At 42.2% G+C, this 72089-nt stretch overlaps 1 protein-coding gene across 1 annotated transcript; it reads right to left on the bottom strand.

Moving 5' to 3' along the window:
• Positions 1 to 25368: 25368 nt before the first annotated feature.
• On the bottom strand, positions 25369 to 66380 carry LOC143412157 (E-selectin-like). The gene is made up of 17 exons (XM_077105070.1): positions 66344 to 66380; positions 65293 to 65682; positions 64682 to 64789; positions 64315 to 64500; positions 63817 to 64005; positions 63439 to 63615; positions 62807 to 62917; positions 62021 to 62042; positions 61865 to 61919; positions 42311 to 42389; positions 40052 to 40438; positions 39034 to 39141; positions 36536 to 36721; positions 35283 to 35468; positions 33766 to 33894; positions 30150 to 30168; positions 25369 to 26413 (listed from the first exon to the last, which is right to left on the bottom strand). The coding sequence occupies exons 1-17, from the start codon at positions 66378 to 66380 to the stop codon at positions 26395 to 26397; spliced, it is 2388 nt and encodes a 795-aa protein (XP_076961185.1). The 3' UTR covers positions 25369 to 26394.
• Positions 66381 to 72089: the final 5709 nt, after the last annotated feature.

The raw sequence follows: 72089 nt of genomic DNA, 5'->3' as shown, positions 1-72089 counted from the left end.
ATACCATGGGTAGGCTGTTTAAAAGCCACCAAAGCAGTGATACCATTATATTTATGAACTACAATTACTGAGTTCTTCTTATTGGGTGCAACCCTGTGCTAAGCAATTTAAAAGCTATATCCCATTGAGTATCCACAGCAATTTCATCAGATAGGTCCTATGAACATAACTGGTCCATCTATTCAGAGATTTTTATGATGTGCATTTTATTAAGAAGGAATTGAGGATTGGAAAGTTCCTAGTTTTGCTCAAGATAACACAGCTAATTACTGAAGAAGATGGGATTCAAATTTACTTTCATCTGCAATGATACTGCAATATACTAAATCAGATTCATTAAAAACTGCTTTCTGGAAGAGAATTCTTCTGACCCCCTTCTCTTGATTTCCTAGATGATATTCTATGCTAGAAATCTTTGGCAACTAAAGACAAATTAAGAGTGAAACTAAATTAAGCTACTTCTTATATCAATGTCAGTACACATGAATGACATCCTGGCATGATCTTCTGTTACTAAGACTGGGTTAAAAGCACTTTCAAAACAAAGGAAAGTTTGTGTGAATTTTCTGGGTATTTTTTTAACATGGAAATGTGAAGCAAACATGAAAAATACCCTTATTCAGAAGAAAAAAGGCAAGGTGGAGGGGAAAGAGAACCAACTCATTTTAAGTCCTTATCCAATCATCAAATTTAATGTTATTTGGTTCAGTTTCCTACAATCTTTCTAATTAACTGCCCTGCCATTTCCCATGATAAAATATAAGAAAAGATTAAAGAGCTAACAATATTTGGTAAACAACATTTTTTTCTTTTGGTGTATGCAGGGAAATCTTGCCTCTAATGGTGACTATACCAGCTCTCTCCAGTCATTCATTTTTCCTCATTTTTAGCATTTTTTGATGTAATAATTTTTTATTGCTTTATATTTTAGGGGTTGGGGTTCTGGGTTTGTTTGTTTTTGTTTTGTCCTGTTTGTTTCTCTTTCCTTACTTCTGCTAACAGTCTATGTCGCTCTCATCCCACCCCACCCCCACCACCTTTACTTTGTTTTTCTTATTTTTTCCTCTTTACAATCATCACTTGCTACATCTCTTCTTCATTCTCTTTATTCACATATTGAAAATATTCTGAACTCTTTTCTACCTTTCTATCACATTTTCTTTTCTCTTAGTGAACTGTACTTTAATTTTTAGAATATTTTAGAATTAATTCTTAAAATTATTAATTTAGAATTATTAATTAAATTAGAATTATTAATTTAGAATTAATTTTCAATTAATTCTTATAATTATTTTGTTTATATAACTCCTTTACCCACCATTCATATTGTTGCAATTATTATTGGCATAGATGACATAGGTGACATTTACTATTTAATGCCATATCTAATGCACTGTTATTTATTGGTCTTGCTGTTAACAATTGCTAATACCACATGTTTTAGTCAACTTTTTGATCACTCTTACCAAAAGGTTTAACAAGAACAATTATAGAAGGAAAAGTTTATTTGGCTCATGGTTCCAGTGGTCTCAGTCCATAGACAGCGGACTCCATACCTCTTGACCTAAGGTGAACCAGAACTAATGTCAGAAGAATATTACAGAGGAAAGCAGCTCAGGGCATGGCCATCAGGAAACACCAGAGCTCTACTTACCAGTGACAAAATATGTACTCCAAAGGCAGGCACCCAGGGACACACCTCTTCTACCATATCCTACCTGCGTACAGTTACCACTCAGTTAATCCTTTCAAGTGGATTAATTGACTGATTTGATTAAAGCTTTTATAACCCAATCACTTAAGCTATAAACTTTTTTTCCATTATCTCATACATGAAATTTTTGGGGACACTTTGTATCTAAACAATAATACTACCATTCCTCTCTTTGTGGTAATTACAGTGGTAGATATCATATTAGGCAACAGATATTTATTTTGATGCTGTATATTGTTTGTATTTGTTATTGCTATTGTTTGTTTCCACATTAAAAAAGTACTGGGAATCCTCAGGGACACTACAAGTTCACAGGATAGAGACCCTGCTACTGAACTAAACTGAGCCAAACATGAGCATATCTTGCTCAACACACATATTAACAACACTCATCTTCTGTTGTCCTTTAATAGAAGTAGCAAGACAAAAAAAACACATAAATCTAATAATTAGGACCCAAGTAGGATTGCTTAGGGGTGAACCCTCAGGTCCCACTCACAGACATCCATTCCTACAGTAAAACAGAGAATTAGCACAAAGACTGTGGGTACCACACCTGTGAGGGAATCTCAAACTAGATCACTGTAGGACATATCATTGATAAGAGACAATCATGCCCTAAAAAGGTCCACATAAGAGTGGAAAAGAAACTAATCTCAATGGATGCATAAAATCCAACATAGGAATGTAAGAAATATGAAAAAGTTTATAATTCATCAGCAACTGACTCCAATGACATTGAAGTGGGTGAAATCTCAGACAAAGAATTCAAAATAATGATTATTAAAGTGATTAGTGAATTCTAAGAAAATAGAGAAATATAAATGGAAGGATTAAGAAAGAGCAGAGAAGGAGTTTAGAATGTACATAGTTAAACTGATTTATGAAGTAAAGGATGATATAAGAGAGCAAGTACAGGTAGCAAAAGATCACTTCAATAAAGAGTTAGAGATTCTGAAAAAAACAAACAGAAATCCTTGAAATGAAGGAAACAATAAACCAAATTAAAAATTCAATAGAAAGCATCACCAATAGACTAGACCTCTTGCAAGATAGAATCTCAGGCATGAAGACAAAATGTGTAATCTTGAAAATAATGTGGACAATGGAGAGAAGATGTTAAAAAACCATGAACAAAATTTCCAGGAATTATGGGATAACATTCAAAGACCAAATTTAAGATTTATCAGGATAGATGAAGGTGTGGAGATACAACCCAAAGGAATGCATAATCTTTTCAATTAAATAATATCATAAAATTTTCCAAACCTAAAGAATGAAATGGAAAATCAAGTACAAGAGGCTTACAGGATCCCCCAAAATGCAAAATTACAACAAACCCACATTGAGGCACATAATGAAAATGCCTAGCATACAGAATAATGATAGAATTTTAAAGGCTATGAGAGAAAAATATCATATTACGTACAGGTGGAAACCAATTTGGATCTCAGCTGATTTCTCAACCCAGACCCTTGAAGATAGGAAGTCCTGGAATAACATATACCAAGCTCTGAAAGAAAATGGATGCCAACCAAGAATCCTATATCCAGCAAAATTAGATTTGAAGATGAAATAAAAACCTTCCACGATAAACAAATTTTAAAGAATCTGCAACTAGAAAGGCTGCACTTCAGAATATTCTCAACAAAATATTCCATGAAGATGAAATGAAAAAAAAGTGAAAACTAGTGAAGAGAGGAGGCAAAGACACGCACAGACTGAAGGTGAAAGTGGATTGCCTAAACAAGCAGGGGTTTCTATGCTCATATCAGATAAAGTGGACTTCAAGCCAAAGTTAATCAGAAGGGACAAAAAAGAAAATTTCATACTGCTTAAGGGAAGTATACATCAACAAAACCGTGGAGCATCTACACACTTCAAACAAACTCTTCTCAATGTCAAGAATCAAATAGACCACAATACAATATACCAGGTGACTTTATCACTCTTCTCTCACTACTGGATAGATCTTCCAGACAAATACTAAACAAAGATACTATATAACTAAATAATGCAATCAATAATTTAGATTTTTCAGACATAGATATCAATGACTAACTAAACTGTCTTCTCAGCAGCACATGAATCCTTCTGTAATATAGACCATGTTGTATAAGCTATCACATATGTTGGCGTATAATTATAATATTATCTTAATATATTTTAGAATCTGTAGGGTTATTTTGATAGCTCATTTTCCATTGACATTAATTTTTATATTCTTGCTTTTTTATTAGACTTGTTTGATTTTTATCAAATTTTAGCACTGTATTATTTCTTCTGTATTTCATATATTTTTTCTCCTACTCTTATTTTTTAATTTGAAAATAATTTGATTGTTATTCTAGATTCTTTATGATGCAAGTACTTTAAGTTATATGTGTTCATTTGAGAATTGTTTAATCCCAGAGATCATGATATTTTAAGTTTTTATTAACACTTAGTTCAAAGCACTTTTTATTTACTTTTCTTGTGCTTTCTTCCTTGACCTCAGAAATATTTATAAGTGCACTGTGTAATTTTGAATTAGTTGATGTGGGAGTGGGGTTCTACAAATCTTAAAATAATTGATTTCTGATGTAATAAATCATGCAGGAAACACAGTTTTCATAATTTAAAATTTAAAAAAGTACTAGAAATGCTATTTATATTGATTGTTTTGATTACATACATGTCAAAACTGATCAAATTGCATTCTTCAAATATGTGCATATTATCGTACTTCACTTTTATCTCAATAAAACTATGGGGCAAAAAAAGACATAACCTGGCACACAGATTAAAAAACAAGATCCAGCTATATGTCATTTGGAAGAGACACACCTTACAGTGAAAGAGTGAAAATTGATATACCATGTGAATAGAGCCAGAAAAAACAAGCAGGAGTAGCTACTCTCATATCTGACAAAACAGAATCAAGCCAAAATTAATTAGAGGTAACAGAAAAGGTCATAAAGAGGATAATCCAATAATTAGACACAATGATAATAAATATTTATGCCCCAAATTGATGATATACCTAATTACATGAAAGAGACACTACTCAAAACCTCAGACAGACCCCAGTACAATAACAAAGGGTGAAACAGACCTCTCTCACCAATAGATAGTTTGTCTAGACATGGACTCAGTAAAGACTCTTTGGATCTGAAAAATATTATAAATCAAATGAATCTAACAGACATCTATGGACTATTTTATCCAACAACAGGTCAATACTCTGTCTTTTTCATTGCTCATGGAACATACACTAAAATAGACCATATTTTAGGCCCCAAACTCTTAGCAAATTAAAAAAAAATTGATACAGTTCTTTGCATCTTATCAAACCATAATGGAATGACATTGGAAATCAACACCAAAAAAACCCTACATAAACTATATAAACTCATGATGATTTTATGATATACTTTTGAATGATGAAGGGGTGATATAAGAAATCAAGGGAGACATTTAAAAATTCTTAGACTCAAATAAGTCTAGCAATATAATATACCAGAATCTGTGGGATACTATGAAGGCACCTCTAAGAGGAAAGTCATAGCTTAAAGTCTCTACTTTAGAAAATCAGAAAGATCCCAAATAAAATGACAAGGCATCACAAGATCTAAAAAAAAAAGAAAGAAAGAAAGAAAAAGAAAAAAGAAAAAAATAATAAAACCAGTAAAAGGAAGGAAATACTTAAGATGAGAGCCAAAAATCAATAAAATATAGAATAAAATACAATACAAAGTTTCAATGAAATGAATAGTTTGGTTTTGAAAAAGATAAGATTGATGAGCTCTTAGCCAAACTAACCAAAAGCAAAATAGAAAAGACCCAAGTTAATAAAATTAGAGATGAAAAAAGAGAAATCATCACAGACATCATAGAAATCTAGAGGATCATTGGGGATGTTTTGAAAGCATTCATACCAGTAAATTGAAAAACCTAGAAGAAATTGATACATTTCTAGACACATAATCTACCAAAATTGATTTAAAATAATATAAAAAATGTAAATATACCAATAACTAAAAATGATATAAAAGAAGTAAGGGGAAAAAATAAAATGTCCTAAAAAGAAAACCCAGGACCAGGTGGATTCTCAGCTGAATTCTGTCAGATCCTTAAAGAGCTAAAGCCAATGCTTCTCAAATGATTTCAAGAAATATAAAAGGATGGAACACTTCAGAATTCATTCTATGAAATCAGTATCTGTTTTAGTCAGCTTTTTTGCTCTGTGACTAAATGTCCTAACCAGCACAACTGTAGAGGGAAGAGTTTATTTGAGGGCTCACGGTTCAGAGGTCTCAATCCACAGACAGCTGGCTCCATTCCTCAGGGCTCCAGATGACACAAGAACAACAATGGGGAAGAGTGTGTCAGAGGGAAGCGACTTATATGGTGATCAGAAAGCAGACAGAGAGGCCTCTCACCCTATACAAATATATACCCAAAGCCACACCCCAATTCATGCCTCCTCTAGCCATACTCTACTATTTCAGTTACCACTCAGTTAATCCCTATCATGGGATTAAATTACTGATTGGGTTAAGATTCATATAACCCAATCATTTGCCTCTGAACCTTCTTGCACTGTCTCACATGTGAGCTTTTGGGGGACACCTCATATCCAAATCATAACAGTTATCACTCTTATACCAAAACCAGATAAGGACATATCAAGGAAAGAAAACTGCAGACCAATATCCCTGATGAAATAGGATGCAAAATTCCTTAATAAAATATATTAGTAAATCATATTTAACAATATATTAAAAGGATTGTACTTTTTGACTAAGTTAGTTTTATCCCAGGAATGCAAAAATTTTTAAACATAAGCAAACCAATAATTGTTATTCATCACATAAATAGAACTAAGGACAAACTCACTCAGTAATCTCAATAGATTCAGAGAATACCTTTGACAAAATTCAATACATATTTGTGATAAAATCACTGAAGAACCTGGGGATGGTAGGAACCTGTCTCAACATCATAAAGGAGATATATATACATCTCAAGGCCAACATCATAGTGAATGAGGAAATTTGAGAGCATTTTTTTTTTAAAATCTGGAATAAGACAAGGATGACCACTCTCATTAGTCTTATTTAATATAGTTTGGAATTTCTGCCATAGCAAAGGAAAAGAAAGATGTGGTGGTCTCACAAAAATGAAAGGGAGATTAGTAGAGTACAGGAAAGGGACAAGACAGTGGGAGAAAGGGGGAAGTGCAGAGGAGTTACATTGGCCAAATTCTATTGCTATATTATGTGCATGTATGTACAACTACAATGCACCAATAAAAATATGGGGAAAATGTATCCTGTACGTCCTCTCACCACACTCATACAAACCACACACCAGCACGTGCACTTTGTGTAATGTGTATGTACTGTTCAACTACAATGAGTTTCTTATGAATTTGGTGAATACAGAATTTTTCCCCTCATCTTTAACATTTGCACTGGTTGTAGAGTCCTAGGAACTGTGTGTTCTGAAAGACTGAAAGGGACACAGAGATGTGGGTAAAGGTGCATGCAGGCAGCTGCAAGCTCGGCTGGGACAGCTAGCATGTGCTTTCATCTAGGTGCCAAATCCCCCGTGTACCCACAACCACTGCCTCCATCACCATGCCTGACATGAGTGTCCCTCAGTGGACGCAGCTACCTTGACCTCAGGATCCAACTATTGTCCTTCTGATATTCTCTGCCCTTCCCACGCTCACTAAAGTCGATTCAAGTTTATCAGATGCACCACCCCATCTCCTCTTCCTTCCAAGGAGCCTTCTGTCCAGACAGCCACGTGTTCTCTACTGCACAGCCCCAGTGGGACTGACACCCTCTCACAAGCACTGCAGCCTACAGCTCCTGAGAGGTCCTTGTGTTCAGGGGCCATCTCCAGGTCCTGCTGTCCCCAACACACACACCTCCCCAGGGATGTTACCCATTCCACAACTTTTCAATTTGAACAAAAATATAACAAAACTAAAGGACTAAGAGATTCCATCCAAAGAGACTTGGAGAAGTGTTTTGGAAGTGGCTTCCTGAGTAGCTTTTCTGCTCTGAGGCTGAGTCACCCTGATGTAGCCCCGCAGAGCTCTTAGACAGGAACGCAGATCCCAGCACAAAGGACAGACCCCGGCACTGAGACCTCAGCACTTCTCTGCCCCAGCGCCCCTGGGTCCTGCCAGTGGCTAGGTAATCCTGAACTGCATCTAAAGCCTCACACATGGCTTAAAAGCTGTTCCTTTGTTGTAACTATCTTAGTTATCAAAAATGGGAATCTATGGAAATACATATGAAACAATAGATGATGATGAAATAAAGACATGGAAAGACAGCCACACATCAAGTCCCTTAGGTGGAAGTAATCAAATCAAGTCCAGTTTTTAAATCCTCAAATAACTTTGTGATCCTGGCTGATGATAAGATGGCATTGTGCCACCAAGAGGAATAGTAACTTCCTGGGGACGCGCTTTCCTCTGAGCCATCAAGAGGCAGGAAAAGGCACAGTGGAGACGGGCTCTGAGGGACTCGCTTGTGCTTCTCCTCTTAAGGAACATTCTCATTTTATAATTGGGGTTTGTAGTTATTTAATAACAAAGAGTACAACTCTTTGTTAATAAAATAAAAATTTCAAATTTTATAGCTCATCCTTCAATTTAACAAAACCATAGTTCCACAAGAAAACAGTCTTAATTGCTAACATGAATATATAAAAGTAATGTAGTTTTTATAGAAGATCCATGCTATATAGAAAAGTATAAAGAAGAAATAACAATCCTCTACTTTATCTCCCAAGATATGCATTATTAACATGACAGGATGGTTTCAAAATTTTAAAATTCATATATTCACAAGTAAAGTTAAAGAAAATAGGTTGTTTTATTTTTTAGTTTTTTAAGCTAAACAATATATTAAGCTCATAATTTTATGTTAATAAATATAGGTATCTATCATCCTTTGTAATGACTACATAATATTGGTATATAATAAACTATAATTTGTACAGAATATTCAGTATTGATAAAAATCTTGGTATTTGTGATTTCTTGCTGTCCTAAACAACCCTTCCAAGGGTTTCAGCATATTTATCTTTGCCTATCTGTGTCTTATAATTTACCTAGGACTTAGAGGCCTAAGCATATGTGCACTTAACATTGGTCAAAGTGGTGCAGCTACAGTAGTACCTCGGGAGACTAAGGCAAGAGGATCACAAGTTTGAGTCTAGCTTGGGTAACTGAGAAAGAACCCGTCTCAAAAATAAGCAAATAAAAAGAGCTGAGGCTGTAGCTGTGGTAGAGCACATGCCTAGCATGCGCAAGGCCCTGGGTTCAATCCTTAGCAACACAACTCCAACAAACCAACCAATGAAACAAACAAATATATGCAATTAAAATGTTGAGAGATATTATTTAATTGTCCTCTAAATAATAATATAAGTTTGAAACCCTGCCAGAAGTGAATGAGAGTGCCCATTCCTTCATTTCTACTCCCAAATCAGGCTTTGCCACTTAAAGAAATTGGCCCAGGTGAAAGACCACAAAAGTCTCATTTTTCTAGTTTCAACTACTTAGTTTCCTATGGAACTTACCCATATGTTATATTTTGAGTCATAACATATAAATTAAGACATTGCATAAAGGTGTCTTTGGATGTCACCTCCTGCCACTTCATATCTTGAAAACTTTGTGCACTTGCTAGCAGTACAGCATGGAAGGGAGAGGATCAGCAAGTGAATGGAAGACCTTGGAGGTCACCAGTGCCTGCTAACCACAAGTGAAAGCTGAACAAATTGAAGAGTGGACCTTCTCAGGACTGTGGAGAGGTGAGGCCACAGCACAAGAGCTGTCCTCACAGTTCAAGACTGACGGGAGGATGAAGAGGCACAGCTGAACATTTTTTCATATATTTGTTGATTGATTGTACATCATCTTCTGAGAAGTGTCTGTTCAGGTCCTTGGCCCATTTATTGATTGGGTTATTTTTTTTTATTGTTGCTTAGCTTTTTGAGTTCTTCATATACCCTAGGGATTAGTGCTCTATCTGATGTGTGAGGGGTAAAAGTTTGCTCCCAAGATGTAGGCTCTCTATTCATCTCAAAGATTGTTTCTTCTGCTGAGAAGAAACTTTGGATGGAGTTAGAGAAGATAATGTTAAGTGAAGTTGGACAATCCCAAAAAACCAAATGCTGAATGTTTTCTCTAGTATAAGGAGGCTGATTCATAGTGGGGTAGAGAGGAGGAACAAGGGAGGAAGAGACGAACTCTTGATAGGGCAGAAGGGTTGGAGAGGAAAGGAAGGGGCATGGGGTTAGCAATGATGGTGGAATGTGATTGGCGTCACTATCCAAAGTACATGTATGAAGACCCGAATTGGTGTGAATATACTTTGTATACACCCAGAGACATGAAAAATTGTGCTCTATATGTGTAATATGAATTGTAATGCATTCCACTGTCATATATAAATTAAAAAATTAATTAAAAAGACAGATAGCTGGGGATGTGGCTCAAGCGGTAGCGTGTTCGCCTGGCATGTGTGCGACCCGGGTTCGATCCTCAGCCCCACATACAAACAAAGATGTTGTGTCCACCGAAAACTAAAAAATAAATATTAAAAATTCTCTATCTCTCTCTCTCTCTTAAAAAAAAAAAAAGACAGATAGCTGATTGCAGCAGCAACCTCATGGGAACCAGTAGTTGCATCACACCTTGTTATCCATAAAAAATCAGAAGGCTTGCCAGAAGACAGCACAACTGGAGGGGACATAGCAAGCATCCAGACAAGACCCAGGTGAGTCAGGGCTTTTGGGACCACCAGACCAGGAACATAAGGCAACTGTGATTAATATGATAAGGGTTCAAGTAGATAAAGTCAACAGCTTCAAGAACAGAGGGCAATACAAGCCAAAAGATGGGAATTCTAAAAAGAAACAAAAAGAAATGCCAGAGATCAAAACCACTGTCATGAAACTATTAAGGCATACTGTTTTTAAAGTACAGAAAATTTTAAAAGTTCTAAAAAGCCAGAGGGTGAAAACACCTTTCCTACAAAGAAGAAATAAGAATTGCATCCAATTTCTCCTCAGAAACCATTTAATCTCCAAGGATTTCTTAAATAAAGGCACATTGCATACAAGGGGTCTGGGAAAATGGCCTCATTCATACTGACTCTGAGATGCCAACGGGGTGAGACATGACGGAGAAACACTCTCAAACCACTGAATCAAGTCACTTGTAGGTGGAATGTCCCTACTGATGTGGAAGACGGCCATCATTGCAGGCTGGGCTCTTAAGAAGCCCTAGGAGACAGACAGCAGGTGATGGAGCTAGAAAGAGAGTGGGAGGCACTAGAGACCATTTAAGCTATGCCACAGTGGGTCTGGGCCTGGCTTTGGTCTGGCCACCGAGACAGGAGCAGCCGGGCAGCAGCTCCCTTCCTGATTCAGCGCCTAGAGGACTACACGGGAAGTCAGCTGACTGACCTGGCAGACTTGGATGATGAACTGAAGAGGCCTTTCCCAGGCCTCCCATTCTGGAAAAACCTGAGCCCCAGGGCTAACGGGAACCCAGCATCTTCCTCTCTAGAGCAGAGTCCCCTTGCAGAACTTTTAGGAAACTCCATTTGGGACTGTAGGAAATTGGAAAAAGAGAGCCTTAGCCTCAGTCTGTATCTATTTTAAACCATGAGTGTTGAAAAAGAATATCTGATAAAAAAAAAAATACATATAGAGCCAGAGTTGGTGGTGCATACCTGTAATCCCAGCCACTCAGGAGGTTCAGGCAGGAGGATCACAAGTTCAAAGGCAGCCTCAGCGACTGAGCAAGGGCCTATGGGCTGGGAATGTGGCTCAGTTGTTAAGCACCCCTTGGTTCAATCCCTGGTACCAAAAACTAAAAAGGAAAAAAAATTTTTTTTAAAAAAGCACAGACTCAACAAGGTGGTTCACAGCAGTGATGTTAAATGATCTACGTACAACAAGATGGCTGAATCTCATAAATAAAATGCTGAGTGAAGGAAACCAGGCCACAGAGTGAAGACATTCTGGAAGAGTCTACCTAGGTACAATCTAGAAGCCAGCGGATCAATCAGTGTTGCTGCTGGAAATCTGGGGAGGGTTGCCCTTGGCAGGGTGGTTAATGGCAGAAGATGCAGCAGGGGAAGCCCTTGGGGTGGGTGGGATCTGTTTCTTAACCCTGGTGCTCCTTACATGATGTTTGGGTCATAAAAACTTATATAGCTATATGCTGGTGATGTGTAACTTCTCATACCACAAGGAAGACTTGCTCCATCTGCCTAAACTTTCTGGCTTGATCATGGCTTTACTTTTGTGGAAATGAAGCCATAGATCATTTTAAGAATGGGCAAAGTTGGGGGGAAGTTAGAGTGAAGAATTCAGAAAGTAGTTCTGTTGGCTAAGATTCTCCACTTATCACACCATGGATTTGTTCCTTGATTCAGCCTCTTTGGAGTCAAAGTGTCCTATTTTTTTTTGTATCTGGAAAGAAGACAGGCTATGCCTCTAACACCTGATACCCTGTTTCCCAACACTCAGAAAACAGGGGAAAGACAACTTTCTCCACAGGAGAAAGGGGGTTCCTATTTCCTACCAAATACAGAACAAAGTGTCTATAACTTTCCAGGGGAAAATAGTCTGAAAATAAGTAAAATATGCTACAGGATGGATGCTTCAGGCTTCCCTCTTTTCCCCAAGCTTTGCTCCCTGGGCCCCTGGAGACTGTTCTGTCTTCATCTCTCACCCTGAAATGAGCAGAGCTGGCCAGGAGGTCCCCAAAACCTATAAATGGAAAACCCCAGATGTTGCTTATAAGTCATTTTACTAAAAAAAAAAAAAAAAAAAAAAAAAGGAGGGGGATGTACTTGGAACAAAATTGACCAAATGATACTGTTATATTGTGTACAGGTACAAATATGTAACAGTGAATCCCAGTGTCCTATGTAGTGATAATGCACCCGTGAAAAAAGAACAGGGGGCATTGAGATGGTCTGGGATATAAACTGGAGCACTCATGTCATATAGATCTTTATAAGAGAAATTGGACTGTGGTACCTTAGAGGCATGACACAGTCTCATGATCATCTTTAACCTCCCCACAACACTGAGGTGCTGAGGTTGCCTCCATCTTATGTACTAGGTGGAGACCGAGCCTGGCAGAAGCTCCATGAGGCAGCCTAATGTAACTAGGAAGTGGAAGAGTCAGGATTTTGGTTGGCCTTACCCTCACCCATGATAGGATCTTCCTGCTATCCATCTGATTCGATTTAAGACAGTGGATATCATTTAAATATTTGCTAAATTTTCACTCAAAAATTTTGGTATAGTATGAAATCTTCTGAAGCCAAAAGCTCTTATTCAGTATTAAATTTAGAAATTTTATGGATGTGGTTCTCAATATTTATATGTGCACTGTAAAAGTAAGTATTATGGAAAGGTTTCTTGTAATTTTCCCCCTTTAGACATTAGCTTTTTTGTTTGTTTCAGCCCACTAAAAAGTTTTTTAAAAATGGAAATCTTGTTTTCATAGCACATAGTGCTTTTTTCCCCCAAATTAAAATACCTTTATCCTTTTTATGATGATAAAATTTATAATTATTTTTATTTTAATAACTTAACATTAAATATTATAAATAAAAAATTCAAAATTGCTTGAAATCCCGCCATTCAAGGCAATAGTGGTTAAATATTTGCTATGTAAATAAGTACATACAACACACATGCATACATATAAGTATGCATATATCATCATAGATTTCTTTTTATCTGTAAATGCATATGTTTTCATTTGTGTCAATAACATCTTCATAAAAACTCATGCAATGTTATGTTTCTTAATTTAGCACAGTGGTTTTGCTTTATAGCATTTATCACAGCACTCATGAAACAACAATTTATATGACCCTTGCACAAGTGCTGAAGCTAGACCTCTCTACCCCCGGATTCTAACTCCAGATCTTTGACTAGTTGTGTAATCCTGAGCAAGTAACACTTATTCCTCAGTTGTTTTTTTTTTTTTTTCATTTGTAAAATATAGACAAAAATATTTACCTCATGGGATTGGTTTGAGAAATAAATGAGTGCAAAACACTTAGGACAACGCCTGCCACACACTAAACCCAGGTGTATTATCTTCTGTGCCGAACGGTTTTCTTTCCACTAAGCTCTCTGCATGTGGGGGTGGGGAGAGAATCAGGTTGTTCTTCTTCCACATTATATCCCCAGCTTGTTACACAGTGAGTATGAGGTATTTATTGTCTGCTATTTGTGGTATTTGATAAGTACCCGTTGAATGAGTGGAGAAACACCATTTATTAGTATTTGATATAGAGAACATAGTGGGGAAAACTTAAATTCTGGAATCAGGCAAACAGGTTTCAAAACCTCATTCTCTAATCCTCAACAATTGATATTTGGGGTTGGTGGTGGAGAAGGGAAGGGCAATTTATTAGACTTTCCTGAGCCTTCAATTCCTCATCTATAAAATGGAGATAATGTTCAGTTCTTGTTTTCGGTTTGCAACATATATTTGGAGAAGCTGTAAGTTCTTATCCTGAAGGAATGGTGAATTTTATTGAAAGCCTTTTGTGCATCTACTGAGGTGTTCACATGGATTTTGTCTTTTGCTCTGGGAATGTGATGTGTCGCATTTATTGATTTGCACGTTGACTCACCTTGCATCCCTCTGATAAAACCCAGTTATCATGATGTATAATCTTCTCCGTATCTTGTTGGATTTGGCGTTGTTGAGGATTTTTGCATCTGTGTTCATCAGGGACATTGGCCTAAGGTTTTCTTTTCTTTGTTGTAGCCATGTCTGGGTTTTGTATCAGGATGTGCTGGTCTTGGATAATGACTTTCAATGAATTCTTTCCCTTTCAATTTTTTGGGGGAGTCAGTTGAGAAGAATAGGTGTTAGTTTTTCTTTAAAAGTTTGGTATAATTCTAAGCTATGCTGTCCTGGGCTTTTCTTTGTTGGTAGATTTTTATTGCTGATTCCATGTCATTGCTCATTACTGGTTTGTGAATGTTTCTATTTCTTCATGGCTCAATCATGGTGAGTTGTATGTGTTCAGGAACTTAGGCATTCCTTCAAGGTCTTCCAGTGGGCTGGCATGTACTTGTCCATAATAGACCCTGATCATCTTCGGCACTTCTCTAGTTGTATCAGTTGCGTTATCTCTGTTTTTATATTTCTTTTTATGTATTTAGGTCTTCTCTCTTTTATTCTTAGTGCAGTGCTTTGTCAATTTTGTTAATCTTTTCAAAGAAATAACTTTTTGATTCATTGATCTTTTTTTTAAGGGACACTCATTTTTTTTCTCTTTTATTGGTGCATTATATTTATACATAATAGTTGGGTTCATTTGACAAAATCATACATGATGATTCATTGATCTTTTGTGGGTTTTGCCTCAATTTTGTTTATTTCTGCTTGGATCTTAATTATTTCTGTTATTCAACTGATTTTTTGTTTGATTTATTCTGGCCTTTCCACTTCCTTGTGTTGACTTCTAGGCTATTTGAAACCTTTCTCCTTTTTGATGGAGGTGTTTATTGATTGAAATTTCCTTCTTGGGACACCTTTTGCTGTATCCTGTAGCTTTGCTATGTGACATCTCCATTTTCATTTCTTTCAATAACATGTTTAGTTTCCCTTTTAGCCTCTTCATTGGCTCATTGGTTGCTCAGGGGCATACGGCTTGTTTTTTAGGTATTTCACGTATTTCTGCAGTTTTCCCAGTTCCTCTTGTGGTCAATGTCTAATTTTATTATGTTGAAGTCAGAGAAGATACATGCTGTGTTTAGGTTTTTGACTCTGTTGAGACGGTTTTTTGTGGCCTAACATATGGGCTATCCTGGAGAATGCTTCATGGGCTGATGAGAAAAGTGTGCATTCTGCAAATAGTGGGTGAAATGTTGTGTAAATGTCTGTTAGATCTATGTTGGGTTTTTTGTCTGGATAATCTGTCCATTGATGAACGTGTGTGTTGAAATACCAAATTGTGATTGTGCTGGAATATATCTTTCCTTTTAGATAGAGTAGTAAGTGATTTATAGATGTTGGTGACCCCATTTTAGTATCTACAGATATATATTTACAGTTTCTTTCTTCTCCTGCAGAACTGATCCTTTCATCATTATATAATGACCCTCTTTATCTCTTTTTATGTTTTTTTTTAAAGATGGACACAATATCTTTTTTTTAAAAAAGAGAGAGAGAGAGAGAGAGAATTTTTTTAATATTTATTTTTTAGTTCTCGGCGGACACAACATCTTTGTTTTTTTGTATGTGGTGCTGAGGATCGAACCCGGGGCGCACGCATGTCAGGCGAGCAAGCTACCGCTCGGGCCACATCCCCAGCCCAAAGGACACAATATCTTTATTTATTTTATTTATTTTTTTATGTGGTGCTGAGGATCGAACCCAGTACCTCACAAGCACAAGGGAAGTGCTCTACGCTCTACCACTGAGCTATAACACCAGCCCCTTTATGGTTGTTCTCCTGTTGTTGTTTTCTGCTTAAAGTCTGCCTTATCTGATATGGTGTGAGCACTCCTGCCTGCTTTTGAATTCTGTTTACGTGGAATATCATTTTACATTCTTCCACTTTCCATCAATATGTGTCTACACCTGTGAGACAGTTTTCCTGTAGGCAGCATGTAGTTGAGTCCTGTTTGTTACCCATTAAGTAGTCTGTATCTCTTCATTAAGGAATTTAATCCATTTCAGTGAAGGAACTTATCCCTGTCATGTTGTTAATTGCTTTTGTCATTTTATTTATCTTTTGTTCCTTTCTTCCACTCTTGTTGTTAATCACTGTGGATTGGTGGTTTACTGCAGTGACAAGATTTGATTTCTTACTCTTTCTCAAGTGTGTATCTATGCTACTTGTGAGTTTTATATTTTTGCATATTTTCATGATGGTAATTATTGTCCCTTGCCTTCTAGATGTAAGACTTCCTGGATTTCCTGAAGCCTTTCTTATAAATTTGGTTTAGTTGTTGCCATCTGAGTATCTTTTATTTCTTCTTAAATTCTGAAGGATAGCTTTGCTGGGTATATAATTCTTGGCTATAGGTTGTTTTGTTTTTTTTTTTTTCATTCCATTCTCTCTAGGGCTGCAAGGTTTCTGCTCAGAAATCTGCTAATAAATATTCCCTTACATATGACTTAGCATCTTTCTTATGCTTCTTTTAGAATTCTCTCTTTGGCTTTTGATTCCTCCATTATAAAGTGCCTTGGAGAGGGCTCCGTTGAGTTAAGTATAATTATTATTCTTTGAGATTCATTGCTTGGATGTCCACATTTCTTCTGAGACTTAGGAAATTCTCAGATATTATTTTGCTGAAAATGCTTTCAGTGACTTTCTTCATCTCATCTCCTTTGGAAATTTCCATAATGCAAGAATTTGTTAACATAAGGATACTTTAATAGATCATGTAGACATTTTTTTTCACACTGCTTCATTTTTTTACCCCCTGATTGGATTAATTCAAAGAAATTGTCTTCAAGTTCAGAAATTCTGGCTTCTATATTATCTAGTCTATTATGGCTCTGAATTGTATATTTTCTTATTCACTGAATTCTTCAACTATGATTTCAATTTAGTTCTTTTTATGCTATATATCTCTGTTGAATTACTCATTCATGTCATGAATTTTTCCCCCTGATTTCATTGAATTGTTTTTCTGTCTTATATCTCACTGAGTTTCCTTTTTAAGATGACAATTTTGAATACTTTTTCTGAATTTCACAAATTTCCTTTTCTTTGGGGTCTGTTACTAGAGAGTTATTGAGTTCTCTAGGAAAACCTTCTTGCTTTTTCATGGTTCCAATATCCTTACGTGATATCTGAGCATCCAGCGAAACAGTGGGATTTTCCAATGTTAGGGACACTTTTTGTCTTCACAGGGAGAGGATTTTTCTTGTGGATGTGTGTGGCATGTTGACTGGTTATGACAAGTTTGCTCTGATTGTGGGTAGACTCACACTCTTGTCTGTGCAGTTTTGTCAGCTGCAGTCCTCACTGTGGTGTCTGCAGTGGTCAGCGGCTTAGGCTGTGGGTATGTGTGCTTTTGCTGGAGGCAGAACACTGCTGGCTGTTTGTCAAACTGGGCACAAGCATCTGCAGATGGGGTGGTGGGCTTTCTGGGGGTGTAATCACCATCTGGATGGCCGACGGACAGGGTATGATGTACATGGACTCTGAGGTTAGCCTGTTGTGTAGCAGGCTTACTGGGTGGAGGGACTGTTATCTGGATCCTGTTGAGATGTGCTCAGGTACATGAAGGCATTTCAAGCCAGCCAGGTGTATGGTGGGCTTTCTGGGGGGATTGGGACCTTTACTGGCTGGCTGTTGAGCCCTCACAGGCACACTAATGTGGTGGCAAGCTCCTTGGCTGGATGGCTGCCAGGTGGGATTTGGGTACATACTTTTCTGCTACTCTCTATGGGCTGGTCTGCTGTGTGGTGGATGGGCTTTCTGGGGTGGAGTTCCCTCTTGGATGGCTGTTGGTTGGTGCAGTCACACAGGGGTGTTGCAGGCTGTTTGGATGTATAGTGAGCTCAGCAGGGAATCAGGGCTGCTGCTAGATGGCTGCTGAGCTGAGTGCAGGTACATCTGAGCTTCTGGTTCTCTACTAGTTTCCCTTCAGTGCATGCCCACCTCTTTGTTGGGCAGGGGGCCCTGTGTGAACTTAGAAATGGAGGGCCTGGGCTCTGAGCAGAAAGGGACATGCCACTGCCATCACTTGTGTGAGCATGGTAGGATGGTTACTGAGTCTCAGGAATGGAGGCATGCTGTGACTACCAGCCCTAGGCAGCTATTCCACAGTCAAGACAGTGCTGAGCCTTAGCAGCTTAGGTCACAGGGACAGGGCTGAACTACGTGGTGGGCTCTTATTCTGTGCCAATACAGCCATGTGTACTCTGAGCAATACTCCAGACTATGTCTGGGGACTGTTAGGGCTGAGCAATCTCCTGTGCAGCTGACGGTAGAGGCTGTGGGCACTTCTAGGGGTCTGTAGCTACCTTTTCCCATTAGAAATACTCAGTCTTGGCTCTGAAATGACCTGGGAAAGGGAGAGGCAGGGGCTTGCTCTTCTCTCCCTGCTCCCTCTTATCTCTCGCTTCAACCTCCACTAGGGTCTCACCACTTTGCTGCTACTCTCTAGCATATTTCTTCACTCCTGTTGCAATATTGTGGTTTATTCTTTGTTGTGTTTACTTTGTGGGAGAGTGATTACAAGGAAACTCAATTCAGCTATCTTCCTGATCTCCCCATTATTCTCATTTTAAAGGCATGAAAAATGAAACATAAACTCTTGACCTGATTCTAGCTTCTTCAACTCCACATTCATTATTCTCTAAAGCCCAGTTGATACAGTGACAGCAGGGAGGAGATTATTTAAAGTAAATCTCCTGAATGAACAAGTGAGTGTTCCTTTTGTACCATCAGCCTATTCAGTGTTCACTCACTACCTAGGAGACTCAGAGCCCAGGAACTGACTTCCTCTGCCCCATCTCTGTCCCGCATCCAGGGTTGGATTGTGTCCAGCAGGTACTTTCTGAGCAGAGATAGGCACATCAGGATGCAGGCATGGAGTACAAACAGAGCCTCTTCTGGTTGATGAACAATGGGTGAATCAGTGTCTAATCAGATGAACAGGAATATTTGGTAATAACAAGTTGCTTCTAAGGAAACTGAGTTTTTTGGCGTGTTGTTTGTCAGCATTATGAGGCTGACGCTAAGCTTATCTTCCATCTATACAAGTCCACCCTGTGGCACAAGTGCCTGTCCATTCTCCTCTATGTGGCTGCTGCCTGGTTCATGAATTAGGACCCAGGTCACAGTGTCCCCAGGGTCTCTTCCCTGAGATTTACTTACGGGCAACATCTTCATGTGTTTGTGAACAGCCCTGGTTGGTACATGAGAGGGTCAACCTGGGGAATCACTGGGACTTGTGCAGGGAAGCCTTTCCTGGTCACTGCATTTCCACAGAGCAGGAAGGGGAGTGGTGGCCTGTAACCTCAGGGAAGCCTGCCAGAGGGGCCCCTCCCTTCTCTCTCTGCTCTGAGGAAGTGGTACAGCCTGGAACGGCACCACGCAGGGCAGAATACAGACCCAAACCAGCAAAGCTACTGCCCCTGTCCCAAGGGCAGTTATTCAGCAGTACCACCAGCCTCTGTTGAAATTTTGGAAAGACTGAAACATGGTCAGAAATGAATGCTAATGGGATAACAGTCGCTAGAGCATTGGCTGCCCCTCCACAACAGTCAGCCAATCTCATCAACCTGCAGCAGTTCTCCCAAAGAAGAGAACATACACGGATGCTACAGCAAGAGAAATTGAAGCTAGATATAGAACAACTTTCTGAATGCCAGGCTAATTACATGTTGAAACCATGTTGGGGGAGGCATTCTGTAGGGTCCTTCCTGAAGGAAGTAGGAAGCAAAAGTGATATTGTATTAACTGGAACTTGGAGGGGTTTGGGTCCACCTGATCCTGTGTTCTTTCTATCTTCCCTATAATGAAGGTTTCTGGGATGAGAGAAGATATTAGCAAGTTTTATTTTCAGGGCATGAAGGGTGTGTTAGGTTTTGAACTGGAGTTAATTCTAACATTCATTAAGCACATGATGTGAGCAGTTTTCAGGAGTTCATTATCTAGCTGTGACCATTCTTGAGGAATGGTACCTGGTAGTAGAATCATATAAATGAATAAGGTCTATGTGACAAGTTGTGGTCATTACTATAATCCCACAGGCTGCTGCAGAATTTTGGTAGAGGGAGTGTTGCCCCAGTTTGGATACTTAGAAGAATTTCCCGAGTACATGTAATCCTAAACTGGGTCCCACAGGATGGCCTAAACTTAGATGGAGACTGGGGAATGTGAAGGTAACAATAGCCCAAATAACGATTCAGGGGAGGGCGGATGCACCCAGTGAATTCAAGGAAAGCCAACTGTGCTGGTGCATCTAGAACTCAGGGTCGGGGATCAGAGATTGATGGGCGATGCGCTGGCAGATGTCTGGAACCTAATGCAGTGTTGGGTGGTTTGGTCCCAGGGCAATGCTGCTTAGAGTTGGGGGTTTGGGGAAATGACTGCACAGTAGGATTTCTGATTAATCTGTTGAGAGACTCATAAGATTGGATGGCAGTAGATTGATCCACTGATGAACTCATAATTGGATGGCATTTTGGGGAGGTGGTAGAAACTGTAGGAGGTGGGACTTTGTTGGCGGAAAGTGGCTTCTGGGGGATGCCATGGAAGGGTCTGCCAGGTCCCTGGCCCCTTCCTTGTGCTCACTCTCTGTCTCTCTGTCTCTGTCTCTGTCCTTCCCAGTCTCCATGAGGTGGGAGGCTTTGCTGTGCCTCATGCTCTGCCTTCTCTCAGGCCCAAGGCAATGGAACTGGATGACCTTGGGCAGCAGCCTCTGAACCATGAGCCAAAATAACTCTTCCCCCTCTAAGTAGTTTCTCAAGTATTTTGTCAGAGCTGACCAACACAGTGTGCTAGTCAGGCTCTCCAAGAAACAGAACTACGATGAGTAGGCACTCGAGAACTGTGCAGGGAGAAATGCCTGTGAAGGGCAGAAGCCATGAAGCAGGAGCCACTCTCAGAATGGCTGCCAGCATGACACCTGCCATGGGGGGAGAGGGAGGGAGGAGGGGCTTCGGAAGCCTGCAGACTGTGGTAGAGTCTGAGACAGTTTTGACCAGGCAGATGGGAAACCCTGGAGTTAAAGTTGTCCACTGGAGGAGCTCCTCACCCACAGGGAGCAGGGGCTGCACTAGTATCACAAGTGTCCCTATCACTGGCCAGGAGCAGCCTGGGGGATGTGCAGCTTCCCCTGGAAAATGGCGGTGGACCCAGAGGCCAGCTCCTGGGGCTGTGGGTCACTCTGCTCCAGTGCAGGAGATCCGACTAGTGGGTTTTCCTGGCTGCCACGGTGGGTAGCCCACCAGTCACTCCTGAGTGTAGAGATTCGAACAGACCCTGTTAAGGGTGATGTTTGCTTCAGTGTTTGGGAGGAACCCTTTCTCGGTTAAGGAAGATCCCTCTTCTGGATCGCTAAATGTTCCTTTCCTGTTTAGAAATCATGAATTCCTTTTCAGCAACATTGAGGTTATTATGCTTTTTTTCTCTTCTAATCAGTTAAGATGATTATTGTGGTCAGAGGTTTTCTAACAGTCCCACTCTTATATTCCAGAAACAAGTCTAAACTAAGCATCATGGATTACATTTTTTTATTTTCCAGTACATTTGATTTACTAGTTATTATGTTCAATATTTTTCACATGTATTCATAAATGAGATTGGAGTGTTTGGTTTTGGGATCAAGGATATTCTTGAATCATAAAAATTGAAGAATAGTTTCTCATTTTCTATCTCTAGAAAGTATTAAATGAAATTGAAAAAATCCATTTTGTTTGCTTTTGAATGTTGGTAGAACTAACTTGTAAAATTATCTGAGCCTGATATTTAACTCCAGATTCAAATTCTATAATTGTTACAGTTACCATCATTCTTTCTATTTCTTCAGAAGTAACTTTGATAAATAAAATAATTTTGATAAATCTATTTATTTTGTTTATTGTCAAGTATACTTTTGTTGTTTTTAATATTTTCTTAATTAAAAATTATTTTTTATATGCTCTATATGTTCTGTCACAAAATTTTTTGTTCTACATTTCTTTTGTCTTCATTGAGTCTTGCAGAGGTCAGCATATTTCTTTGACTTCTTTGATCCTCTCTTATTCCTTGTTTCTATTTAACTTCTGCTCCTAAGTCTATTACTTCCTTTTTTCTTTTAAATTTCTTTAGTTTCATCCTATCATTTTTTTCTTTAACTGAAGATGAGAAGCCTGATGACTTTCAAGTTGGTCTCTTAAAAGCATTGTGGAGTGTAGGAACAAGCAATGGTTTTGAATCTCTGAACCCTTAAGTTTTCTCATGACAAGAAATATTATTTTAAGCATAAACATTTGTTTACTATTGCTCTAAGCAAGACTAAATCTCTGGAAACAATTAACCTATGGAAGGCAGTATGGTCAGAAGCAGCACTCAGACATGCACGCTTTGCTCTGCTCTGCTGTGGAGTCTTCCTGGCTCCCGAAGGCCACCTGCCGCAAGACCTGTGCTATACAAAGGGTAGAAGAGTGAACACAGAGGTCAAACAACACAGCCACACACCTAGTTCCTCTACTTTTCTCAGTAACTGGGTAATGACATTTTTCAACTTTAGTAAGTATTCCTCAGGGTAGATAAGCTAGGAGACCGTCGCTGTGGGCGTGAGCTATAGAAGGAAACACCGATTTCTCTACAATGTTCCCATAATGCTTTGGAAGTAATAAGCAAAACTGTGCAGGTCGTGTACATCATCTGCCATGCACTCTGCCTGTCTCCTCTAAATCCACGTAAAACCAATTGTATCCAAAGGTTATGGATTTGCTCCCTGTGAGTACAAAGCCAAAGAGCATGAGCAGAAGGCAAAAGCATGGAGAAGGACTTTCTACCCCCATGAGTAGGAAGACATCGGATTCTCAGCAAAGCAGCGCCCTCCCTGGAGAACAGAAGCAGGGGGTTCCATTCCGGGAGCCTGTAGAGACTCACTTTAGGGGCAGGCGTGTTCCTGAGCATGGTTATCTCAAATCATAGTTCAAGAAGAGAAGATGTTGGTTACATTTCTGGTCATTCTCAGCTCAAGACCAAAGGGCACATGATGAACTCATATTCATGATGGCTCATATGAATGTTCTAGGCATACTCAATTCAATATTATAAAGATGCAAGTTTAATCCAAGAGCCTAATAGAAAAAGTTAGAGTGGCTCAGTGACCTTGGAGAGCAAGGGTAGTTCTTAAGTGTCTCCAACAAAAGAAAGCATGCCTGAACATGCATTAATATAGGAGCTTGCCCTGAGTGCCTGTCTGGCTTCGTGGCCAACACAACCACACAGTGGAACGTGAGCCCAGTGGACAGGTATTAGGCTCCCAGCAAAGACCCAGGGCTGCCCAGTCTGCCTTGAGGTTTCCATCAAAGTAGCACTGATGAAACTAAACTGAGTTTGCTTTGTTTTGAGGGGTCAGAATAGATTAAAGCCCACATTTGTAAGAGCATATAGACATGGGGCTTTTCCCATTCCTAGTCACCTAACTTATCTTGGTTTGTTCATGGGCATTTTGACCATATCCTTGACTTGATCCTATATTAAGAATAAAGGAGAAAAGTTTGTGGAGAGGAAAAATAACAAAGGGGACTTTCCTAGAAGATCTTTGTAAAAGGAACATTTGCATAAGCCATATTTAACCAGAATCTTTGTTTTGTTCTTCCTTTCTGAATGCTTTAATCTCCCTCCCTGTGCCCTCACCCCACCCGACTGGTGAGAGAACAAAGGCGTCACCGTGTTTCACAGTGGAACCTCCCTGGCCCATCCTCATTGTCATGCTGGATAATTACATTTACTGATCAGTCCCTCCTGCTTCCACTTCTCTCATCCTAGATGCTCAGACATGTTAATCTTCCCAGAATATTGTCACAATCCTGTCCCTCTTTCGCCCAAGTTTTCCCAGAAACCTTGGCATGAATTCCACAAGCGTTGGGCTAGAATTCAAAGCTACTGCACGTCACTTTCATAACTGTGCTCCAGTCACCCCTACCATCTGTCTGTGACCTCAGAGTCTTTGGCTCAGGTGCTCCACGCTCCTGGTTTCTACTTCCTCTAGGGTCCCATCTTGACTCTGGATCTTGCTGCCTTTTACCTAGTGGTCCTGTGCCTGTGCGCTCCACCTGGCCTTACTTTCCTCCCCCAGGATGCTGCCTCCGAGGGCGGGAGCTCTGCCCCACGTCTGCACCAGCTCCGACAACACTTTTTTTTTTTTTTTTTGCAATAGTAAAGGGTTTTACTGTCTGTTCCATGGCACTTGTGGACAATGGCCAAGTCAAGAGGGAGAAGAGAGGCAGCCAAGAGGCACGTCAGCTGACAGAGAGCAGGAACTGGCAGAAACATGGACGCCTGAGGATGACTTTCTAAACCACACATCTTACTCCCCAAAGCAGTCTCCACTGGGGTCCTTGGCCCTGATGTCCCAGTGAACAGCACTCAGAGTGAGGGCTGCCAGCGCAGGCAGTGAGTCTGTGCAGGTCGTGCACTGCACAACTTCAGGGTGCCCCGGGAGCCACATGAATGTGGATGACACATCCTTGCAGCTGTGCAAGATGGAGAGCCTCTGGCACTAGCCTTTGCTGTAATGCAGAACCTGAAACGACTCTGGAAGGGAAAGTGCAATCCTTACCCAGAGCTTCTTCTCTTAAGAGGCTCAAAGTCGTAGGAAGGCTGGTCTGGCCATGGGGCAAGGAGGTATTTCTGACTAGGTTCTGATGGGGCCTGTTCTCTCCTGAGAATCCAGCCCTGATCAGGTGAAGTCTCATCGCATGCCATGGAGAGAGGTTTGCTGCAACTTGCCCTAAGGGCGCACTTTCTGATGCTCTCTGATTCATTTGGACACATCTACCAAGGGTCAAGCAACCAACTGGACTTTCTGGAGATCTGGCACAATCTCTGCCTTTAAGGAGCATCCAATTTTATTGGAAAGAAATCAGAACATATTACAATTTAAAAAACAGACTGGGTTAGAAGTTTAGATTATACTTAAGTCCAAAATTGCCGGGTACAGACTGACCTTGTAGAGGGACGCCAGGGAGGGGAGACTGCCACTGGCTGGCCAAGGTGAGAGCTAGTGAAGAAGGAGGGCGAGGGCGGGTGCTGCCAGGAGTCTAAGGGCTGAAGCAGGAGGTGGTAGGAGACCTGGGGCAGGGGAAGGGGCATTCAGCAGGAGTCAGGGAGTCCCTCTCCTGATAGCTGAGGAGATGCCACCTGCAGCCATCATTTCAGTGAAGCTTCTTGTGTGTTAACAGTGGTGCTCAGAAAGAAGCAGGGGCTCAGACGTGTGGATGGGTCTCATAGGAAGAGACAGAGGCACCCACAACTTCCAAACAGCTCTGGCCATCACCGTGTCCCCTCCTTTGTTTGGTGCTGAGATGCTGCGTGTGGAAGTTGGCCAGCTGAGAAGGGAGATGGCCGAGGAGGCGGGCAGGCTGCAGGTTCTGGATAGGATGGCCTCCCTTACACAGGTGAGCTACAGTGCAGTGGAGAGCCCCTTGAGCAGAGCCCCTTTGCTTTACTGCAGTTGGAAAGCATCAAACATCAGTTGTATGAATTTGCCTTAGGAGTGTCCCCCACAGATACATGGAGGACAGAGGAGACAAAGTTTGATCTGCAAGAAAACTTGTAGTTGCATATGTAGAAAATTTTTGCTGTTTTTGTCATTAGGTACAGCATTTAGTTGAAACAAGAGTTAGCAAAGAACAATGTCAGATGTCTTAATATTCCATAATAATTCTTTACCTATTTTCTTATTTGTTTCCCCAAATAGAAGATATTAAAATACTGAGCCATATAAACACCTATGGGGGGATAGGAGCCGAGGGATGAATAAGGGACTAAATGTGAGCAGATGGAGCTGTTGACACGTGGAAATCCTGTTCAGGTGCACTGAAGAAAAACACTGCATCCTGGACACAGTGAATGCCACCATGCAGGCCTCTTTGAGGAAGGACCAAGGAGTCTTCAGTGCCTCAAGAGTTTTCTTTCACAGAGGGTCGATTAGTATGGGTCATCCATGCTGGAAAAAAGGACAAGAGTATAAAATTGCAAAAATTAAAATGTTAATAGCAAAAGTTAATATTCATTAGTGGTAAGAAGAGGAAAAAGGAACTTATTTCAGCTGGAAATTTTGGGCAAGATGTGGACCATTTTAAGGCAAACAGGAAGAGTCCTAGAACAGCAGTTCTCACTTTCAGGTTAAAATACCAACTCTGATTGGTAGGTGGGTGGGGCCTGAGGTTCTGCATCTCTAAGAAGCTCCCCAGTGGTGCTCATGCTGCTGGTTCACCGACCACACCTGGACAAAGGCCTGTGGTTCAACCCTTGTCTCTAGATCCACTGAGTTTGGAGCTAAATGCAAGCCAGGGAAGTGAAAGATAAAAGGCAACATGCTCAACTGGGAAGTGAAATCAGAGAAGATCAAAGCTCAGGAAGGGAATGGAGGTAACTCTAAATGCCTGATTATGGTGGGATAAGCCTTACAGAGATGTTGACCAACTTTGTTTTCTGAAATAAATGCCACATTTTTGTTGTGATACAACTCTCATTCTTGGAAAGGATGGGTGAAACCAAATTTGGTACATCTTAGCACCTTTCAAAGGAGAACTATATTCTGAGGCTCTGGTCTCATGATGAACTGTCAGGGTAAACCACAGTTCAGCAGCTGCAAACGTGCTCACCAAAAGAGATGAAAATGTTTCTGAAAACATGGGCCCACATGTGCCCTCCTCTGAGGTTGGCATCATATCTTCCTGTGTATCTTGGGTGCAGCTTTCACTCAGGTAGAATTTAGACACTAGAAACCAAATGAGGTGGCAAACAGAACCAGTTTGCAGAAGAGCCAAAATAACCAGCATGAATCGAAACCACAAATGCCCAGAGAGTGCTTCATTCACACCCAAAAGGTAATAGGAATGTGCCCCAAGAACTAGGAGAGTCAGCTCAGGACTTAAAAAATGACACACAGTGTATAGTGTGATCGCTTCATTTTACTTTAGGTTTGTTCTGGAAACATGTCCTATCTTTTTCACCCACCCTTCCTCAGTGCCATCACACAATGGTTTAGTGTGAAAAAAATGTCACATTACTGGAAGAGGAGGGCATCTTACCTCTAGACTGACAACTTTAACCTAGGAATCCAGAGTCCTGAGTTCTAGAAGCACAAGAACATGCCCTCTGGACCCAGGTGCAGACCAGGCTCTGTTCTGCCATTTAGCCTAGTGACCTCAGGCTTGCTATTATAGCTCCCTGTGCCTGTCTCTTTACTGTCAGGGGGTATTATTAGTACCTTTTCCAAAGGCTTATAGGCAGTATTCAGTCATTTTGTAAGTAATTCTATCAGCAACATAGAATTAATATTTGATAAAAGTTTAACTCTGTCACTAGCTCAAGGCCTATAGGAAAGTTATTTAATTATAAGCTCAATGATGAATAGTTTGGACATTATGCTTACCAACATTCTTTACATATTTAAAATTCAGTGATTCTATGAATTAAGGTCACTGTGGTGAACAATGAAAGGTGTCCTAAGGCAACTGTGCAGTTATGAGGTTGTTCTAGAATATCTGGGGAAGCACTCTACACAGGGGGCCATTCTTTGCTCCCAGCTCCTCCTCCACAGCTCCTCAATAATACACAGGCTCCAGCCAGCTCCACTCACTAGCCCTGAGCATGATCTCATACTTACATCACCATGTCATTGTTTATGTCACTTCCCTCCTTAATGTCTTCACAAGTCACTCCATAAATCCAAGCCTCTCCGTCCTTCAGGAAGCACCCAGGCTCCACCTTCTACACATGGTTTTTGTGTGATCACCAAGCCCAGTGGTCTTTCATTTTTAAGATACAAAATTCAGTAGTCATTACTATACTATGCTTTGTATTCTTCTAATTTTTTCTATATTTCTGTCTTGACTGCCCAACTAGATAATAATAATCTCCCTGAGGTTAGGGACAAAGGATTACTCCTCTTGGTTGCTCAGTCAAGCTTAGCACTAGTCCAACATGAAAGTGTTCAGTAAACAACTTTTAATTGAATCACTGTAAACATAATCGAACCCTTAAACCTAACATGGCAATTTGCTTAACTTGATAATTAACTTAATGTTAATACTCTGCCATCCAGCAACTCTTTTTGTCCCTCACGGACATTAAAAAAAAAAAAAAAATTAGAATTGATCAGCTCCACCCAGTGGCAATTAAAACAGGTGGTTCCTGTGGCCAGAAAAAAGCTCTGGGTAGATTGCACCAGAAAAAAACTTTCACTCAGTGGGTGGGAGCATGAAAGAAATCTTTACATCTTGTGGGTTTCCTGCCACAGAGATAGGGAGGCCAGCCCCCAAAAGAGACCCCTTTATCAAGATGCCTTCTACACAGTTGAAGACAAGATAGAGTCATCAAGCAGGAGAGAAGACTCTCCATTGGCCTATGTTCCTGTCCAGTTAGCTCCACAACCCTCCTTCAGAGCCAGAGTTTAAATACATAAACACATGTTCCACCTCCCCTCCTCATCCCAATGACTCCTCAGCCTTTTGCCCTCTGACTTCATCTTGGTGTCTGCACTGGGAACATTCTCCCAGGGATGCCATGTTATAGCCCCTAGAACCTTGCTGTTCTTCCAGCCACATTGAGACTATTTCCATTTTCTTCTTCCCTAGATTTGTGGCCCCCGAGTCTCCCTCCCCTTGCTTGGGCCATCTCCTTCTCCTCCTTCCTTAGCTGACTTAGATACTGATGCTCCTCTGGCTGCCACCCTCTCCCAGGTCCTCTTCCTTTCCCATGCTCACACTGTCCCTGGGTTACTATGAACCCTCCTGTGATGTCCGTCACCTCCTGAAATGAGAGAACCCCCAAATCCATATCTCCTTCCCTTTGTGCTGGAGAGACCCAACACACTGTGGGTGACCCTCAGACACCTGAAGCTCAGCATGTACAAACCTAAGCTTGAGATCTTCACGTCCCAAATTGCTCCTTCTCTTATATTCATGTCTCCGCAGTAAACACCACCCCCCTAGTAGTTCCCAGGTCGGACTCAGGCAGCCTCTTTGACTCTTCTGGCTCTCTGTCTCTCTCTCTCTGTCTCTCTGCCAATTACGCACCACATTCGGTTGATCCTACCTCTTGTCACCTCATGAACCCAGCCTCACTGTGGTTTCTCCAATTTGAAGATTTAAGATTTAAGACTAAACTAAAAAATATATATAGATTGTTTCTTTGGAAAAACTATGTTTAGAATTCATGATCCCATTTTTTTTCTACATTTCTGAAGATCAGTGCTTATTAGAGTCACAATTTTCTACCCTTTTGTGTTAGACATTTGAGGCCCTGGGGTCTGGGGATGTATGTTCTTCCTAAGGTCTGGGTATATTAGTTGCTCAAAAAGTATATATGGCATGGAGTGTTTCTCAGAGATTGTATGTACTCTCCATATGTGTTCAGATAGGACAAGAAAAAACACAACATGATGCTTCTAACCCTTAAAGAAATTTCAGGGATGATCATGAAAACACCCTTCCTAAAAAAATATTACTTATACATTTATTCATTCTGCTGCACTAGTACCAAAAAAAAAAAAAAAAAAAAACCAAACAGATTTCAAGGGAGGCTATGATTTGGCACTGTATCTGGAAATTTTATATGTGAGAAACCCCCTCCATTTAAATATCTAGTATGGGGTCAGTGTGACTAGCTATAACAGGAAGTATTTGAAGAGAAGAAGAGTACAGATACGGAAACTTCTCGTTGATAAGACTTACCATTTCTGAGATTTCTTGCCTAAAAAAAAAAAATAGAAAAAATGGCATTAACAAAAAGTAGACAATTTCAATTTTTTGAACTAAGGGAGAGGGGATATGTTCCAACCCTCACGAATGCCTGTTGAGGCCTACCATGCATTTGTTAGGGGGACCTCCATGTGTGACGGGAGGGACTTGAGGTTCTGGCTTGATGCTCTAATTCAAACCGTGGCAGACTCTCAAACAGCAGGCTTCTTCCCAAAGGGGTATGGCTGCTGATACTGTAAGAATATGTGCCATTGTATCTCAGCCTCTTCCCAGTGGGATGCACTAGAGACTTTCACTAGGAATTGCATCGAAGTGTCTTGAGTAGCTCACGTTTTTTTACCCTACAGACACAGTGACTATGGTTGTGATCCTTCTTTTGATTTCCTGCAAGGAAATCTGGGGCCAGAGCCAAGATCCTCTCTTCTCAAGTATATAGGATTTTATGATACACAGTTTTGTGTCCTAACTTAACCCTCGGTTCCCAATCTTTTTAGCTAATTTTATTTGCTATGTTGGATGCATTTTGTCAACTGTCTTATATGCTTTTGGAAAAAAGCAGAATATAAATAGCAAATTAATGAGTGATCTACAGAGTTGGGGTCTGGAGGAAATCAAGCAAAAGAAAAAGAAACAGTGAGCTCTTGGAAGAGACAGAATCACGAGGGTGGGGCTGCACGTTTCAGTGGCTGTAAACTGGCACACTAGAGGCACCCCACCCAGGTGCAAGCCCTATTTTGCCACCTGTGTGTAGCGTGGTGTTTTGAACTCGTTCTCTGTAAGCCACAATTTCTTCATCTGTAAAAGGGGGACAAGATTGCTGCTTCCTCAGCAGCGGTTATGCTGGTTCAAAGCGTCCAGGCCAGGGCTTACCACAGACAGTGCTCACCTACTGTTTTAATCTTTTCAAGTGTCAGGAATTATGACTTTAAATCCTTTCTGCCAAAATCAGCCTGCTGATGACATGGGCCAAATTCACTTGATCAGGGAGAATCAAGTCTGAATTAACTTCAAGTTCCATTTGTTTATCTTCATAGAAATATATATATTTTTTTCTTTTAGGAACAGTAAATCAACAATAGATGACAAAAAATCTGTTCCTACTGAGAAGGTTTCTATTTGAAGAAAAGGGAACTAAGGGGCCATATGTTCAGTTTCATGCCCTGTCCTAACCCTGCATGTTGGTTCAGATGGAAAATTCAACTGAGAAAAGAACAGTCTTATGAATCTGAAGGCTAGTTCTTTTGGGGAACATATCTGGATGGGAGTCTGACCTCTGACACTAATCCCTGCTAAGAGATTTTGGAGATTTGGTCTAAAAAAATCATTGCCTCTATTTCTTCTTTGCCAGGAGGCTAGTGGTTGTGACTTCTCAGGAATGATGGTGTCAGGAGCAGTGTGTCTGGATGAGCCCTACAAAGCAGAGCAGATTTGGGGAGCCTTCCCTCCTTGTGTACAGGAAAAGAGAGCTACAGTATGGATACCAAGACCCCTAGGGAGGGGCAGTGCAAGGTTCAGAGCACCCAACTAAGAAGGACAGGGGTCACTTCCTTGGCCAGCACGCTCTAAATTGTCATTTGTCCTCATCTTCAGATTTCTGAATCCAACAAAAATTAGAAAATCCTTGGAAGACTAAATATACATATATACACACAGATTATTCTTTACTTTTATCCTTGTAAATGCATTAATTAAAGGTCTGTGAATTGAGGCTAGGGACATAGCTACCATTTATAACATTGTCTCTATAGGAAAAATATCCTTCATGTTTTAAAGAACCAACTTACAATTAAAACTTTGGAAGAGAAAGCCACTTATATGAAAGTCAGAGATCCTGGTAAAAGATTCACAAATGGAGACATCTACATGTTGCATTAACTCTGACTTCCCACAGAGTCAGGGATCTCTGGGGCTCTGGCTCTTGGTGGCATAACTGTAACTAGCCTAAGTGCCCGTTATCTGTTTCCTGTTTGCCCCATACTGATTCCCACAGCAGGGCATGCAGTTTTCAAGTTATCAGATTGAGATCTTGTACAGAAATGACTCCCAGGTAAAAAACTTAAAAAACAATCCTACTGCCTTTCTCACCTACTCATACAAGAGTCTTAGCCAGCTCACCCCTCGTGAAAAACGCATGACCTTGATTCTATTCTTTGAATTTCAGGCTAAAAGCTAAGAATTTGGAGACAAGCATCCTCCTTACAAAGGTGACTTTCATCCCCAAAGTCCCTAAAGATCCACATCCAGGGCAGGGCACATCCCAGGGCAGGGCACAGGTGGGACTAACACTCTATTCTCCAGCCCCTGGCTCTGCCCTCATCACCCAAGGCAGGAAGAAAGAAAGGACAGTTGAGGTCAGGCTTGGACGTCTCCATGGAAGGAATGGTCACTGGTGACAGGCAGCTGTCACTCTTCTTTCCCCAAGTACTGAGGGAATGTGATGGTGGAATCCAGTCCCCTGGAATTCTCAGCAGCAGGGAGGACACTGTGACTGCTCAGTGCTCTCAGGTTTTAGTTACTGAGGTTCTTACTCCCAGGTTTTGCCCCTTCCACTGTCTTTCAAGTTGGTGAGAAAATGAATCTGGCATCTCCTTAACTGTGGATGAAAGATTGGATCAGATGGCAGGACCAGGGACTGGAGGAGAAGAGTCCTGGAATTGCCACTGTGCATGGCATCCCACATTCAGTGACAGAACACATGCTGCCTACTGGAAGGAAGGGAAACTTATATGTCAACCCATGGATGCCACAGAGAGTTAGCACAGAGGAGTTGGTCTGCACTTGCTTTGAGGCTGTCCATGGCCCCTGAACTTGAAACAGGTGTATCTTAAAAGCTGCCCAGTGCCTGTGAGTTGTAGCTGTGAATGTTCTGCCAAGGGAGTCGGCCACATGTGGCAGTGCACACCAAGGCCTGCTGCAGACTGTTGCCCACCTTCAGGGGTGAGCCCTGCAGGGGCAACGGGGAGTGACACTGTGTGCCTCTCTGCTGGTGTTCCACTCTGAGTCCAGGAAGCAGACAGTAGCTGCTCAGGGCAGTCCTGCTCTGCCTTCTCCTCTCCAGCCCAGGCTGGAGGGCGGTGCGCATGGAGTACTTGGTTACAGCTGTGGCCTTGCTTGGTGATAGACAGCAGGGAGAGGATGGGGGGTTTCCCCGGGGACAGTCCAGAAACAGACAGGACTGGGACTCTTCAAGAAGTCAGGCTTTTGAGAGCAGCACCTGAAAACCTTAGTGGACGTTGGGTTCACTTCCCAGTGAAACTGTAAAACTGAAACCAGAGGCATGTAGGTGCTTAGAGGACAGAGATTATGCCTCCTTTTCTCACAATTAAATAAGAGTAAACATCTCAGTTAGTTGTTATCCCCCTAGCAAGATGTCTTCAAGATAATACGCATTTTCAAAATTTGCCTAATGCAAAGCAAGTCAGCCAGCCTGCTTTAATGGAGGTGTGTCCTGGGTTGATTGTCTATAGAACTTTAAGCTTGGCATCCTGCTTCAATTGAATCTATTACACTCAATTTCCTGTGAGGCTCTTTCTTTCCTTTTTTTCTCTTTAAATCTGTGTTATTTTCATAAGCATTTAAATTCACATACCTTTTCTTAATCGCCTTGCCAACCAAATGATAAATGCCAACCCAGAGAATGCAGTGACTATGACGGCCACAGGTATGAAGAGGGGATTATAGTCACCTTCCTTTATCATGGAGAAACTTCTGTCTGATTCTGAAACAGAAGGTAGGAAGGCACACATGAGACCACAGCATAATTTCCTTGGTGCAGCTCCTAATTCTTGACATTTTCCCTCCTGGCTTCCCATTATAGCCCCTTGATGACCATGACAGATCTGATGCCCCCCAGGAGTCTACCTGGGAGAAGGGAAATTTAAATGTCAATCAGTTGATTGACAGAGGAGTTGATCTGAAGCAGACTGGCCCAGCCTTTAGCCTAGTGCCTAGAGAAACTCTGTCGCCTGGTGGGTGATTGGTAGAATTCCTGGGAATGTATACAAAATCTTGGCATGAAAAAGTTATCGTATTGAGCCCATGGCTTTCTCAATGGTTGGACCTCAGACACAGAGAAGATCTACAAAGTCATATACAGCTTCAGGAAAAAGAGAAGCCAATGATTGACCCGGGAAACTTGTCAAAGGAAACTACAAGTGTTTTTACTTTAAAGCACACGTGCAATCCTTTGTGAATATAAACTTGGTTCATTTGTAGTTTCATTTTTATTAAGAAAAAGTCCCAATGTGAGAAACCTGCCTTGGATACCTCCTGATGAAGGAAGCTACCTTCCCATGTTGGCACAGGGTCCAACTGGGGCCCTCGCTCCTCTAGCTGCTTTGCTGAGCACTCACACAATGCCTCCACCTGACTCTCAAATACAGGATGCTGAGAGGCTGAAGTTCCCAGAGGTACCAAACAGGCACCTGTTGGCTTGAGGAAGATGAGGGAATGGATGCTAGCCAGGCTGCAAAGCAAACGTACCCGACAACCTGACGCTCAGAGGCCTTCTTGCCCCTCCTGCTGCCTGCCCCACTGCACTCTAGACACACAGAGGTTAGCTTCTCTAGTGACTTCTACAGACCCCAACCCAGGAGGCCCTCTGTAGCCTGGGCAGATGGCATGTGGGGCAGACCTTGTGGCCATCCTCTCATATGCTAATTTAAGGTGCCTTTGATCCAGCAAGTGTTGCTGGCACCTGTCAGGTGGAGGAGAGAGGAAGGTGAAGAAGACAGTCCTTCTCTTGCTCAGACTTGGGAGACATCAGCTGAGGGGGAATTAGGTGGCCATGGATGACCTCTGAGGAGGCATTTCAAGGGACTAACAGAGAAGAGAAGTCAGATAGCAGAGGAAAAGAACAATGGAGAAGAGCTAAGTCACCAGAGACAGCGGGTTAGATTTTAAAAGTTCAGACAGGAAGTGTTGAGAATGAAAAACAGAAATGGCTGTCACTAGAGGAGGAGACAAGGACAGCCAAGCATTTTATAGTAGTTAATGCATACAAACTTGTATTGTACAAAAGGAAGCGTCAAGTTTAGTAGATGTGTCCCACCATCTGTGTGTCCATCAGCCCCATCTTCAAGTCTTCTGTGTATTGGGCGAACTTACGTTGACATATTGGATGAGGGCTGGACCAGATTCCAGAGGATCCACAAACAGTTCTCTTCTCCCCAATTAGCTCAGTTCCCTCTGAGCAGCTGAAGGTGCATGTGGAGGTAAAACTGAAGTTGGCCAGGGGGTGAATGCAGTCCATGGACCCCAAGTCAGGTGCTGTCAGAGGCTCACACTGAATCACTTCAATGGAAAAGACAGAACAAGAGAACTCAGGGTAGTACTTCGGAGCAGAGAACTCTCCCTTGACCAAAGATTTTTAGCCAAAGCCATCTGACCTAAGATGGGACCATCCACATGCATATAGCAGTCCTCGTTTCTAGACGTTACTTCTGGTGATGCTTCCAGACTTTATCTCCTTGGAATGATGATGAGTGGTAGGTTGGGGGTGAAGCCCCAGCAGCCCTGATGAAGCAGCAGGGCACACACCTTGCCTAACAGCACCCTGAAGTATTCTCACAATGTGCAGAATCTCCACCTTCTCTCCTGTGGTAGAGCTCACCCAGGAAGCTTTGAAAAAATCCCAACTCTACAATCCCAATTCTGTAAAATTTGGTAGATTAGACAATTTAGTTCTAGGATTTTGATAAAGGATGTTGATGTTTCTTTTGAGAATTGAACTACTTAAACTAGTGATTCAGAAGGATAAATGTAAAAAATGTCATCAGAACTTCCCATGTGCAAACAAGCACTAATATTCTCCCATGTGGGGATAATCTTTTCAGTTAAAAAGGAAAATAAAAACCCCTTAATTTCAAATTTAAAATGAAGAAGAGATTGGTTTGTTTTTAAAAGAACTTATTCTCCTGAGGGTTCAAGGATGGAAAAGATAAAGATAATCTTAAGAAACACCAAATTTAAAAATCAAGAAAGAATTCCACCGTGGGACGAAAATTCTTTGGTGTTAAGTAGGACACCAACTAGTAGATATCATTGACAGGAGAGGAACAAAATTTATTCCTCAGCAAGACTGCTCATGCCATGGCAATGAGGAAAATAAAAAATACAATATCGCTGTGTTGTATTGCTCTAAATCAGGCTATACAGTGTTAGATGACTGTAGAGACCATTTTTTTGTTTGGGGGGATTATTTTTAATTTTAGTAAGAATGACCCCTTAGAAAAGCTTCACAGCACAATCCAAGGTTGCAGCACACTCTTAAAGAGGATGCAGATTTCTTAGCAAGTCTCTGCTGCATCTTCTTGGACTGTAAACCCAGGAGAACCGTGGCCAAACCTGGAGTTACTCACCATGACAGGTTGGTTCTAGAGATGACCAGTTTCCCAAAGGGCCACAGCGTGTTTCCTCCATCCCATTTAGGTTTGTTCCCTCAGAGCAGTTGAAGGCACACTGCGATCCGAAGCTGAAGGCTCCCAGCGGGTGAGTGCAGTCCATGCTGCCCAGCTCTGGGGCCTCCAAAGCCTCACACTGGACCGCTTCAGTAAGGAAGAGACAGTGTGGGGAAGGGTTAAGAGGGCCTGATAGATTTGATTCGTACCACTGCCATTTAATAGCCATGTGTCTTAGAGTCCAAAGAAATATTTCTGAAAGAAATGGTCCCTGAACTATGTATTCAAAATGAACTGTTGTGTTGGCCACTTATGAAATGATAGACAGGGTCATGAGCAGAGTCAGTGAGATAAAAAGCCCGTTTGGTAAGTGGAGAACAAGTATTTTGATGTTAGTAGCAAGAAGAGAATGATGTGAGATGAGTCTAGGAAGAAAGACAGGACTTAACGAGGATCTCTTCTATATCAAGGATTTCTCTAGGCCTTGAGAGGCTCACATTTCATCCTGTAGGAGAAATGTTAGGCACAAATATAAGGGTAGATGGTCACACATGGGCTGTTTGATTACTTTTAATTGTCTACCTGCCTGTGGTACATTTGAGGAAAGCTGATTTAAAGCTCATCTAGTAGACTACTGCAATCATTTAGGAGAAAAACATGTGGGCAATGATATAAGAGTTGACAGGAGACATATTGGAAATATATAAGTCCTGCATATTGGTGCGCATTACCTTGCATCAAACATTGGGGAGGTGAGAGTCTCACAGTGTCCATGTACACAGTGGTTTCACGTTCCAGCTCTAGAACATGGTTTATCTCACACTGAGGTAAAAGTTACAGAAAGGAAAGCCGGCTGGGACAGTGGACTTTATAGGCTTTTGGACATCCCCAAAGAAATCCTTAGCATATTTGGAGTTGAGGGCTAGAGACAGATTTCTCAGTTCAAAGACCAGATAGACTTGTGGGTCAACAAAAGTCAGTAAGTTTGACCAAAGGGAAAATGCAGAGTCAGAAGCACCACAGGAAAAAAGACAGAAGTTGAGAAATAATAACAGAAGTTGAGCTGGGATTATTGCTTATGTAGGTACCTGAAGAATGATGTTCAGTGGAACAGAAAGATTGGCATAATGGAAAGCAAGACAAAAACAAAACAAAACAAAAACCTACAATTTTTTAAAGTAGAGGAATGGGAATACACTTATATATGGTTTAAAAAATAAAGTTCCAGAACAGGAGTAAAATTTTAGGTAGCAGTCTTGGCTCAGAGATTAAGAAAAATGAGTTGGATCTATTCCAGACAGTTGACATCTGAATCCACTTTGGCTTTAAGTCATATTCTTTACAAATATTGCTTTTGTCAATAATTTTCTGTTCTATACATCAGATACTTAAAACTTATTCTGAAACTACCAACATCAGTCAAAGTATCGCGTGTCTCCTTCAGTAGTGGGTGACAGGGTCAAGGCTTGGCTTTAACCTGTGTGTTCCCTCCTTTCCATTTCCACCTCCTTGCCTCTGAGTGACTGACTCAGACCAGGAAGAGCCTCTCCATCACCCACCATGTGCTTCTGGGTTAATTGCCCACTTGCCGGGGAAGGAGCCGCTCACTGCAGATAAGGCTGGGCTCCTTCACCAGCAGCTCCAGGCCCTGGGCTCACTGCAGCTTGTCTCCCTCACACTCAATTGTGAACAGATGAGATTTCCCTTAACTAACCAAAAATCCTTTAAGGAAAGGTTTTATGACAGATCTTTCATTGTGTTCTCCTGAAATACATAGCCCAAGTGAACATGGAGAATTTGCTGTTACACATCTCTGACATAAGCTATGTATTATCACGAACTTTTCTTCTGGCTTTCCTTGTCATCACTTTATAAAAAAGTGAGATTACCTTCTGTGTAACTCTCTCCTAAGGGTGAATTTTACAGTTTCTTTCAGACTTTAGATTCCAATTAATCCATCAAGCTCATCAGATTGTGAGCTCCCTGAGAGCAGGAATCAACCCTCACCTGACCCCTTACTGTAGAGCTCAATGCTTGCACTCCACACCTGGTTTCCTATGATAATCAGAAACACTTGTGTTCTGGGAGTGGTGGCCGAAGCCTCTAATACCAGATTCTGGAGACAGAGGCAGGAGGACTGCAACTTTAAAGCCAGCCTCAGCAATTTAGTAAGACCCTCAGCAACTTAGTAAGAGACCCTGTCTTAAACAAACAAACAAACAAAACCCTGGGGATGTAGGTCAGTGAAAAAGTGTCCTTGGGGTCAATCCCCACTACAAAAACAAAACAAAACCACTTCACACTGCCTTGTGAAACCTTTGCAGTAAATGCATTGCAAAAGCATAATTTCTGATCACAACTTCCCATTTCTCAGAATGGCTAGTATCATTTGATCCCAATCAGCTTCCATCATAAGCTACAGTGAGTCTTGTTACTTGCAAAGGAGTGAAGGGGCTTACCAAACTGACACTGGGGCCCATAGTGTCCAGCATCACAGTCACAGGTGTAATTGTTGATGGTTTCCACGCATTCTCCGTGGCCACTGCATGACCAAGGCTGGCAAGAAGCTTTAAGAGGGTCAGAGAAACAGTGTCTCAATTGATTGCTCTTTAGGATTAATAGATATTTCTTTAATCATAGGTAATTGTTTATCCACACTATTTTAATAAGCAGGAAAGGTTTATTTATATGTTCAAAGCACTTTTGCATCAAACTCACATGCTAAAATTTCAGTTTATAAAATATGCTAGGCATACAGCCCAGGACACATGTGTGCTTTTAAAGTCAACTTGCTGAGGGTAACATGCTGACAGCTGGGGAGAAGTTGCTTAGGCTGCTTACACTGAAACTCTTGAAATGGCTGGCTTTCAGTCAATGATGGGTAAATGAAGGCTGGGCCTCACCCACCTCTGCACTGTGCTTGGAGTCCTTCCTTATGGGAAGCACTAAGATAAAAAGTCCAAATTTCTAAAGGAGCAGAGAGTCCAGTTTACGAGGAACCAAATGAACCATGTTTCACTGTTAAAATCCGGCTTGGAAAAACCCTGGCTGGGCTGGAACTGTTGTGACAGTCACCCAACAAGCCTGTGCAGTGTTGTGCCAGGAGGTCACGGAGGCAGCTTTCAGCCCAGGCTCCTGCTTTACAAGGAGGACACAGGCCAGGTGAGCCCAGCTCTCAGCCAGCCCTGCTCTTGGTGTCCCTTCCTGCCCTCCATCAGGGGCCCTGGCTAACTCCTCCTCCTCCCTGCCTCCCATGTAATGTACTTAGCACCTGGATGGGACGTGAATTAGGGGTATGGGTGTGGGGTGTAGGAACCCGCTTCACACACCAGAAATGCTCAGCAGTGACCTGATCCATGCCTACTTGGGGGACAGGAAGCAGATGAGAGTGAGCTAGCTCCTGCTCCCCCCCCAGCACTCCCATGGGGTAGGTCTGATTATTCTGGCTCAGGTCTTCCTCGTGGCCTGGTCTCCCACCTGTGTAGCAGAGGGCTGCCTTTGGTTTGTGGCAGGCATCGTCATTCCATTTGCCTGAGTCTTTTTCCCTCTTGATGTAGATCTCCACGCAGTCCTCTTTGGATTTCTTGTTGTTGGGCTCCCCAGGTCCCCAGTTCTCTGCTTCTTTTGTGAGTGGCTTGTTGGTTCCCACCCACGTCCATATGTTTCCTATCTTCCGGATTCCTATCCAGTAGTAAAAACGGTTGAAGGGCACTGTCTCCTTCAGGTACTCGATTTCTCCCTTATTTTGTATGGCAACTAAATCCGTGTAATTTTCTTGGCAGAACTTTCTAGCACTTTGCCAGTTCATGAGTTTTTCAGAATAGTGGTAGGTCCAACAGTCAGTTCCATGATGTGCCAGGAATTCTGAAAGACAGAGCAGGAAGCATGCCTACTCAAGTGTTTCAGCTGAGAAGAGCCCAGCTCTGTCTCCAGGCTGAGCTGCCACTCAGAGAGGAGGAGCTGAGGGCTCAGGAGGGTAAGTGACTGCTCAGTATCAAGCCCTAGTTGTTAGCAGATGGGAAGCAGAACCCAGACCTCTGCTTGAACATGGGATATCTTCCTCGTGGCATTGTTTTATATGGACACAATGGCTTTCTATGTCTATTTTTGTAAAATGTTTTTTTTTCTCAAAATTCCTTTATGTGAAATTTAACTAGCATTTTAGAAATTCAAATTTCATTTTCTTATTGTCAATCATTTAAAGTTAATATGACATATAACCAATATCATATAACTAATATTTACAGTCTATTATTTTATCCTGGGATGAACCCATTTTCTCCTTTCTCCTAAATGAGAAGCAAAATTAGGACAGGAAGAACCTTGACATATTTTCCTGTACTTTCTTTCATGTCCAGAAAAACCTTCAAAAAAAAAAAAAAAAAAAAAAAAACAGGGAAAGCTTGTTGTGGTCCTAATCACATAGTAATAAAGGCGAATTTACAAACCCAGTTATGTAGAATTGTGAAATTGATCACATCAGTTTCTGTATGCAGAGTGACTCAGCTGTTGGTGTTTAATAAACATATGGATGCTTCAAATAGGAGGGCCTTGAAAGAATGAAATTAAACACACAGTAGACCCCTGCCCCTTGATGTGCACCATTCTAAGCATGACAGGATCTATGAGAAATGGGACTTTTTAGGAAAGTAAAGCCCCCCCAAAGCTTTCAGCCTACGTGGAGTTGTCTTTGAGAGGGCGACTATATTGGAGAAACACCAACACAGCTTAGGGCCAGTTCTCATGGCCTCCCAAGGGTTCTGGGAAAGGAAGGACAGGGGAAAAGGAAATGTAGTTAATATTGGTCAAACATGTCAGAAATGATCAGAGAACTAGGAAATATATGACCAATGGGAAAAGAGCACCTGCAGTGACCTCTGAACTGGTTTGGGAGGAGCCATTCCACTGCAATGCCTGTTCTACCATGGGAGAGGCTGCTGAAGCCACTCTGCAAATAGTGTCTATATGTTGTGGCAACTCAAAGGGCTCTTGAAAAATGAGAGGAACGCTGGGCTCCCTGAGTTGCCAGGTGGCCAGGTGTATGCTGTCAGATGTGCTTGGTTGATCAAAACCAAAAGTTCAGGTGAGGGAGGAAGAAGACATTTATGTACTTGGAATGGGGAAGGGTCCCAGCTATGGCTGGAGCATCTTGAGACTCACTGAAACTTTGTAACATCACTGAGAGGAGGACCATAAAGGGGACCTAAGTCCCCTGCCCTGAAGGAATTCACATTGGAACTGCAGAAATTGATTTGAAGTACACTGACATATTAACAGAAAAGCCAGTGCTAAATAATGGTGCAGTGTCTTACTACAGATTTCCTATTTAACCTTATTCCTTTCCTTTTCTTTTTTTCTTTTTTTTATTGGTTGTTCAAAACATTACAAAGCTCTTGACATATCATATTTCATACATTAGATTCAAGTGGGTTATGAACTCCCATTTTTACCCCAAATACAGATTGCAGAATCACATCGGTTACACATCACCTTATTCCTTTTCCATTGAAAGTTTCTTTGGGGATTGTCGGGATTTGAAGTCTGCAGCACAGGCTGTGGCAGACAAGATTGGGGGTTGGGGGTTCTTGGGGAAGTACCAAGGGCTTGAGGAAGGAGAGAGGTCACAGAGGGATGGAATTGGTAGTAATTTTCCCTGCATCTATGCACCCTCAGTGGATGTTTGAGAAAATGAACATAAATTAAAAGGCTTAGCAATGTGTGGCTGTCACAACATACCCCAGCAGAGCACTGTCCAGATCCACAACTGGGTGATCCCCAAGCCCCTCTGTGCACTCTGACATTTCCTTGGAAATATCTGCAATAAAACACAGGACAATTTAGATTGGAGACAGGTTTAAAGCACCTGGCAGGGGTGGAGGTACCTGCAACTTTCTGAAAATTCCAGATGAAACACACAAATGCACAAACCCTGTCCCCCATCAGAGATTTCCCAGACAAGGGAGGAAAAGTCACATCACATCAACCCAAACCTCCTGCAGTTTTGTTCCATTTTGATTTCATGTTTCAGTCTCAAATTGCTGATCATCATTGCTCTGATGCTTTTCTATATCCCAGTAATTTTTGTGCCTGCTTGTCTGTGGAGCTTTCAGGTCAAATTACTGAATATTTGTGTATTTGTTAAGTCTTCCTTGGCGCTTAATGACCTTTGGTGTTTAGATCGACTGCTGTCTTCTCACTTGATCATGATCAGTCAATGCTTCAAATACCTAAGAGAATTACATAACCAGACTCCAGAGAAGCACAGCAGTTCATTTTCTTTTTTAAATAAGAAATAAATTTTTGAGAACTGAATGACAGCATCCCAGGTTCTCTGCAGCCTGAGGGCCATGTTTTCTGCAGAGGACACCTCTCTGGCAGCACCGTGTTTCACTGCCCAAGCACCACTTCCCTCTCACCAGAGACTCGCAGGGGAGGACGTCGGCCACCTGACACCCTAGGATCACATTCTGAGACTGAGAGCATTTTTGGTTTCTACATGTTAAAAACCAAAAATGAAATGGCTTGTTTCTTGTCCCATGCCACCTGCCCCTCCAGCCCCAGGAGAGTTTCTGCGTGTCTGGAATCTCTGGGCCAAAGGCTCACCATGGCTTTGCTGGCTCCTTCTCTGGCTCCACAGCCTTCAGCCTCTGCATGCAGCACCTGGGCTCTCTGGGTCCTTGTGGAGGGGGCCCGCTTGCTCCAGGGGAGGGCTCTGAGTGTCACCAGCAGGGCTCTCTCCACCCAGTCTCACATCCTCCTCCCTCCTCCCTCCCCTTCCTCCTCTTCTTCTCTCACCTCTTCCCCCACCCCTTTCCTTAGCTGGCCTCTGCCCCTCTCCCTGGGAACAGTGAGGTGTTGTGGTTGGATTCTCCTTCCTCTCCCACTTCCATCTTCCTCCCTCTTTCCCTGTCCTGTGCTTCCCTCCTTCCCTTCTGCTGTCCCCCTTTATTGTTCTCATGCTGTTGTCTTCTTCCTCCTCCTTCTCCACCTCCTCTTTCTCTTCCTCTCCTCCTCCTCCTCCCTCCTCTCTCTCCTTATTAATGCTAGACTAACTCCTGACTATCCGTTGTAGGTGGTCCTTGTAATGCCACAGTTCAGAATTCTATTTCAGACCATTTAAGGTGTCTGTCATACTTCAGTAGAGCTGCCTGATCCACTGGATAAAATCCAGTTTCTTCTCCTCCTTTCCTTGCTCGCCGCCTAGTGGACGAGCTTGTGAATGGCACCCCCTGAAATGAAGCACTTTTGTCCTAGGGAGGTTTGGGGTCCCAAGAGTGTCTTTATATTTCTGAGGTATAAAATGTGAAGGAAATAAGACTGCATATGGAGTTAGAACTCATATGATGAAAGACAATTAAAAAGAAGAGTCACTGACATCAGATTTGTACTTTAAGAAAGATAATGATGATGGGCTATAGAGATCAGTACTCCATATTAATTACCTTATTAAATTTTTATAAACATAGTATTCTGAGAGAAACTTTAGTATTTCCCATTTTAAAGAGTATCAAAGAGAGTAAAAAAGTTGCCTCAGAATATATCTGGTGAGAGACACAGTTGGAGTTTGGAACTGGGCCGTCAGTTCTGAACCTGATGCCCTTGACCACTAAGCTGAGCTTCCAACAAGACTTTGAGGACATGTGAAAGTGGGGACAATGTGGAGTGGAGGAGTCCTGTGAAATGTCAGTGCTTGCACTCCACCATCGAAATGCCTGGTTTGAGTCTCCAAGTCCTCTCCTCCAGCTGCTCTGCAGCTTAAGCCAGTCAGGCCTACACCCCACCAGTTACCAGTTCATCATGAACTTTTCTCCTGGCTTTCCCTGTCATCACTAGCCAACACGTCACTAATGGTGGAAGTTTTTCGTACCCTTGGCACTGAAGATTCAAGCAGAAAAAATAGTGTTATTGGAACTAATAAGCCCTGCAACCCTGGAGGAAAAACTAGTCCTCAGGAGTGGTAGTAGAGGAAGCAGGCAGGTACCTCCAAACCAGGGAGAGTGGTAAGAAATCCCTTTACCTCCCTCCTCTCACTCCCTGGTTTCTTCCAGGGACCTCTTAGCCAGCCTATTGCAAACCAACCCACAGTGATGACATGTCACAATGTATGGGGTCAGCCATGTGGGCAGAGTATAGAGGGGAGAGGGTGGATGGGGGCAGGGTAGATGAGAGTGAAAGGGCAGAAGATGAGAAGCCTTGTCCTCTTCTGCTCAAAGCCCTCCAGGGGCTTCCTGTCCCACTCAGAGCAAAATCTTGAGTCCTTGCTTTGCCCTTTTAGGTCCTGCGTGATCCGCTCCCTCATCCTTTTTGTCTGAGATTTCCAACAGTTGATTATAATTCATCTAGTGCTTTTAAGTATTGCAGTGGTAAGGCTTCTCAGGATATCAGTTGTCTGGTTCAGCATTTTTGTCACTGTGACTAAAGAATCTGACAAGAACAACATAGAGATGGAAAGTTTATTTTGGCTCATGGTTTCAGAGATAGTCAATGGTCAGCTGACTCCATGGCTCTGGGCCCCAGGTGAGGTAGGACATCATGGTGGAAGGATGTGTCAGAGGAAAACATCTAGGACAGGGAAACCATGAAGGTGGGGTGGGCTCTGCTCAAGGGCATGCTACCAGTGTCATTATTCCTCAGCCACCCCTGCCTGTATATAGCTACAGCCCAGTTACTCTGTACAGCGGGGTTAATCCCCTGGTTAGATTACCCTCTCATGATAAAATCACTACACTTCTAAAAATTCCGGAATTGTCTCACAGATGAGCTTTTGGGGGACACCTTATATCTAAGCCATAACATCAGTCCTCAGTATTTCCAGGTCTGATACTCAGTAAATATCAGCAAACAAAAACATGAGCGGACAACTTAAAAACATTTTTTTTGGTCATAAAATACATATGTTCTTTTTCTTTAGCAAAGATTTTACCTTCTTTTTGTTGTTGTTGTTTGTTCTTAGTCTTTTATTTTGTCTTTGGTATTCTGTTTGTTTGATGCACATTTCTATTCTTTTGAATCAGACAAATGCAGAGTTCCCTTCTGAAGGCCAGTTTGAATCTCTGGCAGCCAGACAAGTTTGTTCGGGCCCCGAGTTGCATCAGGAGCTTTCCATGAGTTCAGGCCTGGGAAGGGGGTCTTAGAGAGGGAGGTGATTACTTAGTGAACATTGTCAAATACATAAGCAGTTGATTTACTTTTCTGTACATTTTAAATTCTCTCTGTATATCGACTTAGATTTCTAGCTACTTGGACCACATCAACCTAGCCCCTCACTGAGTCCATCCAGAGCTGTGGCTTTTGAATCTCAGCAAAGTTATTTTTTATGTGTTCATTTGAATCATGTGGATTGATCTTGTGTTTGTCAAACACATTTTTCCTGAGAACACAGTGAGAGACGTGGGGTAGAGTTAGAGCGTGTACGTGATGCCATGGGATGTTATTCTGCCTCTCAAGGAACGCAGTCCTGGCACTGGTGTAACAGGAACCAGAGCTGAAACCATGCTAAGTGAGAGAAGCCAGGCCGGGAGGCCGCACGCTGGAGGAGTCCATTCTGTGGGACATCCAGACCAGGAGGAGCCACAGAGCAGGAGCTGGCCTGCAGGCCCACGGTGCTGAGGGAGCAGGTGACAGGGCTTTTCATGGAAGTGCTTTGGAACTAGGACAGGGGCTGGTGGCACAGGGCTGTGGAGGTGCTGGACTGTCCCCCTCATCACGGCTGCGTTTCATCACACAAACTTCAGCTCAACGTGGAAAACAAGCCAAGTGTGCCCTGAGCTTGGAGAGAGGAGCTGGGGCAGCAGAGCCACAGGCACCTGTCAGCAGCCACTTGAAGGCGGCAGGAGAAGGGGCTTACTGGGCTGTGCCACCAGGTGGGGCTGGTGGCATGACAACCCACCACTCCCTGAGGGAGGAGCCACTGCTGGAAGGCCAGTGACCACCTGAGGGTGGAGGGAAGAGCCTCTGGGGGCCACTGAGAGCAGCATCCTAGGACCACAGAAGAGCCATCGCCCCGGCTTTCCCAGCCTGCCCCCCAGAGGCCTCTGCTCGCTCGCTCCCCGCCCAGCAAGGAGCTCCCACTGCAGTCCCCTCAGGTTGCCCTCCAGGCCACCGTGGGACCCCTCCACAGATGCCTCCCCTCCACAGCCCTATCCCAACACCTCCACACGGCTCAGAGCTGCTCTCCCTGCACCTGGGGCCAAGCCACCTCCCGGACGGTTCACCACACCCCTGTCTCCACACAGCCTCGAGGTCCTTCCCAGGTGCTCCCCTGCTGCCCCTGGAACTCCTGCTTCACAGTGGGCAAGCTCACCCCTATGCTGCAGTTCTCCCAAACCTCCTCTACCTTCCTCCATAGCAACTGCTGCCTCCTGGGGACCTGTCTCCCCTGCAGATCTCTCAGGACAGTGACATTTTCTCCACACTCTGCAGGATGGGCCTCCTGCTTTCTGATGGGGCCCTTTTACACATCTTTGTTCCCCACCACACTGGAAAGAAAAGGAAGCAGCAATCGAATAACCCAGGATCTCTGAAGCTCACGGCACCAGGATGCGCCTTTTGTCACTGTCCTCATGGTGGTGACCCCAACTCCTCATGCACTGGTGGCTTTGGCACCTGGCTCCTGGTCCTCCTGTCCCTGGAAGCACCTCCCACAGCCATTTGTACTGCACCATGCACTGAACACCTGTCCCACAGCAGGATCCTCACTCTCTAAGTCAAGGTCAGCCGCTCCTCCCTGAGCTCAGCCTCCACCTTGACACCTCAGGAGACTTCAGCATCTCTAAAGTCACATGATCAAGACGTCCTCCCATCACCTCTGTCCCTGTTCCTGCTGGCTTGTTGCTCAATATCTCACTGTGATGCCTTTATTCCTACCCCATTAACCCCCAAGCTGTTAACTCACCCCCCACTCCTTTTTACTTCACAGTGGGACTCATTCTTAGTTTTTTTGTTTTGTAGTTTGATGTAATCTCATTTGTTGCTTTTTGCTTTTGTTTTATGGGCTTTTGGGGGGCAGAAATTCATTGCCTGTACCAATTTCTTGAAGTGTTTCCCCTATTTTTAATAGTTTAGGTTTTTATAATTATATTGAAATCTTTTATCCATTTAGTTTATTTTTGTGCAGATGAGAGTTACAGGTTAATTTTCAATCTTTTGCTTGTGGATATTCAGTTCACCCAGCTCTCTTTCTTGAAGAGTTTGTCCTTGCTCCAGTGTGTGTTTTTGGCCTCTTTATCAAGAAACAATGGGATTTAGATGAGTAGGTATATTTCTCGGATCTCTATTCTGTTGCTTTGGTATTTGTTCCTCTCTCTTTTTTCCAATTTTTTTTTGTTTCTTTTAGTTATACATGACAGTGGAATGTATTTTGGTATATCATACATACATAATGTGTAGCTTCCCATTTTTGTGGATGTACATGATGTGGAGTTACACTGGTTGTGTATTCATATAAGAACTTAGGAAAGTAATGTTGGATTCATTCTACTGTTGTTTCTATTCCCATTCCCCCTTCCTTCCTTTCATTCCCCTTTCTCTAATCCAGTTAATTTCTATTCTTCCCTCTCCCTCTCAGTTTATTGTGTGTTAGCAATCACATACCAGAGAGAACATTTGGTTTGGGGAGATTGGCTTATTTCACTTAGCATGATAGTCTCCAATTCCATCCATTTACCAGCAGATGTCATAATTTCATTTTTCTTTATAGCTGAGTAATATTCTGCTGCAGTCTGGCTGGGCACAATTCAGGAGTCACTTGTCAAAAGAAACTAACTTTATTTTTAGAACCACACACGCCAAACAAAACAGCTCCTCAGGAAAAAACCCTCAGAGCCCAACTGCCACCACCGGCTTCCCACAAGCCACTCTCACACCCACCAGCCTCTTCACCTCCCACCATCCTCCTGCTCTTGAGGCTGATTGGCTGGGTCTCATGGGCGGAGCCAAAAAAGTCCCCCAATGAGCAGCTCCGTGGCCTGAAAGGGCAGGGAAATAGCCCAATGAGATCACCGCAGAGGAGCCAATCAGCTAGATGTTGCTAGATGTTGCTGGGGCCACTGTGAGCCAATCATCAGCTGGTAGTCTGAAAGGGCAGGGAAACAGCTCAATGAGCATCTCCAATGAGCATCACCGCAGAGGAGCCAGTCAGATAGATGTTGCTGGGGCCGCTGTGAGCCAATCATCAGCCGGCAGTCTGGAAGTTTGCTGGCAGCTGGAAGTTTGCTGGGGCCCCTTTGGCTGTGGCTCTCAACATCCCCCCCTCTCTGTTTAAACAACAAGCATGTGGCTTAGGGACCATGCCTGCCTTAGGTTGTCCAATAGTACATATGGTCCTTACCTGTTAGGTTGGTACCATTGCAATTGGATCTTACCCGTCACTGACTACCGGTCCAGTATACAGCCACACCTGTGGAAAGGTCTTTATACCAGCGGGGAGGTGAGGTTCTTTGCCTCACCTCTGTTGGCCCCCAAATTTTAGCTGAATGATCATGACAAGCAGAAGGGAGGAAGATACACCAAGCCAATTGACGGCTCCTTTTGGAAAAATTGTACCACTGATGACATCATCAGCAAAAATACCCCAACACTACCACAAGTCGCTGCACTAACAGATAGTTCACAATGCATACAGGTGAGTTCACAATGCATACAAGTGATACATAGTCCAGGCAAGTTCTGTAAGCAGTTCAGTGATGGCTATTGCAGAAGCTGTAGATTGGTTTTATCTTTGTCTTCATGTACTAGGATGAAGATAGGAATTCTGGCAATAATGGCTAAAGAAAAAATTATGTAACATTCCAGAAGGCACTAAAAGAAAACAATTTTCTTAATAATTTACATTATCTTTAAGAGAATTATTAAATATAATGAAAAGGAAAGGTGAAAGTAAACAAACAGATTTGTTAACCTCCTTTTTTGTTCACTTATTAAAACAATCCTCAACAGTTGTTTACCTAATTAAACCATTTAAATCATGTGAATAAATAAAAAAAATTATTTGGATCCATTTTTTCATGAGCGCTCATCATATATGACATATGGACATACATTCAAACATATAACACAAAACACAAGTGTGCACACATAATACATATGACACATAATATAATAGTAAAGGCCTTATAACTTTTTACAGGTGAAATCTCCATTGCAATGTTTAAAAACTCTATAGTCAAAAAATAGAACTGATCAGCAAAACATTAACCTAGGCCTGTATGAGCTCAAAAAAACAAAATAGAACTTCATGATATGGGAAAGGGCAATAATAAAATAGATATTGAAAAAAGCATTCTGGTTCTGTCGAAGATGTAAGAATAACTGAACTGGAGTTCTGGATATCAGCTGTTATGGATTTGAGCCAAATCATCTTCTTTTTGGTCTGTAGAAATTGCTTTAGTTAATCTCTCTGGAATCCAGATCAGCTGCTGTTCTCCCTGTGGAAACACATAAACAGACCCCCGACTCCAGGCAATCACTGGGTCAGGACCTTAGTTAATCTCTCTGGAATCCAAATCAGCTGCTGTTCTCCCTGTGTAAACACACAAACAGATCCCCGACTCCAGACAATTACTGGGTCAGGACCTTTCCATTGTCCTGTTAGAATATCCTTCCAAAGTACCTTGGGCTTATGTACATTTTTTGGACACATATGCCTTTCCGCAGCACTAAGCCCTGATGAATCCAAATTTAAAAAGTGTAGAGTAAAAAGGGTTATTTTAAGTTTATCTTTGGGGAATATATACCCCTTCCCAATTCCTTCTTTTTGCTTTAATAAGTACATTTTAATAGTTTGATGAGCTCTTTCAACTATGCCTTGTCCCTGTGAATTGTATGGGATTCCTGTTATATGAGTAATGCCAAATGATGAGCAAAATTGTTTAAAAGAGGTAGAAATATAACCAGGGGCATTATCTGGTTTTAACTGTTTTGGAACGCCCACAGTGGCAAAATTTTGTAAGCAATGAGCTATAACATCTTTAGTTTTTCTCCGGCATGAAGGGAGCCCATCAAAAATCCAGAAGAAGTATCAACTGTAACATGCAAATATTTCAATTTTCCAAATTCTGGCAAGTGTGTGATGTCCATCTGCCAAATATGGTTAGGTATCAGTCCTCTAGGATTGACTCCAAGATTAACTTGTGGTAAAAAGGTCACACAATTTTGACATTGTTTTATTATTTGTCTAGCTTGTTCCTTAGTTATTTTAAAACGCTTTTGTAAAGTATTAGCATTGACATGGAACCTTTTATGAAAATTTGTAGCTTCTTCTAGTGTAGAGAAAATATGTATGTCATGTGTACTTTTATCTGCTAAATCATTGCCCAAACTAAGGGCTCCAGGCAATCCTGTATGTGCCCTGATATGTCCTGTAAAGAATGGATCTTTTCTGTCCCAGATTAGACTTTGTATAGTGGAAAGCAAAAAGAAAACAGTAGAGGAAGGGGAAATCCTACCAGCATCTTCAAGGGATACTATAGCATTAACTATATACTGACTATCGGAAAATAAATTAAATACAGAATCTTTAAACATCACAAAAGCTTGTAATACTGCATTAAGCTCTACCTTTTGAGCTGATTGTTTGGGTACTAAAAATGTAAAAGTTTGATCAGGTGTAACTATTGCTGCTGTACCATTATTTGATCCATCAGTGAATATATTTGGAGCATTCCCGATAGGTGTTTTTCTTGTCATTTTTGGAAAAAATTATAGGATGCGATGACCAAAAAGACAATAAAGGATTAGATGGTAAGTGGTTATCAAATGAAACATTAGATTTGCACATGATTATTGCCCAAGTATTTAACTCATTAGCTAACTCATCAATTTGATTCATAGTGTATGGAGTAATAATTTTATTGGGAGAAATTCCAAACACTCCCTTTGCTGCTTTTATTCCTTTGAGTATTAATTGTCATACAGCCTCAGGATACCTAGTAAGAATAGTGTTAGGAGAATAAGATAAATGTATCCATAATAATGGACCTTCTTGCCAAAATACTCCTGTAGGAATATTTTTTGTTGGTAGTACAATAAATAATAAAGGCAAACTTATATCAATTCTATCCAAATGCATATTTTCCATATATGTTTCAATGATTTTTAATGCCTTTCTTGCTTCAGGTGTTAACATTCGGGGTGAATTTGGATCTGATGGGCCTTTTAGGATATCAAATAAAGGTCCCAACTCTCCTTATGGTATACCTAGATAAGGCCTTATCCAATTTATGTCTCCTAATAACTTTTGAAAGTGATTTGAGTTGATCTACTCGTATTTGAATTTTTGGTGGACGGACCATGATTGAGGATAATAGAACTCCTAAATAATTAATTGGAAAATTTAATTGTACTTTATCTATTGCTATCTCTAGATTATAATTTTTTAATAAGTTTGTAAGTGTGGCATAACATTCTGGCAATGTGTTTTTAGCTTTGTGTGCTAATAGTACAACATCCATATAGTGAAATATTTGTAGTTCAGGATTTTGATTTCTAAGTGGCTGGATTGCTTTGTTAACATAAATTTGACACATATTTGGGCTGTTAGCCATCCCTTGAGGGAGTACTTTCCATTCATATCTCTGATCAGGACCTTCATGATTCAGTGCAGGGATAGTAAATGCAAAACGTGGACTATCCTCAGGATGAATTGGAATTGAAAAAAAAAAAACAACCTTTAATATCTATAACTAAAACATACCAAGTTTTTGGCAAAGCAGACAATTGAGGAATCCCCCGATTGAGCAGGTCCCATAATAACCATCTCATTATTAATGGCTCTTAAATCTTGCAATAATCTCCATTTACCAGATTTCTTTTTGATGACAAAAATGGGAGTATTATGGGGAGATACAGAAGGTTGTATATGTCCTTCTGCTAATTGTTGTTTGACCAGATCATGGGCTGCTTGTATCTTTTCTTTAGTCAGGGGCCACTGAGGAACCCATACTGGTCTTTCTGATTTCCAAGTAATTTTTATTGTCTCAGTGGCCCTTTCTGAAAATCCAACCCATGTCTGTCTGTTCCTTGATCTATTTGTATTGGTGCTGCTATACCTTGTTCTTGTTTTTCTAATCTTTTTCCTTTCCTAAAACCTTGTCTAGTCATAATAGTGGGTGCATTTTGGTTGATGTTATTTGTTAATGTCAAACCTAATTGATCTAGGACATCTTGTCCCCATAAATTTACGGGAAGATGATCCAATACATATGGCTGTATAGTTCCTTCACATCCTTCAGGATCCTTCCAATCTAATACCATTGCACTTCTATGGGGATTAGTCACCACTCCTAGGCCTCGAAGCGTTTGAGTGGCTTGTTGTAATGGCCAATGTTTTGGCCATTCTTGACAAGAGATGATGCTAAGGTCTGTACCTGTATCCAGTAGCCCATTAAATTCATGTCCTTGAATATTTAGTTTTAGCATGGGGCGAGAATCTAAATTTAAAGACAGCATAGCCCAATCTACACCTGTGGAGCCTAATCCCTTGGAACCTCTTTCTACAGCATGACTGGAAAATTTATCATGTAGGCTTGGTATTATTAGTAACTGTGCTATTCTATCTCCTGGTGAAATTACTGATATACCCTTTGGAGAACTGGCTATAATTTTTATTTCACCTTCATAATCGGGATCAATTACCCCAGGATTTATCATAAGTCCTTTTAGAGTAGAAGAGCTGCGTCCCAATAATAAGCCTACTGTTCCTTTGGGAAGAGGTCCTTTTACCCCTGTGGGAATGATTTGAACTCCCATCTCTGGAGTTAGTACTGCTCTGGCAGAGGCACAGATGTCCAACCCTGCGCTCCCTCTGGTTTGTCTGATGAGGGATCTGATGGACATTGTGTCCTGGGCACTACCCTGATGGGGTTGCTGGGTTCCTCCAGTGCTCCATATATTTCTGGTTTTGGGCCCCGGAGCATTGGGCCCCCCTGTCCATTTTTTGGCAGCGGAGCCCAATGCCTTTCTCCACGATATTGTGGATAAACACTTGATCCTTGTTTGTTTTTTGATAATGGAGTACCCTCTATGGTGGTCTGAGAACAGCATTCATTAGCCCAATGTCTCCCTCTACGGCATCGTGGGCAAATACCTGGTATTCTACTCCTTTGATACCTAGTTTTGTTAAACCCTCCTCCTATGGGGCAATTCCTTTTAAAATGTCCTGTTTGTTCACAATTGTAGCATGTTCTTGGCCTGGCATCTAAAGCCTGTTTTACTGCAGCTGCCCTTGTTCATTAAAGTCTCTGGCATTTAAAGCCTGTTTTACTGCAGCTGCCATGACTCGCTCTTGTTCATTAATGTCTCTACATAATTTAATATATGTGTTTAAATCTTCATGTTTCCATGGTTTAATGATATCTCTGCACCAACGATTTGCTTGGTCATAAGCCAGTTGTTTTATTAATGGCATTGCTTGTTCTGTATTCCCAAAAACTCTGGTAGCTGTTTGAATAAGCCTATCTACAAATTCAGCGTAAGATTCATTAGCTCCTTGTATTATCTTAGATAATTGACCTTGTAAACCTCCATGTCCTTGTAAAGTCTTCCATGCCTTAATTGCATCTACAGCAATTTGTAAATATACACCAGGATCATATGCAATTTGTTGCTGCTGATCCTCATAAGGTCCCTTTCCTAACAACATATCTAGATTTCTCTGAGGATAACCAGCTGCTGCATTTCACCTAGCCGTCTCTTTGGAAAATTCCTCATTGGCAACCTTCCATAACAGGTATTGTCCTCCATTTAGCACAGCTTTACACATATTAGCCCAATCTACTGGCGTCATGTTCAAGTTGGTAATGGATTCGACCAAGCTTACAGTGAAGGGTGCTTGAGGACCATAGGTTGTTACAGCCTTTTTTAGCTGCTTCACTGTTTTGAAATTTAAAGCATGGTGAATTCGCTGCCCTCCTAACTCAAATACAGGGCATGTTAATACTTGAGATCCTGTCTCAGGATCCCAACTATCAACTGCGGGGATTGGGAGCCTCCCAGCATATGGAGGTGGTGCTGTTGGTTGGACACTTATGCCCTCTGGTGATAGAAAGGTGTTAGTAGCAGTCTCCTGTAGAGGTGGTGCTGTTGGTTGGACACTTACGCCCTCTGGTGATAGAAAGGTGTTAGTAGCAGTCTCCTAACTGGTGGCTTTTTCTGCTCTAAACTTCCTTCCTCTGTCTGATTAGCTCGAAAGACCTTCTCTTTTACTTGAATCTTTTCCTCTTTCTGACTAACTTGAGAGACCTTCTCTTTTACTTGAATCAATATGTCTTCTCCTTCATCTATCTTTGTCTGAATTGAAGGCTTTGGACTAAGCAAACCAGATACGAACGTCCACAATGGCAATGTGCCAACTGGCAGAGTTCCTGGACTGTTCTTTTCTATTCTTTTTAAATCTTCACCATGATGGTTCCATTGTGATATACTTAACTCCTCCTTAAAAAGCCATGGGCTACATTTTTGCATTGTATCAACGTATGCCCTGACTGTTCTTGATTTTACTGAGATGCCTTCTTCCTCTAACAATTTACTTAACACTCTTTCAGTTTGTTTTTTACTAGTTTCTGATCCCGTATTTCTACTATAATACAACCCAACAAGATGACGCCAAACAAAACCGAGACAGAATGAAACAAAAATGGAACAACAAAAATTCATTATAGCCTTTCTATCCTCCTGACATGTGCATCCGTCCTTTCTCCCTATCTGTTCCTCAGACGTAAATATTTTTTCCTCAGAAGTGAGCGGTTTTTCTTCCGTCTCACTCATCTCCAGGGACAGGCAACTTAAAACAAAAATGAAGCAAAACAAAAGAGGAATCTTAAAATGGCTCCCCATCCTCTCACCCTGCCCTCAGGGGCGAGCGGTTTACTTACCCTCAGTCGCTCCCTGTGCGAGCCACCAAATGCCGCAGTCTGGCTGGGCACAATTCAGGAGCCACTTGTCAAAAAAATCTAACTTTATTTTTACAACCACACACGCCAAACAAAACAACTCCTCAGGAAAAAACCCTCAGAGCCCAACTGCCACCACCGGCTTCCCACAAGCCACTTTCACACCCACCAGCCTCTTCACCTCCCACCATCCTCCTGCTCTTGAGGCTGATTGGCTGGGTCGCATGGGCGGAGCCAAAAAAGTCCCCCAATGAGCAGCTCCATGGTCTGAAAGGGCAGGGAAACAGCCCAATGAGCATCACCGCAGAGGAGCCAATCAGCTAGATGTTGCTAGATGTTGCTGGGGCCACTGTGAGCCAATCATCAGCTGGTAGTCTGAAAGGGCAGGGAAACAGCTCAATGAGCATCTCCAATGAGCATCACCGTAGAGGAGCCAATCAGCTAGATGTTGCTGGGGCCGCTGTGAGCCAATCATCAGCCGGCAGTCTGGAAGTTTGCTGGCAGCTGGAAGTTTGCTGGGGCCCCTTTGGCTGTGGCTCTCAACAATATTCCATTGTATTTATGTACCACATTTTCTTTATCCATTCATTTGTTGAAAGGCAGCTAGGTTTGTTCCATAGCTTAGCTATTGTGAATTGAGCTGCTACAAATGTTGATGTGGCCACGTCACTATAGTATGCTGATTTTAAATCTGTTGGGTATATGCCAAGGAGTGGGATAGCTGGGTCAAATGATGGTTCCATTCCAAGTTTTCTGAGGAATCATCTTACTGCTTTCCAAAGTAGTTGCACCAATTTGCAGTTCTACCAGCAATGTACGAGTGTACATTTTTTCCCACATCCTCACCAACATTTATTGTTACTTGTTTTCTTGACAATTGTCATTTGGACTGGAGTGAGATAAAATCTCATTGTGATTTTTTTAATTTGAATTTCTCTAATTGCTAGAGATGTTGAACACTTTTTTATATATTTGTTGACTGATCATATTTCTTCTGTAAAGTGTCTGTTCAGTTTCTTTGTTTACTAATTTATTGGGTTGTTTGTTTCTTTGGTGTTAAGTTTTTTGAGTTCTCTGTATATCTTGGAGATTAGTGCTCTATCTGTGGTGCAAGTGGCACAAATTTTCTCCTATTCTGTAGGCCCTCTCCTTGAGTTCTTGATTGTTTCCTTTGCTGTGAAAAAGCTTTTTAGTTTTTTTTGATTCTTAATTTTACTTCTTGAGATTTAAGAGTTATCCTGGTTAATATGGCTCTGGGGTTTGTCTTTAATGCTGTATAACCAATGTGATTCTGCAACCTGTACGCTTGGAAAAATGAGAAATTATACCCCATTTGATTCAAATGTATGATATGTCAAGATCATTGTATTGTCATGAGCAACTAATTAAAAAATTAAAAAATTAAAAAAAAACTGACGTGATGCCTGCAACTTTGTTCTTTTTACTAGATAGCTTTTTGCTACTCATGGATTTTTGTGCTTGAAATGAATATTAGGATTATTTTTAACTAGTTATGAAAGAATATTAATAATATTTTGATTGGGATTACATTGAATCTGTAAATAATTTTTGGTAGCATGGACATTTTAACAATATTAATTTTTTCAATCCATGAACATGAATGGATGCCTTTCCTATTTTCTGGGATGTCTTCTTCTATTATTTTGTCATTGTTTTGTAATCTTCATTATGGTGGTCTTTCACCTAGTTAAGTTTCTTTCTCAGTGTTCTCTTAGATTTTTGCAGCTATGGTATGAATGGAATTCTTTCCTGTTTTCTTTCTCAGCAAATGCATTGCTGATGTATGGAAAGGCTGCTGACTTTTCTATGTTGACTTTATATCCTGCTAATTTCCTAATTCATTTATCAGTTCTAACAGTCGTTGGTGGAATCTTTAGGATTTTCTACATTTAGACCCTTATCATCTGCAAACAAGGAAGTGACTTACTCCCTTCATTCTCCCTTTATTTCTTTGTATCTCCTAATTATTTTAGCTATAATTTCTAGTATTGTATTGAATAAGAATGGTTTGAGTGGACACATTCTTATTTCTGATCTTAGAGAAAATTCTTTCAGCTTTTCCCCATTAGTATGATGTTGGCTGTGGGCTTGTCATAAATATCCTTTATTTTGTTTAGTTATGGGTTCAGGACTTTTATCTTGAAAGGATGTTGAATTTCATTAAATTCTTTTCTGCATCCTTTGTGAAGATCATGTGATTTTTATCCTTCTTCTGTTGATGGGATGTATAATGTTAATTAATTGCTTATGTTGAGTCATTCTTAGATCCCTGGGATGAAACCCACTTGGTGGTGGTGAATAATCATTTGATGTGTTGTTGAATTCAATTCAGTAATATTTTCTTGAGAGCTTTTGTGTCTGTTGTCATAAAAGATATGTTTTAGTGAGAGCTCTCCAGATAATCACAACATGTGTGTGTGTGTGTGTGTGTGTGTGTGTGTGTGTGTGTGCATGTGTACACAAACTTATTGTAGGAATTAATTCATGAGATTATGGAGGCTATCTGCTATCTGCAAGGAAACCTGGTGATATAATTCAATCCCAGCTCCAGGACTCAGGAACAAGAAGGGCCAATGTCCAACGGCAAGAGAAGATGGATCTCCCAGCTCACATTTCCTCCATGTTCTCAAACTTCTTGTTCAACAAATTGGATGAGACCACCCACACTGGGGAAGGCAATCTGCTTTCTCAATCCACCAATTGTAATGTCAATTTCTGTAAAACATCCTGACAGACTCTCACATAAATAATGCTTCATCAGCTGTCTGGGCATCCCATACCCCAGTCAAGTTGATACAGAGAGCTACCCATCGCGGACATTTAAGCAGACATCTCAAAAGTGAAAAAGAATTAACCCACCAAAGAACCAAGATACCTAATTGTCAAGAAGATAGACAATAGCAAGTATTAAACAGGGAAAGGAGAAATTTGAATCCTTGGGCATTGCTAGTGGGATTATAACATGATGTAGGCCCTTTGGAAAAGGGTTTGGTGGTCCTCAACAATGAAACATCATCACCATGTGACCCTACAGTTCAACTTCTAGGCATATGCCCGAGAGAACTGAAGACATATGTCAGCCTAAAACTTGAACTTGAATGTTCACAACTGCATTATTCACAGCAGCTGGAAAAAGAAAAACGCCCCAAAGCCCATGGGTTGATGAGTGGAGAAGCAAAGTGTGCCTTGTGCTTGCAATGGAACGTGACTCCACCAGGACACAGAGGAGGTGCCGATGCGTGCTGCAGCAGGGGGCCTGGGGACATCAGCAGGTGGAAGAAGCCAGGCACAGACAGTCACCTGTGAGTCTGCTAGTGTGAAATTCCCAGAATAGGCAAAGCCATAGGTGCAAAACTAGATTAGTAGTTGCCGGGGACAGGAGAAAGAGAAGAATGGGGAGCAACTGCTAATGGGGACAGGTTTCTTTTTGGGGTGATAGAATTTTCTGGAGTTAAATACTGCTGATGATTGCTTGATCTTGCAAAATTTAAAAAGGCATATTTTCTTGTGTGTAAGTTTTACCTAGGGGCTGGGTTGTGGCTCAGTGGTAGAGTGCTCACCTAGCATGCATGAGGCACTGAGTTCAATCCTCAGCACCACATACGTGTAAAATAAAGATATTGTAAAAAAATGTTTTATCCAAATGTAATAAAAATTTTTAAGAAAGAGCCTATATCAGAGATAAATAATACACATACAATAAATGCACATATTTATTGTCAAACTTTGTAGTGCCATGTCCAGTATAATAAAGCTGACAAAACCTAAAATAAATACATACTTTAAAACTGTTAAATATTTTAAATCATAATTTAAAACATGATACAAAACACAAACACAGACCACATTTATGTGTCATAGTTATTTCTAATGCAGAATATATAAATATTTACAACATTTGAGCAATTTCAGAGAAAATAATAACTCTTTCCATATGTAATCTGATCACGATATCCCCCCTTCCCTGAGTCCTTCTGCCCCTCAAGAACCACTGCTTTCTCATCTTTATCACACCTCCCTGTTTACTGCTGGCTCTACCGCTGCCAACATTCAGGCAGCACTTACTTGAAATGTTCCTTTTCAACATGCTAAGTTAAAAGAAATGTGGGAAAGCTTTGATGTGGGCAGCTTTGGCACTTACTGACCAGGAATGTCTCATTTTTAGTGATACCTGGAAATTCCTTAGGAATTTTAAACTCTCCTTAGAAACATAATGCTCGCACATACAAGCTTCCCCCTCTTTCAGGACATCTAACATACAGAATAAAACAACTAAGAAATAATCATTAGACATTCGCTCTTTGAAAATCCACTGATTGGTCCTTCACATGATGAGTTCTTGTGTATTTGAAACTTTATGTAATACAAAATAATTATGTGATAATATCTGACAAACACCTTTATAGGAAGGCAAAGCACATCAATGTGTCTACATTTTTTTTTAAACAAAGAAAGTCTCAAAATTGTACCTTCATTTGTGTGCATTGATGCTTTTATCATATCAGAATATTAGGCTTCATAGAAGTTTTTTATCATAAGAAAGCAAAAATTGGTGAAAAGAATATGGTTACAATATAAAAACTCTCTATTCAGCTTTTACTCTGGTGATAGTACCATGTTTTAAAAAACCTGTAGTAAAATTCTCAGAATGTCACCCTGATTCACGCATGTTATTATTTGAAATAAATCTACTGCAGTTATAACATTGAAATCTGTTAATAAATAAGAAGGTGGATCAATAACTTTACCATATCATAGTCAATAACATCTACAAAATTTTCAAGTACCTTTAACTTTTGTACTGAGTTAATTATGGAAGATCATGCTGTATTCAAGGCAAATAGAAAGAGCACAACCTTTAAGAACACTTTAAAAGCACTTTAAAAGCACATGAGTGAACATGATTAAGACTGTTTGGTGATCCTTGAACTGAGCATTAAATAGGATTTGCACCTTGCACCATGAATAACCTCCTGGGTAGTCATCTTTGGGCATTAAAAACTACACATATTTTCTTAAGTTAGAAGAAAAATAGCTGGCCATTTGGTTCCCTGTAAGCTATTGATAATTATTATGTTCCCCTCTGAGAGCAATTCTGTAACTAGCAGTTGCAACACTGTGAGGGGCTAAAGAGAAACAGAGCCAGGAAACAGTGTTCCTCCACTGAGATTCAGAGCCACAGAGGGAGAGGGAAGAAAAGAATTCCGAGAGTCCAGAGCCTTGGTCTCTTTAGCTTGCTTTGAAGAAGATCCTCTCCCCTTAGCAGCTGGCACTTTCTTTATCTTGAGAATAGGAAATAGAAGACTTTCTTCTCTTTTGATGGAAGACTGCACTTGGCTCTGAACTTAATCCACTGAAGTCATGGTCCCAGCTGTCAAGGCATAGGACAATGGGCCAGGAAGGCCAGGGGCAGGACACCTCTGCTGTCTTCAGTGGTTCAGTCTAGTTCCTGGGATGCACCAGTGTTCCTGCAAGTGCAAGCAAACGTGCATGTCACCAGAAAACTTCAGCATAATGCATACTGTAAGTGACAACAAAATGCACATTCTAGCACAGACTACTGTACATTCTGGCTGGAGCCACCCAAATAGCAACATCAAGTGCTGTTCAGTTAGAACAGGGAAACTATTCTTTACGGCACAGTAATGGTGGCTACAGGTGATTACATATCTGGTAAACCCTGCAGAAAGCACAACACAGTGAACACTAAAGTAACCTGGGGACTTTAACTAATAATAATGCATCTCTACTGATCCATCAATTGCATCAAATGAATCATGCTAGTTCAAGATGCTGGTAACTCTGAAGATATTAGAACTCTGTAGTTTCTGCTCAATTTTTCTATAAAATTAAAATTGCACAAAAAATGTACATTAGTTTTTTTGAAAAAGTATTGCAGGGGACTTCACTTGAACATCACAAATCCTCACGAAGCAGAGCAGATGTTTAAGAACACAGATTCTAGAACCAGACTGCCTGTGCTTGAATCCTGCTATACCACTTAGGAGCTTTGAGACTTCAGGCAAGTCACTTAGCTTCTCTCTGCCTCCTCTGCTCCATCTAAGTAGGAGAAATAGAATAATCATCCTATCTCATGGAGTTCCTAGCTTAGAACAGTTCCTAAGGCACAGTAAGTGCCACATAAGGGTCAGTTGTCACCATCATTATTATTATTCATAAAGGAAATGGCTCAAGAAAGCCAGATCTCTGTTTCTTCCCTCTCCTGCAAAGAAACAAAACACCTTTCCAGTAAGTGCCATGGAGATGGAGAGGTCCTGAGGACAATGCAGGCTGGAAGGGGCCCAAGGATGAGCCGAATGCCTAGGGAGGTGCTCCCTCATGACATGCCACTTGCAAGTCTTACCAGATTCCTTTGAGCTTAGATGGAGTCCGAAGGTATCTGGTAGTTTCCGTGGGATTCAAGGCTTTGGCAGCTGCTGTGGGACAGGTGAGAACAGTAATAAGCCACTGTTTCCACATGAAGAGAGGAATATGTTCAGAATGTTCACAGAATGCTTTGTACAAGAATGCAGCTTACCTCGCAGGAACAAATTTCCTTGCTGAAAGAGAAAAAAAAAATATTCCTTTAGACCAAATGGCTTTTAAGGACATTGCCAATCCAGACAGGATATGACCTCATATCATATCATCATATCATATCATATCATATCATATCATATCATATCATATCATCAGGGTTTGCAAACTTAGTGCCCCTGAACTCTGTAACAATCAGAGCAATAACACAACCAGGTTACTAAGGTAAATGTACAGTGCACAGCCATCAAAGGACTCAGCAGCTTTCTGACAGCAGCCACTAGTCACAGGTTCAGCATTTCATGACAAGCCCCAAATCAGGATTATTTTTAGCATGAAAATTTTTATTTCTTAAATGTCTAAACTTAGTTTAAAATTTTTAAAATATTCTGTAGGCCAAACAAATCATGAGCTTGGATAGATGTGTTTGTGTATTTCTTAGGAGGTATCTCCAAATTTACGACTCTATTCCAAATAGTCTTTTAAGAAAAGATTTCATCCATTTCCCTGGGAGCACAAATCAACAAAACTCCAGAGTCAACCCAGTATTCAATGCCAATAGCAACCCCTGGAGTGCACCAATCCTAGCATACTAGCACTAATTTTCCTAAAACACTTCCAACTTTGGGTTGCCTTATGAACTCTTTCCTGTGATTTTACTTAATAATAAAGGAGTTATTACTGTTTGTTATTACTGTATAAGTCTGAAAGAGAAACCATGAGTCATCAATGACAAAAAACTAATATGTCAAAAATATTTTTGGAGCACATTCATAAACTCCCTCACCTTTCTTCCGAAAGTATTTCAGAAGCCAGAGGAGAACTGACGTCAATGACAGGAGGGAGAATCCTGCAGCAGAAAGTCCAGCTGCCAAGGGAGTGCTGGACTCGGGGGGAGCTGCGGCAACAGAGGGGAGGATGGGCATGAGGAGCTAGCTTGAAAGTCTGTCTGTCTGTCCACTTCTCCTTTTCTATTACCTCGTTCCCAGGAGCAGAAGCCCCATCTGGTTCAAGTCATGAGGCAGAGGTGGCTAACCGGCCGTTTAGACCTGTCAGCTCCCCTTGGCTGCCCCAGCTCTGCCAGGCAGAACTCTACCCTGCCAGCTCTTTCACCCCCTCACCCTGCCCTGCTGGACACTGCGCTGTACTTGCTCAGCCACCCCCCACCCCCGCCCCACCCACACACTTTCTGTTTCACCCTCTTCCTTTCCCCTCCAGGTCTTCTTTGCCACTGTTAGAATTCTGCCCATTCCGTCCACATGCCACATCTACTGTTTTCTTCCTATCTCCATAAACTGAAATATGTGCAGATGCTTAACCACTCTGATATGGGCCCAGTGCATCTTTAATTGCTCTAGTAAGACAGCTCCCTCACTTCTCTCTGGTCACCCAGACAACCAGCATCAACCAATGCATTACCTTCACAGGTAGGCAGCGTCCCAGACCAGTGTCCTGTGGCACCACATGTCAGAGCTGCAGAGCCATTGAGCATCCAGCCCTCAGGACATGCAAACTCACACACAGTGCCAGACACAGGCTCCCCACTGCAGCTCATGTTGACCTTTCCTGGAGCTGCCAGGCTTGAACACTGTACCACTGCAAATGACAGGCACATGGGGGGGTTAGGAAACATCTGCTGCAAACTTGTAAAGTGACCCAAGTTACCAACAAGCCTAACTTATAAACACTACATACAACTCAGCATGTGGGATATTAGAATCAAGCCCCCTGAGACCACTGAGGCTCACAATATTATGAAGTATGTGACCTGCACCCTCAAGTCTGAACTCACCCTACCTTGACAGGAGGGGACCTCGTGTGTCCACTGCCCCTCAGATGTGCACTCCAGTTGAGCTGATCCATGTAAGTCAAAGCCATCGTCACAGTGGAAGGTGCAAGAGGACCTGTAGGTGAACTCTCCAGTAGGGGAAGGAGAGCACTTCACGGAGCCATTCAGGGGCACAGGGAGAGCATCGCACTGCACAGCTGGAAGGCAAGAGTGAGCCCTGTGGAGCCCCGTGTGCCAGGTGGCTGCAGGGGTCTCCAGGCAGCCCCCCACCTGGGCTCCCCAATAGCTTCTGTCTTAAAGCCAAGTAGAAACAAAGATGGTTTCTTCATATCTGGGCTCTCTAAAATGGAGCAGGTACCAAACGGACCACATAAATTGACTGAGAGAACAAGATTTACTAAAGATGACCACAAATAGAACTTTCCCTGGGGTTTGGATGAGGTTAAGGGAAACTGAGGCAGGGAGGGTGAGCTGGGGACGCCCTGTGCATTCTGAGGGAGATTTACCTCTGCAGGTGGGAAGAGGAGCACTCCATTCCCCAGAGGACGTACACCGGGTGGTCTCCACGCTGCTTGGCAGGTAGCCACTGTCACAGCTGACGGAGCAGGAGGAACTGTAGCTGAAGGTCCCAAAGGGTGAGGTGCAAACCAGGCTCCCGTGCTCAGGGTTTTCCTGTGCTTTACAGGTCACAGCTGGAAAAGGACCCAAGTCAGTTCTGCCAGCTTTCACCTCGGACAGACGGGGGTTGGGGGGATGGGGAAGACAGCCTGACTGTGGTCCGGGGAAGGGAGGACGTGCAGGCCCGACTCCAGACCAGCTGGGGCAGGGGATGGTGCCTTGTCTCAGGTGAAGAGAAGGCGACGACACACTTACCGTGCTCACACTCGAGTCCACTGAAGCCGGGGTGGCACCTGCAGGTGTAGTTGTTGATGGTCTCTATACACTCCCCGTGGCCGCTGCAAGAGGCTTGGGTGCAGGCAGCTGCAAGAAACACAGGACATGAGGACAGGTCTGTGGTGCTTGTGGGAAATTCCTCACAACTTAGGATCAGCCGCAGGTAATGACATCACCTAAGTTATGGGGTGCCCGAGATTTTAATGTGCCTCACAAAATGCCATTCCTGAGCTCCAGGTTCGTCTCGCATACTTGATGTTCATGTTGGAGGTTCGGGAGCAGGTGCAACAACACCATGCACAGAGACTCCCTCAGCACACGCCACCAGACACTTCCCCTGCCACAAGCAAACCAGCACCTGAGCTGCCAGGGTGCAACTATGTGGCATTCTGTAGGGGTGTGGCCTCCCCGCGTGCGCTCACACTACACATGTGCACACGTTCTTGCCTACATCTGTGCAACGGAGTAAAGGGGGGCCTTGGCAGGAACACCCGGTTTTCAAATCACATTTTTCAGAGCAAAGTGGCCACGGTGGAGACCAGTGGCTGCCACTGTGAGTCGTCAGGAAGTGGCTGCCTGTGGGTCCCTACCTGTGTAGCACAGGGCGAGCTTCCTTTTACTGCATCTCTCGTCATTCCACATGCCAGAACCTTCTGGTCTCTTGATGTAGATCTCCACGCAGTCCTCGTTTTTCTGCTTATTATTGGGTTCTCCTGGAGCCCAGTTCTTGGCTTCTTCAGTCAGGGGCTTCTGGGTCCCCACCCAGATCCACACACCATTGACTTTTCTGATGCCGATCCAGTAATAACTTGGAGAATAGCTCAACGTGGCGTTCAGGTACTCGATCTCCTCTTTGTTTTGAATTGCGACCAGGTGTGTGTACCTTTGCTGACAGTAAGCACTGGCCTCATCATAAGTCATCCTTCTCCTGGACACATTGTAAGTCCAGGCCGCGCTGTCTTTAATGAGGAGCACTAGGGGTGGAACAAGAGAGAAAGGCAGCGTTTAGTCCTCCTGGGCTTAACTCTAGCTCTCTGGGTCTTTACTGTCTTATTTATGCCAGTCTCTGGATTTGGGGTGACAAAATTTTTCACCTTTTCAAAAGTAAGAAGAGGAAATATTAAAGAAACCAGAGTTTCCTGTGCATCATTTCTGTGGCCAACCACCCCCAGGGCTTTGTTGTCCCCACCTTCCTAACAAATTTGTTATTCGGCTGGTGACTCTGCAGTATTGAGCCCTTAGTATGAGCCACCAGGCGCGGTGAGAGGCACTTTTCAACCGAAAATAACATATTTTGGAGTTTTATATTTGGAATATAAAATCACCACAGTGCAGTCAGATTGTTGCCTTCTTCAAGTTTGTCAAGATGTCCCCACATGTACCTAAACTACTGTACCATTGAATTGTCACAGTGCCTACGTAGGCCATTTTTGATCAACGTTTTACACATATGGAAATGTGACACTAAGAAGTGAATTTCCCTAGTGCCAGGCGGGAAGAGGCCAGGATGCTGCTAAACACCCTCTGCACAGGACAGCCCCACACGAGGAAGAATATCCTGGTCTAGGATGTCAGTCGGGAGGCGATGAGAAACCCTGGTCCAGTGTTACCACAAGTGAGAGTGGAGAGAATCTGACTTACCACAAGTGAGAGTGGAGAGAATCTGTGAAGCAATCATGGCCTCAGGACTTCTTCTCACCGATGGATTAGACTTGAAGTTCTTTCCTGGGGAGAAAAATTAATTACAGAAGGAAACGTTAGGCAGCCAATTACTCAAGTCATTCGAGCCTGGTGTTTAGGCACCAGCATAGGATTTGAGATAAAGGGTTCCAGTGCCACAGCTTATTTGAGAGATGCTACTGGAATGAATGAATAAATTTTAAGATCTTCCTCATTTGGGTGAAAGAGAAAAGACAGGCTTTAACCACACTACAATTAAAGCGTGCACAGATCTCTTACCAGAGGCTGTTTACACATCAGTTCATTCTGATGAATCTGTTTCATGGCCCAAGGCTGCTCTTGCAAAAGAGTCTGTACTTACAGTTCTGTGCGGTGCTCCTTGGCTCACACTGCTCAGGTGTGTTGGGATGCTTCTGTCTCCTGATCCTCTGGCACTTGCGATGTGAAATCAGCCAAGCCAAGCCCTGTTGAGCTTCGCCTCTGCTGGGCACTTTATAGCAGGGCTCACATCCTGTGAGCAACAGGAGACTGTCCAGATCCAGCCAGGAGGAAATTCCCAATGACATCTAGAAATTTTCCCGGAATATCCACAATGCTAAAAATTACAATGATCTCAGAAGTGTTGCCCCTCAAAGTTAATTCTCCCTCATCCTGCCTTTGTGTTTTACATACACTTTTACTAACAGGACACATACGCCTGGCTTTTAATTCTAATAGCATAATGTCTAGGTCTTTAAAACGTTTTAAGACCTTATTTATCGTTGTGGTACTCATGTAATTGTGGCGCCAATCAGTTTCATAAACACAAATTACCTAAGAATTTCTATCGTCTGTGGTTCTCCATCCTCAATTTTTTCATCCGTAGCTGTCCATAATAGATGAACAGTCACTTTCTCTTTCTTGTTCAGCCACCAACTTAACACATTTTATTGTGCACTGTCTCCCAGGGGAGTCATCAAAAGGCAACTTTACTCCTCAGTTTCTGCACTCTGGCTCAGCTACGTTACTTAGAGTAATACCTTCCACTCAAATATTTGAAACAGCACCTTGTTTTCACAAACTGAAACATGGGAAATACATTTGTATGTTCATAGTTAGGTCTGTGGAAAAATAAAGATTTCAAAGTACATTTAGTTGACTCAAATTTTAGTTAAAAATATCTTAAAATGTGAACTGAAAAGAATAAAAACTGGGGCAAAATGTTAACAGTGACCCCTTTGAGCTGGAAACTTTGAGGCAAATTTTATATCCTTCATGAATGTTTTCAACATTTTCCACTTGTTGTCATGACTCTTTCTACAGTATTTTTTTTTTCCTACAGAATTTTCAACATCTGTGTTCAAATGCCACTGAGAGGGATGTACATAGAGTCCTACGTTCCTGCTCTTCAGAGTGGCACTTCTTTTGGGTGGATACAGCCACATCCGTTCCCATCTGGCATCTTATCTAATTTAAGTGACAATGACAGCAAGTGGGTGATTTCTGTTCCCATGTTCCTGGGGTTTAGAGTTCAAGTCAAGTTAACTTCTATGAATCCATCTTCTTCAAACAGAGGTCTGCAAAGGCCTCTCGGCCGACATGGGGGCAAGGTGGGAAAGGCCTCGTTTTCCTCTTGTCTTGTGTGTTCTTCAGCTTTCTGTGTTCACAAAGATACCAATCCTGGACCAAACTAGAAAAAACAAGGGAAATTTCAGTGAATACACTGATTAAAGCAAGGAAAAAACCTTCACTAGTTTGATCCAACCTCTGTCAGAAAGCCTACATTAACCAGGATTGAAAGCCACCTTCCTACTCTGTTCCAGATACTGAAGTCATTCCAACTTGGCGTCCCACTTGTCACTGCTAGATATGAACTTTGCTTCTCAACACCTGTAGAAGCTAATCACTCAGCGTTGACTCAGATTTTAGGGGAGGATGCAATGCTGGGTCATACACAGTCTGTCTTGGTATATGAGATCATACACAGTCTATATAGGTTTTATTTTTTTAATAAATTAGGAGTACATCCTCTGTTTTTTTTTTTTTTAAAGCGTGGTCAAACATGCATTGTAGCCAAACCTCAAGAGAAAATTTATCTGACATATTAGGGAAGGGCCTGATAAGTATTTTGTAAGTAGAAATTGGTTATAAAAAGTCCTAGATAGGGGCCAAGTTTGTAGCTTAGTCGTAGAGGGCTTGCCTAGCATGTGTGAAGCACTGGGTTTGATCCTCAGCACCACATAAAAATAAATAAATAAAATAAAGATATTGTGTCCATCTACAACTGAAAAATATTTTTAAAAATCCTAGATAATCCATTTGCTTTTTGAATTTTTCATAACTAAGTACACAATTAATCTCTTCCCTTTCTTTAACTTGGAGATATAACCCAATTGTGATCTGTTCCTATTTCATTTACAAACATGTGCCCTAGACTGGCAACTTTGGTCTCTAACCCTTTGAGTCCTCATTCTGTGTCCAGCCCCGTTCTTTCTGCAGCAACAACAGCAACAGGCAGTAAGTGGACAGAGGGGTGGGCGCAAGCCCAGCAGGCCTGGCTCTGCCTGCAGGGAGCCCTGCACCCTCAGCTGCACCTCTCTTGGGAACCTGACTCAAAAGCAAGTTTCTCCAAGGCCAAAGGGCAACATGATTGTTGGAAATTTGTACTGAGAAAGCTTCCAGGGGAAATTCAGTACCAGAGGAAGGACGGGAGAAAGGGGTGAAGAGATTGGCGAGGAAGGTAATTAGTACACAGATGTTTCAACCAGGGGTAAATCCACTCACCCTAACCATCATCCTGCATTCTGCCAGGGTGTTTCCTAGTCCCTGTCCCTGGGTGGGTGCTGGGAGCTGCAGGGCTTTCCTCAGGCTCCCCAGGGTTACTGAACAGGCCACAGACTGACCTCCCCTGGAGAGGCCCCAGGACTGCAGAGGCCAGGGGAGGGAAACAGAGGTACTCTGAGCTGCCCTGTTGGTGCTGTCAGGATCTCCGCAGGGCTCTGACCTGGGCAGGGCTGGGAGGGCTAATGGGCAGAGACTTGAGTAGCTGGAGCCGTTGACTGTTAACCGCCTTCTACACAATTCAACATTCCCCCAAGAAACAGGCCAGTGAGAGGGGCCTCCGTTCCACTGTGTCTCCCAAGCTCTGAGGATGTGGCTGAGTGTCCCTGGGACAACCTCCTTCTTGGGGGAGAGGAAAGGAAAAAAAGAACAAGTGCAGACACAGGCGCAGCCCAGATTGCGCCTCCTGGGCTGCACCGTCCCCTCCCAGGCGCCAAGGGTTCCCACTGGATCTTCCCTTTTCCTGGAAGTCCCTTGTCCCGCCCCCCACGCCCTTCACTTGGACATGGAGATGTTGACCACCCCTGCTTCTGGGCCTGGGCCCGGGCATTCTCATCTTCATGGCAAAGGGGCACCCCTGAAGGAGGGAGGGAGGGCCAGCCTGAGGATTGGGGTCCCCAAGCAAATGGAAAGTGAATCGTTTCTAACCAAAGAAAGGGAATAGCCCCTGACAAATTGACACCTGTGTGTATATGTATATTTATTAATTTATTCTCTTTTCTCCTCCGTTCTCAGAGGGCTCAGTAATTCCATTAATTCTCCTTGAGCTTCCTGGATGATTCTGAGACTTAGAATTTGGATTGTATTTTGTGTTTCCTGTTTGGCAGCACCTTATCTGGAAGCTTCTGCTCTCTGTGTAGGGATTTAAGGACTAACTAATGGGAATATCTTCAAAATGAGCCAACTCTGGTGAATTCCCAGAGCGGAAGAAAAAGTACGGGTGGGCAGGTTAATTAACAGGACTTTTCCTGAATGTGGCCAGACCGCTGACCATTGTTAACAGGAGAGAAAAAAATATCCCTGATTTCAGAAAAGCCCCCTGGCTTGTTGTCCTTGGCCCCTCTGCTGCTTATTTTGTAATTCAGAAGTTTCCTTAAGGAGTATTATTAGCTTGTTCTCAGGACTCACATCAGAATTGTCCACCTGGTCACTCTTTAAAGCATCACTTTGAATTTATTCTTTCACAAACAAAATGAAACAATTCCAAATGGATCAGAAAGGATACCAAGTGGTGATGAAAAGAGGCCCTATTTTTCTCCCCCCAAAATAAAAATAGGAGATTTCAGAGAAGTAGAAGAATATCCTAACTTTTCCAGATCTCTATGACTTGATAGTCGACGTGGCTCATTAGATAAGCAAGCATTTTGTATTTGGGAATGTCTATATTAACCTGATAGCAATGAAAGTTAAATGCAGTGATTTAGCACAAGAGATTACTATTTTGCACTAATTACCTCTGTGACTTCTGGGAGCAAGTTGTTTGGTTGGTTGGTTGGTTTTTCCTCATCAAGTCTCAGATTCCCCATCTAGGAGCCAAGCCTGCTTGACTGCAGTCCTGATGGCTGTGATGTTAGGACCTAAGAACGACTCTGAGAAAACACTGTTTTAAGACAAAGGGTTCATTGTGTTTCCTAGCTGTGAAGTTTTAGAATAGTTCATATCATGATCTATATGATAATCAGTGTCATCTGAAGACACTTTACAGACATTTCTTCATACAATTTTTTAAGTGAAAAGAGGAGTGCAGAGGAGGAACCCGGGTGATTCACCTAGACAAGCTTTTCAGTGATTAAACGGCAGAGCTGGGATTCAAATCCACATCTGTATGACTCTGACACCTGTGCCCTCTTGGTCACTTCATACCTGCTTAATGCAAATCTCAGCAGGGAAGTGACCCTTAGTTTTCATATTAGAAAATGTTGTAGAACTCCCTCACCACAGCTCTGAAGCTTAGTGTCCTCGGCTGGGAGTTTTTGAAGCAGATCCTAAGACACGGAAGTGCTGCCAGTTGTGTATTTGGGAGGTGACCCCCAAGAAGCAGTGCAGGGGTGTGAGGGGGTGAGACCAGGAAGGGAAGGAATTCAACAGGTTGATCATCAAGTCACCCTGTGGGCAACCGGGGGTCAGTCTCTCAGGGAACTCTTGGGGACAGTGCAGAAAATCTCAGAATGCCCCAGCAGGGGAAGAGAGCAGTCCTGGGGCAGGGTGCCCCTGCAGGGGTGGTAAATTCCAGATGGACTCCTGTGGCCAGAGGAAGTGCTCCACAAGGAAGAGCAGGGCTTGAGTTCAGAGGTGACAGCATCTGCATGTAGGCTGTGTGGGTCATGGTGGGCTGCTTGCTTTCCATCATCCCCTGAACAAGTTACTACACAGCCGATGGCTGCAAACCACACACAGTTACTATTTCAGAGATTCTGGGGCAGGACGTGGAAGTTGGCTGACCCATGGCAAATTAAAAAAAAAAAAAATCACGTAGCCTGTGGGTGGCAGAACTGGGACCCACACCCACTCCTCTGTGCCACCCCGTGTGCTCCTGCCTGTCGCTCTGCCACTGCTTTAAGAGACCTGCGGCTTTGCTGCCCTACCCGGACTCCTCAGCCTCCCAGCTGTCTGCAGCAGGCTCCAGCAGCCCAGCAAGTGCCCACATAGGCGGGAGGCCTGTCCAGCACCCCACCTCTCCACGCCTGCTGTCCAGAGTCGCCGTTGCCCTCGTTAGACTGAAGGGTGCGGGTGATTTGGGAATCAAGACGCCGGCTTCTCAGAGGGCATTTGCTTCTTCCCCAGCCCCTGACCCAGCCTGGCTTTTCATAAATGGTCAAAGCCATGTGCTCATGGCAGGAGGGAAAGGAGTCACGTGAGATGGGACCCCTGCTCCTGTGTCCTCGTC

Source organism: Callospermophilus lateralis, chromosome 13 (assembly GCF_048772815.1).
Source record: "Callospermophilus lateralis isolate mCalLat2 chromosome 13, mCalLat2.hap1, whole genome shotgun sequence".
NCBI classification, from domain to species: Eukaryota; Metazoa; Chordata; class Mammalia; order Rodentia; family Sciuridae; genus Callospermophilus; species Callospermophilus lateralis.
The sequence above is the reverse complement of the archived record's forward strand: the minus strand, read 5'-3'. Positions and strand labels throughout refer to the sequence as shown.

What these genes read in the sequence shown, in the direction of transcription:
- LOC143412157 (XM_077105070.1), bottom strand. Translation starts at nt 66,380, where the DNA reads ATGATTGCTTCACAGATTCTCTCCACTCTCACTTGTG. An exon ending in TCTCTCCACTCTCACTTGTG is followed by an intron (nt 65,683 to 66,343) that starts GTAAGTCAGATT and finishes CTCTTGTTCCAC; the next exon opens with CCCTAGTGCTCCTCATTAAA. An exon ending in TCTAGAACCAACCTGTCATG is followed by an intron (nt 35,469 to 36,535) that starts GTGAGTAACTCC and finishes TTTCCATTGAAG; the next exon opens with TGATTCAGTGTGAGCCTCTG.